This window comes from Eulemur rufifrons, chromosome 23, assembly GCF_041146395.1.
Source record: "Eulemur rufifrons isolate Redbay chromosome 23, OSU_ERuf_1, whole genome shotgun sequence".
NCBI classification, from domain to species: domain Eukaryota; kingdom Metazoa; phylum Chordata; class Mammalia; order Primates; family Lemuridae; genus Eulemur; species Eulemur rufifrons.
The window spans coordinates 25,894,295-25,966,014 of record NC_091005.1 but is presented as its reverse complement, the minus strand read 5'-3'; the positions used below and the strand labels follow the sequence as shown (position 1 = coordinate 25,966,014).

General features: G+C 45.0%; 1 protein-coding gene across 3 annotated transcripts; it reads right to left on the bottom strand.

Moving 5' to 3' along the window:
- Positions 1–33,875: 33,875 nt before the first annotated feature.
- LOC138373955 (liver carboxylesterase 1-like) lies at positions 33,876–69,880 on the bottom strand. Of its 3 annotated transcripts, none has more exons than XM_069456635.1 (15): positions 69,669–69,880; positions 65,890–66,097; positions 63,188–63,332; positions 60,639–60,772; positions 58,163–58,316; positions 56,259–56,366; positions 53,680–53,784; positions 51,480–51,518; positions 48,861–49,001; positions 48,425–48,427; positions 47,135–47,215; positions 46,721–46,868; positions 35,611–35,742; positions 34,536–34,608; positions 33,876–34,245 (listed from the first exon to the last, which is right to left on the bottom strand). In XM_069456635.1, the coding sequence occupies exons 1-15, from the start codon at positions 69,718–69,720 to the stop codon at positions 34,062–34,064; spliced, it is 1,707 nt and encodes a 568-aa protein (XP_069312736.1). In that variant the 5' UTR covers positions 69,721–69,880; the 3' UTR covers positions 33,876–34,061. The 3 variants fall into 3 exon arrangements, with proteins under 3 accessions (XP_069312736.1, XP_069312735.1, XP_069312734.1); XM_069456634.1 differs by having other exon boundaries at positions 65,890–66,094; XM_069456633.1 differs by lacking the exon at positions 48,425–48,427 and having other exon boundaries at positions 65,890–66,094.
- Between the last annotated feature and the right edge of the window lie 1,840 nt (positions 69,881–71,720).

The following is a 71,720-nucleotide window of genomic DNA, read 5'->3' as shown; positions in this document are numbered from 1 at the left end:
CTAGAAGCTGCATTGGCAGCTGGCACCCTCTCTTCCATCTTCACAGCCAGCAAAGCCTCATCTCTCCGACTCTCATCTTCTCTCTGTCTGCTGATTAGTACCCTTAATTCCCTTTTTCCATGTAACCTAAAGTAGTCACAGGTTCCGGGGATTAGGACTTGGGCCTGTGGGGACATTCTTGTGCGTCCCACGCTGGGGTCCCACCGAAGTAGACAGGGCTGGAGCAGGTCGTTGTGCACCTGGCTCCAGCGCTTTGCGGTGTGCGGGCTCTCCAGGATCCGTGTGGCCAGCGTGGCGTGGCATTGTTGGGGAATTATTGAACAAGTCAGAATTGCGAGTCCCGGACAAGGTTTTGCTTTAAATAAACTTTTATTTTGGAATAATTTACAAAGTACAGAAAAGTTGCAGAAGGTAGTACAGAGTTCTATCATATTCTCCATCCACATTCTAGTTCTGTGACATTGGTGAAGTTGCCAAAGCTGAGAAAGTAACATGGCGTATTACTCTTAACTAAATGCCAGGCTTCTTTTGAATTTCACCTGTTTATCCACTAATGTCCTGTTGCTGCTCCGGGATTCTGACCGAGACCCTGTGTTGCATTTAGTCATCAGGGCTCCTCTGCCGCCTCCTGTCGTTCAGCAGTGTTTTCGTCTTTCCAGGTCTTTATGATCTTGACAGTTCGAAGAGAGCACACTCTTTGCTCTTTATGTCTTTGTAACTGTTCACACATTTGGCACAGTTGTACAGCTCTGTACAGCTACTTTCTGGCTTAACCTGACTCCTTTTGCAAATGCGGCTTGCTGTGTGGTGGGAGGACAGCTTTGTGTCTTTTTTAAAGACTGGGGTTACATGTTTTATGGATGGGGCTCCTAAGACTAGAGAAACTCGGCTTTTTCCCATGCTGCACTGATGTTGTCGACAGATGTTTATTGGCTGCTTGCTGTGTGCAAGGCTGTGCTGCAGGAAATATTAATGGAAAGATGGAGAGGCAGGTGCTGCTCAGAGAAAGACGCGTTCAGTTGACTATACTCACGTTAAGGGCTGGTCCCTATGACAAGAGGTGGGTTAGAGGAGAGAGAGTACTGGCTTGTGATCCCGGAGATTTAATGGAGGAAATCTCCTGCGTGAGTAGTTTTGGGTCCAGATAGGAAGGAGTTTGAGAGTTTTGAGGTTGAAGCCTGTTGCTAGGGAAAGCAGAGAACAGAGTGGCAGTTAGGGCGGGCCAATGGGCAGAACTGTCTCTTGTGGCCAGTGGCCGGTGCCCGCTGCAGCCATCGCTGGGTCCTGGAGCCAGAGGCCACCCAGAGAGAGGGCCCTGGAGCGAGGGCCCCAGCCAGGGAGGCGGGGCTGCCGAGCTTTGGGCCAGACGCCCCCGCAGTAGCGCCCGCACTGGTTGCAGCATGGCTTGCAGAGCACTGGGGCGCCTCCCGCTGCCTCCCCCCCACCCCAAGCTCTGCCGGCCGGTCCCGGGCCGTCGCCGCCTTCCCGCTGGGGCCGCGTGGCTCGTGTGACAGAGGAAGACCTGTCTCAAAATAAAAAGTCAATGTGGCAATGCACAGAAAGCATTTAGCGCAGTGCCTGGCACAAGGGGAACCCTTAGTAAACACAAGCTTTCATTGTTAACAATTCTCGTGACGCCCCTTAGGGTTTTATACTGTCATAACCATTTTGCAGATAAGGAAACTGAAGCTGAGGGTGGTTCAGTGAGCATTGGGGATCATCAGGGACTCCAAGCCCATGCTGGTAACAGTGCTGTTATATAAATAGAGTCTTCTCTCACATTCCACACTTGTGTCTCTGTGTTCTCTGCTCACTTTCCAGTTCAGTCCCTTCAGAACCAGCCCTTTGGCGGGAGGCGAACCCGGTGTTGGTTTGATACCTTGGGTTTAACAGCATGAAGGCACAGTCATAAGAAAAAGGAGGAGGAGGAGGAGGAAAAGGAGAAAGAGGAGGAGGGGCAGGAGGAGGAGGGAGTCATTAGCAGTTTGGGCTATCACAAAGAAATGTCCTCAGCTTTTCTCTAACTCTTTAGATCAAGGGTCCTCAAAATTGGCTGCAAGCTGGAATCTCCTGGAACATTTTAATATCCAGACGCCCAGTGCTCAACCCAGACCAGTTACGTCTGAGTCTCTGGGGGGTGGAAGTGGGGCATGAGCATTTTTTTAAGGCTCCCCAAGCAATGCCACCGTGCAGACAAGTTTAAGAAGTGGTGTTTTGGATCTTATCAGCAACGCAGCTCCTTCTGCTTTTAGGACTTGTTGTCTTGGGGGTTTGGGCACGCTTTCCAGAGGAAAAGACCAGTGGAGGATGTTTGTGTGCCAGCGACCTGGTGCTCTGCTCTGCTAGTAGGCCCAGCTTGGAGACTGCGGGTCTCCGGGCCCCCTTAGGCGGCAATGACACGTGCGGCTGCTCCGACTTCTCGGGTTATCTCTGCAGACCGCGAGCGGTGCTCCGCGGCCGCCCAGCTGCCCACCCCCACCACGCAGCTTCCGGGGAAACGCCCAGGGCTCAGGAATCCTACCTTGGCTGCCGGCGGTGCCCTCCAGTCCCCGGAATCCTGGGGCTCGGGTTGGAGTTGTCGCCTTTGCCTGCGCCGGAGCGGCGCCCACTGGAGCGCAGGCGCCACCTAGTGGGCGCGTGGTGGCGGCGCAGGGCCAGGCCTGGCAGCGGGAGCGCGGCTGGGGCGGAAATGCAGACAGGACAGGGCTGCGCACGTGGGCGGCCTCCCCACACGCGGGGAGCCCCGGGGCTCGGATCCGGCCTGGGGCGGGGTCGCCCTGATCCCCTGCAGGGCACTGGGACCTGATCTTGCTGAACTTTCTCTTGGGGACACGGGGGTGGGGGGAGGGAAGGAGGAAGGGGACTGTCAGGCCCTTGGCTTGGGACCCATGGTGGGATTTTCCTGGCTTGACTCAGGAGTCTTTTCTTTCATCCAGCGGCTTCCGATGCACCCCAGATTGGCAGTTTCTCTTTTAGATACGCTGGGACCATCAAAAGATGGAAAGGACTGAGTTTGTCTCAAGCCCAGGGTTGCCCGCAACCCTTTCTTCTGGCCGACCCCCACCCCCCTTGCCCCTGTGCTGATCTCTCCCCGTTCACTCTGGCCGAGCTCCATCCATCCCCTCTGCACATCCGGTCTGGTCAGACCCCGCGCAGAGTCACAGAGACAGTCAGATCCGTCAGGAGTTGGCAAGCCAGGTAGTGTTTCTCGCCCTTGTGCCATTGCCTTTGTTTGGATGGGGCTGTTCTGGTCCTGCGGGTCACTTAGCATCCCCAACTCCTTCGCACGAAAGGCCAGCAGCCGCCCTTCCTCGTTGTGACCCCCCAAAGCACCTCTTGATATTTCCAGTTGTCTCCCAGGATGGAGGGAGAGCTGCTCCAGGCTGAGACCTTCTTAGCTGGTACTCAACATCAGATGACACTTAAGGAAGTGTAATGTCCAGGAGAGTCTCATTGTCAGGCTTTTCAGAGCCGTGGGGACCCCTAGCCACTTCCCTTTTCTGAGTTTCCCAGTATTTTTTTTATTACACGATGACGTGCCAAAACGGATGCACAAACGGTGGAGTATTTAGCGTGTTTACATTTCATTTATTTCTTCATTCAACAGATATTAACTGAGGACCTACTATGTGCCACTTTTCTACAAATAAGGGATACAGTGAAGAACAAAACACAAAAATCTCTGCCCTTGTTGGATTTGCATTTAATGTAACACAGTAATACTTTTAACACATACACAAATGTAATTGAGCTCTTTGTGGAATCAGTACAGAATTTATTTTTAAAAATATCTATTTATAGGGCACTGAAGGCAGAGAGGCCCAGTGGTGGATACAAGTGTTGCAAAATTACATGGGGAACTTTTTTTGAATCCTAGTAGTTTATCTCTGTGGCAATATTTGGGGATGAGGTCACCAGTGGAAATTTGAGGTTATTTGTGAAGATGAGGCTTGCCTCCCCCCTTCCCCCCAATAGAAGGTGATTGTTCTAGCTCACCCAGTGTGTGTGTGTGTGTGTGTGTGTGTGTGTATGTGTATGTTTATGTTTGTGTGTGCGCCTGCTTAATCTGTGGACTCTGTGTCCTGTGGCAGGTAATCTGGTCAAAGTGAACATCAAGGGCAGAGGAGGAGGAGGAAGTGGTGTCACCTGTGGGCAATGCCTGGAAGGGCAAGGGGTGGTGGGTGTCACTGACAGGAGCCAGCCCCTGCCTACTCATTGCAGGCCAGTGCCCTGGTGAGGGTGAATGGGTGTCTCTGAGTCACTTCCAGATCACTCTTGCCTCGTCCTTGGAACAACTCCCTCCCTACCGCTGTGCCCCAGAGCAGGCCCATGCAAAGTCATAGGTTACAGACTGGAGATCCTGACATCACCTGATGAGGTTAAAGTCTTCTTAATGACTTTGTCTTCTGAGTTCTAGCATTTTTCTCATTCTGCTGGTCGCAGTGTTTTAGAAACTGCAGTTATCAGCAAGTCTGTTTTCCCCGTAAATTGTGGTCTCCTGGGGGCACAGCACAGTGTTTGACAGGCAGAAGTAGCGTTAATAATAATAATATTATTGTTAATTTTTTATAATGTGTTAGGCACTAAGAATTTGAGGTTGACTATTTAGTTTAATCCTCACAGTAATCCTATGAAGTAGGCACTATTAGTTTTCCCTTTTTATCAATGAAGAAACTGAGACTCATAATGTTTAAGTAAATTGCCGTAGGTGGAAGAGTTAGCAAGAGATAGACCCAGGACTTGAATCTGGATTACCTAATTCAGAGCACACGCCCTGGAGCACCTCACTACTGTTCCCTGTTTACTACTGTTTGCAGACCACTGTGCTTTAGATTTGGGACAGGATAGACAACGTCCTCTCCTTTTTATTGCTTTTGCTTACTTGTTCTGGCCATCTTTTCATTGAAAGGGAAAATTTTGTTTCTTTCTTCCTCTTCCTTTTTTTTTTTTTTTGTTTTTTTGGAGAAAGGGAGACCTCTGTCACCCAGGCTGAAGGGCAGCAGCCTCATGATAGCTCACTGCAACCTCAAACTCCTGGGCTTAAGCACTCCTGCCTCAGCCTCCTGAGTAGCTGAGTCTACAGGAGCACACCACCACACCCAGCTAATTTTTCTGTTTTTGCAGAGAGGGGGCCTCGCTCTTGCTCAGGCTGGTCTAAACTCCTGGCCTCAAGCGATCCTCCCGCCTCATCCTCCCAAAGTGCTAGGATTACAGGCGTGAGCCATAGCGCCCAGCCTCATTTTGGTTTTTAAAATAAATTCACAAAGGTATGTTATGAGACATGACCTATTGTTTAGTAGGAAAGGGTGTATTTATCTTGTAGAATGATGCTCCATTCAAGACAGTGAGGTTCCTCTATTGTCCAGAGCGGATGGAGCTAGAAATGGGTGCAACAGGGTCATGGGCAGGATGGTGTCAGGACCGTGGCAGGAGGCGTGGAGAAGGAAGGAGGCAGGAATGCCAAGGAGACCAAGGGGGAAGGGGTTGGGTGCCCATCCCAGGAAGGACACTTGGTCTTGTGAGGCTGGCCCTGTCACTGAATGGCAGGGGTCACAGTGTGTCTATGTTTGGCAGGAGTAAGGCTGAGATCTCTCAGTGGCAAGGCTGAAAAGGGCCAAGTGGAAAGGGAAGAGAAGAGCATCGGAAACCTGCAGGCTAATTTTCAAATTAGGTAATTGAGGGAAAATATCAAAAAAATGTTTTTTGATTTTTTTTTTTTTTGGCCTTTTTTGTTTGTTCGGTTGGTTTTTCCAGGTTTGGTTTTGTTTTGTTTTGTTTAGACAAGGTGTTCTTCAGTTTTGGGGATAACAATTTTCAGTTTGGAAGAGAGAGGTAATGAGTTGTAAACTTGACTAGAGATCAGTTTTAGGAGGACTCTGAGGAAACCAGATTTGTCTGAAACAGGTGGTGATGAAGTGAGAAGCACTTCAGCAGAGGGAAGAACAAAATAAGTAACTGATTGTCCTACTCTGGTAGAAATGGCCACTTAGATAAGAGTCTAAACTCTGCTGTCAGATCTAGAATGTCTTGATGGGAAGGTGGGGGAGAAGGAGCTTATAAATAGCAAAATTGCATTTTGAGTTTCCTAGTCCCTGTTCAACCCCTACCCAGGAGAATCAAGGAGTTTTTAGTAAGTGACTCTCTCTCTCACTCTTTTCTCTTCTTGCCAAATCCCCAAATGATAAAAGGATTGGCCCTGTGGGTGACAGATGAGGCTGAGTTGATTGTCTACTGCACTAGTCCTCACCTAGAGTTGTGCATCACAGTGAGCTGGGGAAATTTTTTTAAAATCTGCAAGTCTAGGCTCTCTCCTGAAGATTTTGATTTAGGAAGTCTAATAAAACCTGGAAATGTATATATAAAAGTAATTCCTTGAAGCCAGGCGTGGTGGTATGTGCTTGTAGTCCCAGCTACTCAGGAGGCTTGTGGCAAGAGGATCGCTTGCACCCAGGAGTTTCTCCTGGGCAACATAGTGAGAACCCTGTCTCTAACAAAAAACGAAAAATATCCTTGAGATTATGATACACTTCTGGTTAAGAACCACTGCATAAATGTCATATATATATATATTCACATGTCTCAAAAACCTCAGAAATCTCTAGACAAGTTGGAGTTTGATAGGTACTACTTCCTTCAAACCTCTCCTTTCTGATCACATAATATTAGCCTGAGTTTGATCTTTATCTTATGGTTGGACAGTTAAAAGAAGTATTATTGGCAGCATTGATCAACTTACAGAATAACACCTTTTTCCTTCCAACCGTCGTTCACTGCCATTCAGAGGGTCTTTAGGAATTTCCTTATGGGTAGTTTTTCAGTAAGTAGGGGCAGGCCCTTTCAGGATTTCATGTCTGTTGTGATTCGGGTGATTAGATCAATAAATGTTTATTGCAAGTGGGATTTTCTCAATTAGGATAGGAGCAAATCCTGACCCATTTTTCAGTTGAAGCTGTATGATGGACTATCTCAGTATGTCTGTTAAGTTCGTATAGCTTTGGCATAATCAGGATGGCATTTTTAAACACTGAAAACCATGTAGTTAGTAGGAATACATAAGAATTCTTTTAATAATTTAGTTTCAGCAGTCCTATGAGGTCATTATCCATTTGGTCAACAATTTGGGAAAATTAAATACAAATAGATTGTAAATGAATAAATGTTGTAAAAATTCTTGATATGGGTATTATGAATCTTAATAGCAATTTGTATTACGTGGCAGGGCTTGATTTTTTTTTTAGTAAAACACATGACACTAAATAAAGGAAAAATTTTACATGCAAATACTTGTTTTATATACAACTATGTGGAAACACATCCGTAGCAAATATAAAAACACAAGGGCCGTTGCCTAAATGTGGGCCATAGGTATGTTTGGTTTGGCTCCATAAATGGAGTCAACATGTAAAATTTGGGAGACATGCAGAGAAATATGGATTTCAGGCTTCTCTTAAAGAATCAAATCTGGTGTGCCTTGAGCCCATCTTACCGTTTGGTATGCAGTTCCCGTGCTGCCCCTTTACACGAGGTGTATGTTCTCCAGTTTGCTCCCCTGCCCGCCTGCGTACTTTACATGCTTAGGTCACCTACTTTGCCTCCCTATTTTGATAAAGATTTCAAGGTTTTCAAGATAGTTTATTCTTGTTCCCAGTATATAGTCTATATTTTATATTAATCCCTCAGTAATGGGCTTGAATTTTAGAATTTAGAGGTTCTGTTTTTTTGAAAAATTCTTTTTCTTTTTACATACCATAAACAATGATTCTCCCATTAGAATGCCTGTCTACCTTTTTAGGCTAATCCAGGTTATAGTTGGATAGGATATGCATATTGCAGACAACACTGTATCTGTCTCTTCAGCACTGTCGCTTTAAAATGCAACTGATTTTATTTATGTTTATTTTTATTTTATTTTACTTCAGAATATTACAGGGCACAAACGTTTTGGTTACATAAATTACTTTTGTACCATTTGAGTCAAAGTTAGGAGTGTGCCCATCCCCTAGATAGTGTGCATTGGACCCGTTAGGTGTGAATTTACTCGTCCCGTCCTCCCCACTCCCTCCTGCTTGATTTCCGATGAGTGTTATTTCCACATGTGCACACAAGTGGTGTTCGATTATCTTCAATTTAATAGTGAGTACACGTGGTGTTTGTTTTTCTATTCTTGTGATACTTCACTTAGAAGAATGGTCTCCAGTTCCATCCAGGTTAATACAAGAGGTATTAGTTCACCACTTTTTTATGGCTGAGTAATACTCCATGGTATACATATACCACATTTTGCTAATCCACTCATGTATTGATGGGCACTTGGGTTGTTTCCACATATTTTCAATTATGAATTGTGCTGCTCTAAATATTTGGGTTCAGGTGTCTTTTTTATAGATTGCCTTTTTATTCCTTTGGGTAAATACCCAGTAGTGGGATTGCTGGATCAAATGGTAGTTCTACCTTTAGTTCTTTGAGATATCTCCATACTCCTATCCATAGAGGTCGTACTAGTTTGCAGTCCCACCAACAGTGTATGAGTGTTCCTGTCTCTCCATATCCATGCTAACAGCTGTTGTTTTGGGACTTTGTGATAAAAGCCCTTCTCACTGGTGACTAGAGATGTTGAGCATTTTTTCATAATGTTTGTTGGCCATCAGTCTATCTTTGGAAAAATATATGTTCCTGTCTTTTGCCCTCTTTTTGATGAGGTTGTTAGATATTTTTTTGCTGATTTGCTTAAGATTTTAGTTATCGGCCCTTTATCAAATGTATAGCATGCAAATATTTTCTCCCATTCTGTAGGTTTTGTATTTAGGAACCAACTGTAATGATTGTTTCTTTGGATGAGGAGAAGCTTTTCAATTTGATCGGGTCCCATGTATTTACTTTTGTTGTTGCTGTGATTCCTCTCCGGGTCTTCATAAATTCTATGCCTAGGCCAATGTCTGTAAGAGTTTTTCCAACATTTTCATTCCTTTAGTAAAATTCGTCATGGTAAAAATACTCCTAGATCAGTGTTAGAACTTTTATTGATAAGCCATTGTATTTATATTTCTGATTTCTATTTTGCCTAAAATAAAAAATAATTTTAGGTAGCAATTAAAGTGGAAACCAGAACGATGGATTTTTTAAAAAGTCGGTATGCACTAGGGTCCTGGGATTATCATTGTTATTGAGAAGTAAATTTGATGCGGAGCTTTCTAACAGCTAAGATAAAAATCGGTCACTTGTAATAGGAGAAACCCTGTGGACGATTTCATAATAAGCAACAAAGGTTAACTTGTAGCCTATGTCTTTTAACTCAGAGCCCATTTCCTTAGTGATGCATTTGGAGCAGGAGTGCCTGACATTGGCATCTGGGATGCTGACACCACTGATAGAGAATCAAGTGAGTTTGTGTCACTTGGAGGAAACCTCTACCTTTATTGGAAGCTCTCATAACTGTATCCCTGAAATTCTCATAACTCAAATGTTAATATCTGCCACAAAAAGTTTTGTCAAATAGGGATTAGGCAAAGTCGAAGAGATTTCTTGGCTAATGGACATAGAATGCACGGTTTTATAATATTTCTCAAACAGATCATGGAATATTTCTATTGGGAGACAGTCTTTAAGGTCCAGTAAATATTCTTTGGAATATATTAATAGTTTAAGAAACACTTCTCTAGACATAAATAATTTAGATCATCAATTTAATAAAAATACTTAAAGGATTTACTGTCGTGTCCTAGGGTTTGGGAATACAGAGAAAAGATAACAGTCCCTGCCCTCAAGAAGCTCTTGATTTAGATGGGAAAGAATAAACTAATTGCAATACACCATGCTAAATGGAGTGAGAGAGGCAAAGATTGTTGGAACTGGTAACTGTTTGAAGTGAGTTGTGGAGATGCCAGGAGTTAATGTGGTGAGACAGAGGATGGGAGTTGGCAAGGGAAGGAGCAGCGTATGGGAAAGCACAGAGGGGTGAGCGGGAAGGGACTACTTTTTATTTACTTTCTACACTATATGTGTAGGTTGATAGGATCTTCTATAAGGTTTTGAGTTCAGTTGAGACATAATATAATTTTGTGAATTATCAATTTTTTTGCTGTTTCACAGACTGACATGACGCCACTTTTACTTGCTGTGAATAAGAAAAGCCCGGCGATGGTGGAGTTTTTACTGAAGAAAAATGCAAATGTGAATGCAGTTGATAAGTGGAAAAGGTACAGTATTTTTTTTTTTTTTTTTTAACCTGAGTGGTGTTCTGGAGTGGTAATCACACATCAGAAATATTAAATTAATAAGATTAACTTGTAATCATTGGGATATAGTACAAAATATCAACACAGATCATGAGGTAGAAAAGCAATTAATTATATTTGGACTGGGCAAGATAAAGGACAGTATATAGTCGGATTCATCTTGTCTTATTGTATTGACTGATGCGTGTTATTTGTAATCTGCTGTTTTTGGTGCTATGATCTTATTAGCTAAGGGGGTTTTGTATTCATTTTATTTTTAATGACATGTGAACTTTAACTTTCAGTTTACTTTATGCCTCAATGTTGAACTTCTTAATTCTCTTCTAGTGTTTTTCTAACCTCCCCTTATATACTTTTCTTTTAAAAATGCTATGTTGAACCTCCATAGGAGTTATAGCTCGTTTAGTCTTTTCAATGACTCTTTTCTGTAAGTTGCTTCCTTCGAATATTGATGTTAAGTGATCCCTAAGTGACTCTTAATTGCTATTACCAGCGCCTGTGAGTTCATCAGTTTCTTTCCTTTTTCATTTCTAGTGTATTTTGATGTTTTTCTTTTTAATTAATATGGGCCAAGGGAAAAAAAAAAGATAGCTTAAATTGGATAAACTTTTTCTTTAATGAAGACAAGCCATGGGTGGGTGATAAAGAGAAAAGAGATAGGCTTGACGTTCATGAGACTAGGTTTAATTCCTAGTTTTGCCACTTGCTAGGTGTGTGACCCTGGGAATACTACTTAACACCGAACATATTTTTCTGATATGAAAAGGAAGATGATGATATATCCTTCAAGAGTAGTTGTGTACAAATCAGATTATATAGAGAGAACATTTAATTCAGTGCCTGGCACATGCTTGTGAGCATCCTGAACTGAAATTACTAGGACTACTGCTAATACCATTAGTATTATTAGTGTTTTAAGCCTACAGAGACCTCTTATTTGTCTGAGCCCTAGCTGACTGAATTACAATCTATGACATCAGACTAGGGAAGTCATGGTGAAATCTTCCCTGAAATCTTTGCCTACTGTCCATAATTGACATCAGCATAGTTTCTTGCTCATGAAAGGAGTTTAAATTAGCCACTTTACTATGTAATACCCCAGTGGGGCAAGAGGCTTCCTTTCTGTTCCTTCCTTTTAGCCTTGGTGGTAATTTACAAAGGTGAACACTTAAGCACCCAAGATGCTTATGTCTGTTAGTACATATAAATGGTGAAATCTGCACTGACAGGCAAAATACGTTGATAAAGTTTATAAAATGAGCTGTTTAAATAACTTCATCAAAGTTCCTCAGGGTGAAATCATCTGTCTGTTATTTTAGAACCGCCTTCATGCTTGCCTTACGTGGGAAATCATTAGATATAGCCAATCTTCTTCTGCTTCACGGCGGCATTGACGTCTCTCTTAAAGACGTGAGTGGATGGACTGCAGAAGATCTTGCTGCTGCCAGTGATTTTAAAATGTAAGTGTTTACTTTAAAGGGCAAGTTTAACACCGTACTGAGGTTTAAAATAATTATTATAACTATAGCATCTTACACATCAGGTGAGATTTCATAGTTTTGTTCAGGTAGTTTTGGAATGGCAGTGAGTTGATCCACTTCATCAGCTAGAAGTCAAGCCAAAGACTAGACTAGTTAGAAGTAGCAAGGGGCACAGGGTTCTTTATCTCAGGACTTTTAAGACATTTACCCTTAGGGATCCCAACGTTGTACATCTCATTCCAAGTATAACCCCTCTGCGTGGGATAAAAATAGTGTCAGATCTTTGGTTTTTCTAATTAGTTGGGTCTTGGAATGTCCAGTTTAACAGAAAATCTTTGTTCTTGAATTTTTCAAGAACCTAAGGGGTTCCTTAAGTCCAAGGGAGATAATCTTCTTTTACAAGTAAGAAGGAGAAGGAATAAAGACATTCTAATCATTCTCTTGTTTCTGTTGATTCTGTTGCTGTATTGTTGCCATTGAAACTGGTCCTACAATGTGATGTGATTTCTTTCTTTTTTCCTTTTTTTTTTGAGACAGAGTCTCGCTCTGTTGCCCAGGCTAGAGTGCCATGGCGTCAGCCTAGCTCACAGCAACCTCAAACTCCCGGTCTCAGGCAATCCTTCTGCCTTGGCCTCCCGAGTAGCTGGGAATACAGACATGTGCCACCATGTCCAGCTAATTTTTTGTATATATATTTTTAGCTATCCATATAATTTGTTTCTATTTTTAGTAGAGACGGGGTCTCGCTCTTGCTCAGGCTGGTCTCGAACTCCTGAGTTCAAACAATCCACCCACCTCGGCCTCCCAGAGTGCTAGGATTATAGGGATGAGCCACCGCACCGGGCCTGTTTGAGTGATTTCTTTTAAGCTAATGGCCTCAAGTTCCATCCATGTTGCTACAAAAGACTTCTAGCTAAACTAAACAAGAAAAAAGGGGAGACCATTCAATTAAACGCAATGAGAAAAGAAAAAAAGGAGACATTACAACTAATACCACAGAAATACAAAAGATCATCAGAGACTACTATGAACAACTCTGCTCTCACAACCTAGAGAACCTAGAGGAAATGGATGAATTCCTAGAAATGTACAATCTCTAAAGATTGAACCAGAAAGAACAGAAATCCTGAACAGACCTGTAATGAGTAAGGAGATTGAATCAGTAGTAAAAAATAAATTTCCGGGCCGGGCGCGGTGGCTCACACCGGTAATCCTAGCACTCTGGGAGGCCGAGGTGGGTGGATTGTTTGAACTCAGGAGTTCGAGACCAGCGTGAGCGAGAGCGAGACCCCCGTCTCTACTAAAAATAGAAAGAAATTATCTGGCCAACTAAAATATATATAGAAAAAATTAGCCGGGCATGGTGGCGCATGCCTGTAGTCCCAGCTACTCGGGAGGCTGAGGCAGGAGGATCGCTTAAGCCCAGGAGTTTGAGGTTGCTGTGAGCTAGGCTGATGCCACGGCACTCACTCTAGCCTGGGCAACAAAGCGAGACTCTGTCTCAAATAAATAAATGAATAAATAAATAAATTTCCCAACCAAAAAAAAAAAAGACCAGAAATAAAGAAAAAGCCCGGGACCAGATGGATCCATAGCCAAATTATACCAGGTGTACAAAGAAGAACTGGTACCAATCCTACTGAAACTTCTGAAAAATTGAGGAAGCGGGAATCCTTCCTAACTCATTCTATAAAGTCAATACTACCTTGATACCAGAGGCAGGCAATGGCCTTGATTTTCTGAGTAATTTAAGGATCCACATTTGAAGAATCTTTTACACTATAGATAACATTTTATTGCAACTAAATTTATTTCAAAATGTATTGTTTGTTTTGTGTATTTGTCTTGTTGATTTCTAGAAGGAAGGTGTCATCTGTTTCTCCCTTTAAATTTCAGTTTTGCATGATTATTATAATTAAATTGATCTTTCAGAAAAATGATTCTTGTTAGAGAATCATTTGATTCTTAAGTTGTTGTAAAACAAGACTACTAGGAAAATAAAAAATGATTTAGAAGTTTCACCACATTCTTAAATAGGTCTTAAGTTACATTTTTTAATTTTTTTAATTTTAAATTGATTCTGCTGTTTTTGAACTATCAAAATACATGAGAACTAATATAAAAATGATTCAAATTTTTTATAATTCAGATTTATTAGGTCATTAAATATGAAATGTCTGATTTCAAATGAAACTTTAGTTTTTTATATCTCAAACAGGAAACAGTAAATTAATTAAAGTATGCGCCTAGACTGTCGACGCAGTTTTGCCATCTTAATGGTAGTTTGTTTATGCCAGCAGCAAAAAAGGCTGGAGAGTGAGGGGCGATGAAATAGCAAAAGGTGTTTTCCACAGCTTGTTGAGAATTGAATATTTTTCCTTGCAGGAAGTGGTCCAAAGCCTGGAAGAAGTGGTAGTCAGTTGGTGGAAGGCCTGGTGAATATGGTAGATGACAGGGAGTTTCCAAGTTCAGACTCTGTAGTTTGAGCACCATTGTTTGTGCGACATGTGAGTAAGCGTCGTCTTGCAAGAGCGTTGGCCTGTCTCCAGTGACCAGTTTGGGCTGCTTAATCGCAAGCATCCTCATCATTTCATCCAATTGGTTGCAGTAGACATCCATTGTAATTGATTGACTAGGTTTCATGAAGCTCTAGTGGGTAATATCAGCGCTGGACCACCAAACAGACACCATTAAATTTTTGTGGTGAATATTTGGATTTGGACTGTGTTTTGGCAGTTCATGTTTATCCAGCCATTGTGCCAAATGCCTGCCATTGTCAAAAGAATCCGTTTTTCATCACTGATAACAATATGGCATAGAAATGGGTCACCTTTATGTTGTGACAGCAAAGAAAGGCAAGCTTCAAGACGATTTCACTTCTGACACGTTTACGTCACGTGGTATCATCTGTCCAGCTTCTTTACCTTGCTGATTTGTTTGAAATGGCCCAATATTGTTGGAAGAGTAATGTCAAGCCTTGCTGCTAATTCACGTGTAGGTTGAGATGGATTTGCTTCCACTACAGCTTTCAGCTCTTCATTATCCACCCTGATCTCAGGTCACCCATGTGCCTCATTTTCAAGGTTAAAATCACCAGAATGGAACTTCTCAAACTGTCGACACACTGTGCATTCATTAGCCACATCCTTCCCAAACACTTCATAGATATTTCTTTCGAGCTGTCTGTGCAGCACTGGTTCCACAAGGACTCATATTTGAAAATAACACAAATTATTGACTTAACCATGGTTTCATAAAAATTGCTCAAAAATAAAACTTTGAAAGATAACCACAGGCCAAATCACATGTTTGAAGGAATGAGGATGTACCTTCATGATAAAAATAAAACAAGAAGTGTCAAAGTGAAATGCCACATATCAACGGTCTAACTTAATACTTAAGGAAATCAGACATTTCATACTTCATAACCTTGATTCCAATTTAATTATCAGTTTAGTTGATATTGATGATAAATATTTTAACTTTCAGCTTCTATTTTCACACATTTAAAATTGATCTCTAAATCACTGGCTCAAAACTAAAAGAAATATCCAATTATAATTATTTTTAAAAGGTATCCTTTTGACTTGTTTTAGACACAAGCAGAATCACAAGAAGACTTAGAGCGGCTAAGACACAATCATATTGCTCCAAGAAGTCAGCTCAAATGCAGGACTAAAGATTTGAAATCTTCCCTTTTCAAAAAGAAACCTCATAAAGACTCTAATGAAAGCAAATTGGAAAACGATAAGCAGCACTATCTTAAAGAATTAAAGCTTAGAAAATTCTTGTCCAACAAACTAAACAAGTAAGTCAAAACATAGAATCCTGTGAAATAAATGGAACTCATTGATTTGCCTCAAAAGCATAATTTTTAGTGAGATAGGGTCTTGAAATCAGCAGTGTTGGCTAGAAAAGGTTCACAAAGTCTGTGAATTTAGAAGGGAGACCGTTTCTTCTCAAGGGTTGAGCCCTGCAGGCTGGCCATCCTGACAAGCTGGGAAGCAGCACAGACACTTCAAGAAAGAGAAGGGTAAGACAAGAATGTATGCTGAATGGTTGGCCAAGTATACATATCCAACACGTCACAGGAGGAGCTATGAAAATTGTTAGGGAGACACACACACATGTACATGAGGTTTACAGGTATGTACATACATCCCATGAGCACTTTGGAGTGGAGATTTAAGATACTAAATGCGTTATAAATGGGTCCTATATGTAAAAAGGTGAAATGTAGGGCCTGAGTCCATGAACTGCACATGCTCAGAAGACCAGGCAGAACCAGTCTACGGCTGATAGCCATTTATTAAGAAGAAACTGTCTGTGATCTGAAATAGCTGTCGTATGGAAACCATAAAAAGAGAAGGAAGGGGGAGGGAAGGAGGGAAGGAAGGAGGGAGGGAGTAAGCCAAGAAGTCTTCCTGCCTTTTGTGCTTCTCAAGTCAGCTTTTGAAAATCTCTAGTAAAGATTAGCCAGGGGAAGGGGGGTAGCAGCAAATGGAATGTGGCCAGACTCCGTCCTGTCATGGCCAGGAATTTAAATCTTTGGGGTCTTTTAGCCAAAGGGGGGTCTGTTAGTCTGTTCAGCGGGGGTAGGACTTTTATTTGAGAGTCCTCAGTGGGAAGTAAAAGCTAACTAGACTATATAATTTTGGAAAATGATGTTAGTGGATGAACTTACCTTTAAAAATGTTAGTCCAGGGCAGTTTATGTCTCTCTGCCTTTTTGGGGGTTTTATATGGCTTTTTCCCCCCCTTAATATTCTCATGTAGGTAACCTGATCTCTTAGTCTTTGAAGCTTTCCAATTTAGAGAGCGATATTGTTACAAAATTCCTGCTGGCATTCCCCTAAGTAAAAATATCAGTGAATTCAACTATTTTGTGGAGGTTACAACTTAGTGCAAAAGGGTCAAGTACTCCTGCTGCTCTGGGTACATTCTGGCACTCAGTAAACTCTCCTTGGTTGCGATCTTTGATATTATCACCACAGGGCGTCTGGAGACAACTCTCCTCTACAGTGTGTCTATGCATAGACATACTTGGGAAGTAGGAAATGATGAACTTAGGGATGAAAAGAAGTATAATTCCCAAAGTGGTTAAAACTCGTATCTTGGTCAGCCTGAGGGGGTGTGGAAGACAGCGAGGACAGGTCCCCCTCTGCTGCCTTGGTAACCATGTTAGGAGCGACCTGCCTTGGCAGCTCCTTTAGTTCTTTTTGATCACCGCCTCAGCACTCTCCTTCTCCCCTAGGTGTTGCTCTGAATTATTCCTCAGTGCCAAGTGCTTAATTTTTCCTAGAAAATGGGTGAAATGTACAAAGGTGGTGAAAACAAATGCTTGAAAATGTCTTTGAGGGATTTTTTTATTAAATCTCCAAACTGGTTTACTAAATATAAGTATTTCTACCTTTTTTTTAGTTTGAGTTTTTGAATCTGTTTTAGTGTTACAGGTTTATTTCATTCATAAAAAATATTTATCTTGGGTTCCTTTAAATAATAAATATACATATGTGGTTAAGTATTGGGATGTTTAAGGAGTACAACGTGATGTTTTGATATTTATACATACACATGTTTATTATTGTCAAATTAACAAATTCATAATCTCACACGGTTGTCCTTTAAATACAAGTATTTCTAAATGACATCCCCCGGAATCTTACAGGGAGAGCCATTCCAGAAGGTAGCGAGTGTTGCCTGCTCAGCCATCCACCGTTGGTACCCATTTCTCTCCCCTCCTTCCTGTGTCTGAAGTACTTGTCTGTCAGAAATCCCCCTAGAAATGCTTGTACTCCCTCAGAACAATGTTAAAACTGTGCTTCCATACAGTGAGCATGCTCTCACCCATTTTCAGTGTTAAAATACTGTTTTTTGGGAAATTTTATTTACTCCGCTGGCAATTTTTTAAAAGTACAAGTCATTTAGGAATCATGTAGGGAAAATGAAATACTAAGCATTTGTGTTTTGCAATCTTCACAGAGTTAATGAGACGCTAGCAGAGGTCAAGACCAACCGTCTGGGGGAGAAATAGAAGACCGGATCTATATCTGCTACTCCTCCTATGAGGCCAGTCCTGCAGTCACCTTGGGTTGCAAATCTTAATGAACTTCAGCTCTCAAAAGAAAATTTATTCCAGGGGAAAACATAGTGATCCCTGCCTCAAGCCCAGAGACTATAAGTAACGGCCTAGTGAACAGCTTGACCAAGGTAGGTTAGATTATCTTTTTTCTTTAATGTCATATTTCTGATATAATTCTTATTTTGAATGTGGGTGAAATACTTAGTTGTTTAATTGGCTTATGCACGTTAAATAAAGGTCATAATTATCTGTGTAAATAGAGAAAGGAAACAGAAATCTTACATTTTCCCAAGTCTGTGGAGCCCTCATTTTCAAGAGGTACCCATTTGTTAACTTTGGTCATTAAATGTAAGTACAGGACACGTTTTAAATTTCTTTAAAAGCTGCATTTAAGTTAGATTTTAGAGATTGAATATTGTTGCCTGATAACTAAAGGTATCCTGTGAGAGGCTTTGGCTTACTTTCTACTTGATTTTTATGTGGTCGTGGTTCATAACTCTTTTAAAGTTTTCTTGCGTCATCTCAAGTTTTCCATCCCTAATCCTAAGTGAATGCTTGGCATCCTGACACTTAGCCACATACGGATGTTTATTATTAAAAATGATCCAAGATGAATAATTTTTATGAATAAAATAAACCTGTAACACTAAAATAGATTAATTCTGTTTTTAAGTTAAAACTTTTGTCATTTTCTTACGTAAGAGTATATATATCCTTAATTGCTATTGTACTTATGGCATTTTCACCTCAATTTTTGTGAAATGTGTCTACTGCTAGGGAATTGTACGGCAGTTGTTTAACTGTTAAGTCCAGCAAATATATGGGTTTTTAAAATGAAGTTTACTTATGTGTCTCTGTTTTGCCATCGCTGGAATGATTGATGACTAAGATGGCAATGATATCAAGAGTGTTTAAATGCAACTATTGTCAAACAGAACAGTGACATTCTTCCTGGCCGAATTCCTGGTGACGCCACACGGTCCCCATATCCCCTGGAGATTTGTTAATAACAGGAACCTCCCCATCCAACCATGTGATTTCACTTGTAGTAAGAATTTCTGGGGATCTCAGAATGAATCCAACCATGACAAGCTGTATCACTTGTACAGTTGGTAAGAGAAGAAAAATAGTTCACCTGTGCTTGACCTAGTTTAAGATATATTTCTAACGCTTGACCATTTTGGGACTAGAGTGAAAATTTAAGAAGCCAAGCTCAATGGTGGTACCTCTAGTCTCAGCTACTTGGGAGGCTTAGGCAGGGGGATCACTTGAGCCCAGGAGTCCACAGCTGTGTGCATCATGATCGCACCTGTGACTAGGCAGCCGCTACTCTTCAGCCTGGGGAACATGAGACCCCGTCTCTAAGAAAAAATAATTACAGAAACCATAAAACATTTGTTTGAACAAAAAGAAAGAAATAGGAACTAGTTTTCTTTGTGTATCATTATTATTAAACTTCCTATTTCAATCAGTGCACATTGGCTTTATGTTTTGGTGGTGTTTCCATGACCATCTTAATGCAGAGAAAAGTAGCGTAGGCCCTTGTTAAACGAAGTCTCAACCTTGTCTCTTTACCTGGCTTCGTGTCCTAACAAATCGCAGAAGAGAAAATCTAAATTCAGCCAACAGCTTAAAAGTTCAAATTCAATGACTCTTTTAATACCTAAATTACAAGATCCTCGCTAGTTGATATTTTGTCATCACTTTGTTAGCTTCCTTTGTTTTACTTTTCTGAACAAATTGAGATAATCAGAGTCTAAGTGCTTCAGAGTCATAAAACTGGACTACTGGGTACAAAAAGATGTGTTAAATACTTCTATAAATTGTTAAGCATGATATGATAACTGAAATCTTAAAAATTTATTGCAATTTTGTAAAAGACGAAACTTACCTGGTTTAAAATTTTATATTTGTATTAGCTTTTATCAGGAAACTCAGATCATGTATCATTTTACAAGATGATGATGAAAGAGTGTGTATATGCAGATGCAGTGCAAGGGAAGGTGTCTGAGGAAATATTTTCCCCTTAATTTTTTGGGGGGAAAGATGTGTTTATTTTTAGGATTTCTAGACAAGTTGAGAAATTATTTATTTAAAACTTAATGTAGGCCGGGCGCGGTGGCTCACGCCTGTAATCCTAGCACTCTGGGAGGCCGAGGTGGGCGGATCGTTTGAGCTCAGGAGTTCGAGACCAGCCTGAGCAACAGCGAGACCCCATCTCTACTAAAAAAAAAATAGAAAGAAATTATATGGACAGCTAAAAATATATATAGAAAAAATTAGCCGGGCATGGTGGTGCATGCCTGTAGTCCCAACTACTCGGGAGGCTGAGACAGGAGGATCTCTTGAGCTCAGGAGTTTGAGGTTGCTGTGAGCTAGGCTGACGCCACGGCACTCACTCTAGCCTGGGCAACAAAGTGAGACTCTGTCTCAAAAAAAAAAAAAAAAAAAAAAAAAACTTAATGTATGTATGGTTTCCTTGTGGGGCACTGGTTTGCCAAATCACGTCAGACTTAACACAAAAGATTAAAAAGCACTGTTCTATTAAGCTACCAAGACATGTCCCATAATCACTGCAGAATGCCTTGAAAGAGCCCTTTATTACAGTTGTTGTTTACAAAATTCTTAGAATTACAGAAAGTAAGTGGCTTCTAGAATTGCTGGAAATTTAATTATTTCCACTATGAAAGCATCACATAATATGATGAGAGATGGTAACATATCCAAAATGATTTTTGAAAAGGGGAGGTGGGCTTTGGATGGGGCATTGCAAAGCAACAAGATGTTCAGAGATTTTTAGCTATGATTCTACAAAGTAAAATGTTAAAGATGGCATTCATACTGAATTTGTTTATCCACCCCCTTTTATTTGCAAGGTTTTAGCATTTTGTGCTATTCCTACTCTGAGATTCTATCTTGGTATTTGTTTTTTAATCTTTAAGGCAAATAATTATAATTATTTCTCTAGTATGCATTTCAGTTGTAGTGATTGTTGAAGCAAGTTCTCTGTGTTCATAAGATGTAGCATTTATTGCATCTCTCCCCCCATTACATGAAGTCTTGCCTTGCCACTTACCACCATTGTAGCGATAACAGATTACTAAGAATATGTTTTGCAAATGTTTACTTTTGGTTTTCACATTCTAGTTTAATTCTGGGGTGCTTGATCCTATATATAAGTAATTTTAGAGTTTTATTGGTTCTTATTCCATTATATTATTATATACCACCAAAATTAAAATTAGTCTGCACAGATGCATCCCTAGTTCACTGTTTTTGAACATAGTATTCTTTTCTGATAACTGAAATCTTAAAAAAAAATTCCAATTTTATAAAAGATGAAATTTATCTGGCTTAAAATTTTTTTATATTCAAGAGTTGCTAAGGACTTGTGTGACTACAACATTGCATGTCACACAGTAGTTACTCAGTACGTGTGTTTTTAAATGTTCTAAATAGGAAGACTAATTTTTACATAGATGGTGTTTGGATTTTGAGTGCATTACTTTTCAAACATTTCTAATGATTTAAGTAATTTTTTTCCTTCTCAAATATGCATTCAATTTAGAAACTCTTTTTCTCAATGTGGTTATACAGATACATCAAAGCTAAAACAATGTTTCTAAGACTTTCACTTTTTACACCATGCAATATCATATTTCAGCAGAATACTGAATTACATTTCTTCCCAACTAAAAATAGGCCTGTTTGCATCACTAAGGCAGTGCCTGTCTCCTCTGAATTTCAACTCTAATCAAACTGTAATAGTTGTTATGCCAATTACTCATAAAGCAAGGACAGAGTATATTATAGCAAAGACTTGTTTATTATTTCAGTTATAGGCACTATATCATTCTGCCTATCTCCACTTCATTTTATCTGCTTAGCCAAGTGCCAAGTAGTCATTTATCCCTTGAAAGTTTCAGGTAATCTTTCAACTTCTTCCAATTCTTTTTCTTTCTTTCATTTTTTTTCACAAGGTCTTCACATGTGTGTCCCTGTACTTAATCCTTCAGCTCCTCGATCAACAAACCTTTCCCCAGTTCTTTTCTCTATGACAAAATAGTTGCATTTAATATTTACAGACTGACTAGTGTAATTTCCTTCATACATTAAACTACTTACAATTTGATATTGAATTGCAGTGGTTTAAATCGACAGACTTATTTGATCCCATTGCATTTGTGTGCATACTTATTTTTATAACATCTGAGTGCTCCTTAAAATAGAGAATGATGTCAAATTTTAATTTAAATACATCAGTAGTTACTGAAAGTGTACTGACGTGGAAATGTGTGTGTGTGCTTGTGCATTTATCAAATTGGTCTGTAGAAGAAAATGCAGTAGTATTTTCCAACCTGTAATCTCAAGTATAATTTAACAGTAGCCTGGCAATAGCTTGTCATTGCATGAGGGTACTTTGTATTTGTATTTGTTGGGATTTGCTATTGTTATTTATTTCACTATGTTTCTTTTTCTAAAATCTTCCTTCTAACTCTCTTCCTCTTTCAAGTGAGGGTTGTGTTGAAGAATGTACAGTAAGATTATAAAGTCAAGGAAGAAGAAAACATGTCCATAAGTGTTGTATGGTCACCTTTCTTGCTGGGGCTCTGGTAGGGTAGGCAGCAAATGACACTGTTTTTCCCCTTCTGAGTTCAGAACACAGGCAGGTGGGCATCAACGTCCTAGCTTTGTCACTGACTCATGATAACTATTGGGAGGATGTGGCTCAGCTGTGCACCCACAGGCGGCTTCTGAATACTTCATCCCAGATCAGGCACTGACCCACATGGTTGAAAGTGCCTGGACAGAAGCTCGACACCTGTCGCAGGAGCTGGCTGCTTCCTGCTAAGATGACGGCAGACCTGAATTCATGTCACTGTAGGCAGACAGATGTTTTCAAAGAAGAGAGGCAGAGCTCCAACAGGCACACTCAATGCACTTTGCCCAGATTCACCCAGTCACTCAAGAGGAAGGTAGAGAATGTAAGTCCTCACTTGGAAAAATGAAGGTTCTCCCATCATTTCTGCCTGGATTTAAATTATAATTGAAATTAACTCCATGTCTCTGTATGCACCAGCTAATGGTGAGAAATTAGACTGGTATGTCAGATGGTAAAGAGAAACCTGGTTTGGTTTTCCATGTTGCTACAAATAACTCACAACACGGACAATTCATTTGTTGATAGATTTTGGTAAACCGAGGTTTATTTGGAGAAAGTGAATCATCCTTTTAAGAAAGAACTTTATTTCAGTTCGCTTGAAATCTTCAACTAAAAATTTTCTCCTTCAAGTTCCCTGTTCTGTAGTTTAAAAATTTGTTCTTTATAAATCGAGTACAGTGACTGCTACTAACTGAAGTTATGCTATCAATTTGTGTTCCTTAATTTGTATTTATAACTTTAGAACATACAATTTAGCTAGAAAGCTGCTTTTTTATGTCTCTTGCCTTCACATTATTGAGCTACGTGATACTTTTACGTATGCATTTTTGTCTGAGTTACATCTAAAAAAAAATCCATATATTTTTTCTGAAGATGAAGGAAGTAACTGGCATAGAACGTCAGGCTCAGTAAGACATAAAGCTCATTCCTGGTTTGTAGTGAATTGGCTTGTGAGCGCAGGCAAGCTACAAACTCTCTCTGAGTTGCCTCTTAGGTAAATTTAGGGACTTTTACTACATCAGTGACATTCATACGTTTTCAAACATTTTTTCAAAGAAGAGAAAATTTTTAAAACATTGCATGAAACAGTATCACATAGAACAGATAAAAGCGGAGGTGTGTCGCTGAAGCAGGGCTGGGGGCTCTGAAGCTGTGACTTCCTTATCCCTTCAGCCTGCGGTGTCTTCTGTGGAACCTCAGATTTCTGTGGGACATTGGTTGAGAACTACCAGTTATGAGAGACTCCTTCTAATTAGCTAAAATCCACTGGCACATTGTTCTCCCGTGTGTAATTTCCTCCACGTCTCCTAGTTACAAAAGCATAAGTAAAGCAACAGACATGCTCCCCTTGTTCGTACTGGACTTCAGCTGCCTCCACCATCTGACACCTAATCCCCGCCTGGAAACAAATACAAGGGACACGGAGAAAGGAGGAGCATTTTTATTAAAAATACTTTATGTATTTTACTCCAGAACAGGGTCATATAGCTTTTGATTTGGTGTTATGCATAAAATGAAGATCAGCAGTTTATGAAGATTTTTTTTATTTCCTCTGGCAATGTTCACTTTCTCCTGGGCTATTGCTGTACACACTCCAAAACCCATTGATGGCAGCCGCCGCCTCCCAGAACTGAATAGGACAGTCATTAATGTCACCAAGACTTTTTTTTTCTCCCTTCTCCATCCGTTATCTGAAGTCATTCAACTGGACACAAGAATTGTGAATTTCTATTAAGGGAAATATGAGGAATATGTGTGATTTAATGGAAAAGTAAGAATAAAATGAAAGAGACTTTTAAAACATCATTTAATATGTGCCAGTTTTCACTTGTCAATATCAGCAAAACCACCCCAGCCTCCCACCAGCCAGAACAAAACTGGAGGATCAACACTCCAGACCCTTTTCCTCGACTTCTGGGTGCCACTCCCCGAGCAGCTGCCTCCCCGTGCTCTGAGTCTGTGCCTTTTCCCTCTGAGCTTTTACATCTGACCTGGTAACTGTTTCCCAAAGGCAGTTGCCCTCGGCAGTCATTTATGTGACAAAGAATCCAAGGGTCGGTGAAAGGCTGGAAGAGGATTGATGTGGGGGGAGCCCCTCCAGGGTTGGAAGAGAGGCACCAGCTTCTACCGTGTACTCTTGAAGAGTTAGGGGAAAAGGGACCTCTACTAAATTTGTGATACAGAATGTATTCTCTAGATAGCTAAGACGTATTTAGTACAATTGCAAGCAATCTGTCAAGAACAGTATTTCATGTTTAAGTAAAATATACCTATGGAAGTAGTTGTGACTGGGGTATAAAGAAGTAATAGAATCTGTTACCCATAGGAAATAAATATTTAGGAGAAATGCTTTTGGGGGAAAAGATAACTTACCTCAGTAGTCCCTTAATTGAAGTTATGTTGCAATATACATTTTACATGGTGTTTATCAGTGGCAATGTCAGATGATTTCAATGAAGGCTCTTCCGTTTATCTGGTGCTGAGTTACTACTTTTACAAGACCTGGCTAGGAATGCTATCACAGAAGTTATTTTATGAAGCCTGTCTGTAATGTCACGTCACAGAAATGTTATGGAAAAGAGTCTCTCAAAATATTGGGAAATATTAGTCAAATATTTGGAAAGGAATTGGATATTATCACTCTGTATGGAAATTGTGCATCTATCGTTTGAGATTGTAGTATAGGATTTGGGAGAGCTGGACTGTGTCATCTTCATCTTCTAATTCCAGTGTTTATCGTAGTATGTTAACACATGGTTGTTGAATAGAGAAGAAGGAAAAAACCAGAAGCTCTGATACTTAACCACAATGATAATTCAATGTGCAACTGTGGCCCCCCCCCCCCCAATTCTCTCCTGAATGTTTTTTTTCACTCTCTACATGGTTGGGCTGGGAATTTTCCAAATCTTTCTGTTGTGATACTTTTTAAATTCTCAATTGTATCTTCAAGTCATTTTCCTCCTCTTGTATTTCACTGTATGTGGTTAAAAGTAACTGCAACAGTGTCAATACTTTACTGCTTAGATATTTCTTCCACTAGAAATTACTCTTAAATTCTGCATTCCAAGAAGACTGAGGACATGGACACAATTCGGCCAAATTCTTTGCTACTTTGTAACAAAGGATGGCTCTTACTGCAGTTTCCAATACCTTTTTTCTCATTTCCGAGACCTTGTCAGAATTCCCTTTAATATCCATGTTTCTACCAACATTCTGATCATGACCAATAAAACCTTCTCTGAGACAGTTCAGACTTTCCCTACAGCTCTCCTCTTCTTCGGAGCCCTCACCTGAATCACCCTGAATGCTTCATGTATGTCAGTCAAGTCTTTTTCTAGCCGACTTCTCCAGGTTCTTCCAGCCTCTACCCGTAACCCTGTTCCAAAACCTCTTCCACATTTTCAGGTATTTATTATAGCAACAGTCCACTCCTAGGACCAATTTTCTGCCTTAGTCTGTTTCCTAATTCTGCAACATGATACCACAGACTGGGTAGGTGATAAATAACAGAAGTGTATTTGGCTCATGGTACTGGAGGCTGGGAGTGCAAGGGCATGGTGCCAGCATCTGGTGGGGCCATGCCATCCTGTAAAGCATCACATGGTAAAGATGTGTGTGCACAAGACAGAGAGGAAGGGGGCCAGACTTTTCAAGAAACCCTTCAGGGGATAACCAACCTACTCCCAAGATATCAGCACTAATCCATTTATTGAGGGCAAAGCCCTCATGGCCTAGTCTAACCTCTTAGAGCTCCCATCTCTTAATACTGTTACTTTGGCAACTAAGTTTCCAACTCATGAACTTTTGGAGAGACATTCAAGGTGCAGCGATCATTGGCTGAGGATCTGCTGATAAGAAGGTGTAAGAGAAGAGATCCCTAATCAGAAAGTGGGGCTAGCCATGGTGGTACATGCCTGTGTTCGTAGCTACTCAGGAGCCTGAAGCAGGAGAATCACTTGAGCCCAAAATTTCAAGGTCAGCCTGGGCAACATAGAGAGACCCCATCTCTAAAAAGAAAGGAAACGAAGAGAGAGAGATAGCAAGAAAGAAAGAAAGAAAATGGGGACCAGTGTACCTTAGTTTTTAACGTAAGAATTTTATAGATTCTTAACGTGAATTTTTAATACATGAATACAGTGAAAGTTTCCATCCTCTTTTCTTCCAGGAATAGTTACGTGATCTGCAAGGAGGGGAGGGTATGTCATGGTCTTATACGTGAATATTTTAGTAGCATTATCCATAATAGCCAAGAAGTAGAAATAATTTAAATGTATACCACTTTGTGATTGGATAAACAGAATGAGTATATCCATACGGTGAAATAGAACAGCAATAAGAACTATTGATACATGCTATTTTAAATGGATACCTTAAAAATCTCTGCTAAGTGTAAGAAGCCAAACACTAAGAGTACATATTTTATGATCCTATTTACACAAAATTTTCAAAAAGGCAAATCTTTGAAGACATAAGTAGATTAGTCTGTGCCTAGGGGTGGGGGTTGAGATCCGGAGTGACCACCAACCAGCACAAGGAAACTCTGGAGTGAAGGAAACATTCTAACCCCAGAGCGTGGTGATGACTGTTCAGTGCTCTCAAAATTATTGAACAGTGGTCGTACAGCGGGTGAGACTGTTTTGGTACAAGTTACATCTCAATGAAGATGTTTTAAAAGACAAAATAAGTGGCTATTTGAAAAGGAAAATAATATAGGTTTGAGAAGAGGTAAATATACACTTTAAAAGTGGTCAAATATAAATTTTAAAATAAAAGAAGTCACAGTAATTATCCAGTTGATCAGAGGGTTATATGGCATTGAAGATCTATCTCTAAGGCTTATGGCATTTGAGAGTAAGATATTAAGTATCCTTTCATTAGGTTTTGAATACATGACATGAATTCCTTTGATTATAGCAAGACTGAATTTTTCCTTATAATTTTCTGTAATAAGAAAAGTATGCAAAGGCACACTTTTATTCTCATTATATTATTATGCTATAATGAAGCCTTTCTAAGGATTTTACTTCTTATAAGGATTTTCACTCAATTTTAGAAGGGTTTTCACTTTCACTTGCAAGGATTGAAATTATGCCCATTACTGTCGGAGAATCTTGAGTGAAGTGGAGTCAGTGGTTGGTGGAAAGGGGGGCTGTCCTGGCGGTCTGCAGCAAGTGAGGACTGCATGCTAAGCGAAGACTGTTACGAATCTTGCAGCTCATGTTAGCCCAGGGCTTTCCCACTTCATACTTGAAGTCCTAAGGTTAAACTGTGCTGTTTCTATGGAGTGATTTGTGGCTTCATTGTGATTTTCCCTCAGTTAATTGCAGATGCCACAGTGTACCCAACTTTATTTATCCTTTTAGACTAAGATCACCATAGGGTTCTAAAATCCTAGGTGTTTTCTTCTCAGCTTTTACATCTTGAGTAATAATGTTACCAAAAGCTCGGCCACTTGTCCACAAGGTCGAAGAAGGACAAGCAGATTGAGGAGGAAGGAGAGCAAACTCCTTAGAGTTTACTTTGCTGGCAAAAGAGGAAAAATGGTAGACCTTGTCTTCTCAAGATCCAAATTTTTCCTGCATATTTGCAGAAATACAGAGCTTTTAAAGGATGGGTCCTCAGCTGCAGGCAATTACTGTTCAACTACAGTTGATAATTCTGATCAACCCATCTCCCCTGAAGACAATCTCATGACCTCTGCCCAGGATCTCCCAGTACCAGGCTGGGCTGGGCCACATCCTGTTGCACAAATCAACAAAGACTTGCCCCTCCCAACCCCTGGCCTGAGGCAGGGATGCAGGCTGCAGTTCTCAAACAGGAGTGGAGGATGTTTTAAAGAGACAGAAAATATTTGTGCCATTTTTTTTCCAGGCCATTCCCCTCCGTTACAATAACTTGGAGGTTTTTCAAGCTTATCATTTATGTTTATTATTAACTATAAACATAATTATTTCCAAACCTGTGTCTCATTTCAATATTTAAAGTACGTTTGGGTCTGTTTGGGTTGTGTACTGTTTCTCCGTTTCTCACTGCTGGTGAATCCTTGTGTATTTGGTTGGCTTTGTCTGTGCTTAGTGCCCTTGGAAATTATGTGTGGTGATGCCCAAGTCCTGGAGTTCAGGTGCCTTCCTTTAGAGAGGATTCGCATTTATTTCAGCCTGGTGCCTTAAGCCAAATCCAAAGCTTGATGTTCTTTGGAATCCCAACCCCCTTCTCATAAATCCCCTCTCCTCCCCAGGCTGAAAATCAAAGTGAAGATTGATTTTTTTTTTCCCCTTCTTTTTCTTCTATTCAACTCAGTAACAAGGCAACCCTGCCTGTAATACCCTGAGGATGGGGGTGGGAAAGGGGTTTTGTTTTGGGTAACATCTGAGGATGTAGATCTTCTAGTTTAATGGGGGAGGGGGGAAGTTTTCCATAAGGCTTTACACCTTTATTGAGCCCTGGGCCTTGACTTAGGTTCTCCTCATTCCACAAGACTATAAAACCAAAGCTCATGTTTGTCAGGTTCAGCAAATGCCTTCAAAAACATAGTGGTTTTGATGGGCTTGTGTTCCATTCATGTCTGGGAGTGCTTGCTTTCCCCAAGGAATTTTGATTGGAAACTCCCCAGTATCTTAACAGCTGTTGATACATCTATGGTATTAAAAAGTATCTTATCATTCAGCATTTGAAACCATACTGAGGGAAGCACTGGTCCTAATATTGTAGTTTATCATTTCCAAAAAAAGATATCCTGGGTTTGTTTCTTTCATTCATTCAAGCTTTTGTGTGAGAATTGTTTCCATCCTTACTGGCATTACAGATGGGATCTCTGACATTAGAATCATAAGACTTTTGTTTAAGAATGGCTGATGATGTTTTTCAGATCCTAAATTCCGGTGGAATGGTTTATGCCAACTAGTTTGAAGACCTCCGCAGAGCAACCAAACCAGCCTGAGAATGCAGTTTCTTCATCTCCTGATCCCATGACTTCACCCTACACTCTTCAGCCAATTAATGATGCCCTCACCTCGACCCACTACTTGTTCAAACCCTTTAAAATTGCTAGTCGCCAACTCCCCAGTGAAGTGGGTTTGTGACGTCCTCCCGTCTCCTCATTTGTCTGTCTTACAATTAAACCTCTTTCTCTGCCGTAACCCTGAGTGTACTGACTTGCCGTGCTCCAGACAATGAACGCGATGGGGTTACAGATTGAGGTAAGCTAGACAGGAGGCCCCTCACGGGCATTTGCACATAGCTCAGTGTCCCTTAACCGTCTCTGCCAGCCAGGAGAGAGCCTGGTTCTGTTGAATCTGGGGCCGCTCAGGAGCTGTCCTTGCTGGTGGGGTATTGTGACCGTCCGCATAGGAGCTCGCTTGCGGTGGAGCAGCAGTTTCTGGGTTTACAATATGCCTTTGGTGAATTCTCTCAAGTGCAGCTGGCGCCGTCTTTCCCTTCTCCTGATGTGCTGTTCTCCTGGGAGGTCTTGTAGCCTCTTGGGACGTCTTGTTGATCCTCCCTCCCCTTTAGGAAGGGCCTTGTTTGAGAGGACTTTCCCTAACTGGAAGGACAATAAAGAGCACTGTCCGGGAAAAGTACTCTTGGGCCCTCTGGGTCGCGGTTCTGGAATTTGGCTTTGAAATTCTTATTGTGAGCTCTCGCGTTTTGTCTTGTCTCATTTGCCTGGGAACCCTGAGGAAGTTGCTGGTGGACGCTCAGTGGGCCTTTCTGGGGGGACGTGTTCTGCTTTGTGAGTTGCATTCAGTGAGCCCTCAAGCCGCAGCCAGCCGCAACTCAGCAGCCTAAATTAAAGTGATTCTCTGCTCTCTTTCCATCATACTGAGTGACCGTTTCCTAGATTACCGGCTGGAGGTCATCCCTCCCCACCTTGAGTGGATCGTGGACATCACCTTGGATGTCTTTTATTTATTTTTCTTAATTGCTTTGGCTAGAATTCTAGTGCTGTGTGAATGGAGGTGATGAAGGGGGACATCCATGTCGATGTCTGATCTCAGAGGAAAAGCTTTCGGTCTTTCACCGTTGAGTTTGATACTTGCTGTGGCTTTAGAAATACATGGTATTCATTATGTTGAGATGATTTCCTTCTATTCCTAGTGTTTTGAGTATTTTCACATGAAGGGTGTTGAATTTTGTCAAATACTTTTTTGCATTAATTGAAATGATCATATTGGGTTTTTCGTCTGATGTAGTATATTACATTGATTAATGTTTGTATGTTAAACCATCCTTGCTCTGCAGACCCCCTTAGCACTGCTTTTGTACCATCTCATAAGTTTTGGTGTGCTTTGTTTTAATTTTTGTTTATCTCTAAGTGTTTTCTAAATTTCCTTGTGAGTTCTTTCATCCTTTGGTTGTTTGAGTGTGTTTTTGAAACTTTCACAAATTTGTGAATTTTCCAGTTCTCCTTCGGTTGTTGATTTCTAACTTCATTGTGGTAGAAGACACTTTGTATACCAGCTATCTTTTAAAATCTATTGAGATTTAATTTGTGGCCTAAGATGCAGTCTTCCCTGAAAGATGTCCTCTGTGTGCTTGAGAAGAGTGTATGTTGTTCTTGTTGTTGGGTAGAGTGTTCTGTATTTGTCTGTTAAGTCTTGTTGGTTTATTGTGTTATGTCTTCCGTTTTCTTACTTATGTTCTGTCTGGTGGTTTTATCCATTATTGAAAATGGAGGTGTTAAAATCTCAATATTATTAAGAAACTGTCTATTTCTCCTCTCAATTCTGTCAGTTTTTGCTTTATATTTAATATATTTTTATGGTGTGCTAGTAGGTGTGTAAATGTCTGTAATTGTTATACTTCTTGCTATATTGAAACTTTTATTAATATACGATGTCTTTTGTCTCCTGTAAATATTTTTTTATTTCAAGTCTATTTTTTCTGGTATTAGTATAGTCACTCCTGCACTCTTGGTTGCCATTTGCATACAATATCACTTTTCTTCTTATTTTTAATCTGTTTATGTCTTTGGATTTGAAGTATCTTGTAGATAGCATGTGGCTGGATCATATTTTTTATCCATTCTACCAATCTGTATCTTTTGATGGGAAAGTTTAATTCATTTAAATTTAAAGTAGTTACTGATAAAGGATTTACGTGTCATTTTTGTGGTTTGTTTTCTGTATGCTCTATAGATTTTTTTGGTCCCTCATTTCCTTCATTACTGTCATCTTTTGTGCTTTATTTTTCATAGTGAATTTTTAAAATTCCTTTCATATTTTCCCTTATATATGTTCTGTAGCTATTTTCTTTGTGGTTACCATGGAGATTCCATTTAACATCCTAAAGTTATAATGCTTTCATTTGAATTTATAGTAGCTTAATTGTTAGCTTTACTGCTGAATTCATGAGAGGCCTTCTTGATTTCTATCAGAAATGAAAAAAAAAAACCTAACATTTGCTTCTTTCTTATAGTTTTTACCTCTGCTGAAATTTCCATAATGTCTTTGTATGTTTTCCATATGGTTATTTTAAATTCTCAGTCTGTTAGTTCTAAAATATAGGTTATCTCAGAATCTGGTTCTGTAGATTGCTTTGTCACTTGTAAATGGGTTTTTTCCTTGCCTTTTTGTGTGTGTGTTTGCAATTTTCTATTCGATGCTCAACATCATGTGTAAGAGACTACAAACTGAAGTAAATAGCATTTAGGACTGGAAATGGGCACGTTTTATCTTCTCCAACTGTGTTCCCAACCCCCAATCCATGGCTCAGTACCAGTGCATGGCCTGTGAGGAAATGGGCCACCCATCACTGCCTGAGCACCACCAACCCCACCATGACACCACCCCACCCCACCCCACCCTCACCCTGGTCTGTGGAAACAATGTCTTCCATGAAACTCATCCCTAGTGCCAAAAAGGTTGGTGACCACTGTTCTACAAGACTGATTCTGCACATGAGCATGCGTGTGTGTGTGTGTGTGTGTGTGTGTGTGGAATTAAGTTGTTGTAGTCAGGAGATGAGTAGGGCTTGGGTTGTGTTGTTGCTATGGTTATTTTAAGTGCACCGTTGGCTTCAAATTCTTTTTATGTTACCTTGTGCTTGCGCTTACTCTGGTGTGCTTGTGTAAGGGCGGTGTTTCTGAAGGGCTTTGTTAATGCGTTGGTCTGCTCCTCAGGCTTAGGCCTTCCCTGTGCACCTGTTGGTACTTGCTCATTCTGGTGACGACCAGGAGTGCTTTCTCTTGTCTTGGTCTAGCCTCAGTCATAGGCAGGCCCTGGGTTCCTCAGTCTTGGGAAGGATTACTGTGAGAAAGTTCCTTCCCCTCACCAGCAGTATATACCAATGAACTGGACCCAGGATGCTTTGCTGTCCCTCACCAGGGGTTTTTCAATTTTTCCTCAGCCTCAGTAGGTCTCCACAAGTGCCCTGAGGGAGACAAGTTTGCTGCTCTCTCCCCAGTAGTTGAAGGATTTTATTTTTTGGGGGAGCAGGGTCAGAGCCGGGCTCACGCCTGCACGCCTGGAGGCAGACTTTCTCCTGTCTTTCTCGGAGCACCTGCGAGAGGTCCGGGAAGAGTCAGTGTGGGTTTAAACTCCTCCTTCGGTCTGCGGTTCCCAGGGATTTTATACTCTCATACTAGGATGCACTTGGCTTTTAACACTTGATTAAAATTTTGAGAGGTTCTCCTGATTATAGCGACCTTGTCTTCAGCGTACAGGTGGATTGAAGCCCGTGTTCCCATCACACACATCCTCCAAGGCGCCTGTGTTCTCTTACATTGCACGTAATCATTTGCCTTGTCATTTCAGCTCTTTTCTGCAGGAACAGTAGTAATTTTTACAATAATCCAGCTTTTCCTTGCTGTCAGGGTAGGACTGACATGCCTTAGAACACTTTACATCCCAGCAGATTCGAAACGTCCCCCCTGAGGTTCTGAAAGAACCAGTTTTAGGGTAACACTTAAGGGGCTTCTTGCAAGGTCGTCACTGCCGGGACGTGAAATGGCCCAGGTTCCAGGGGTTAAGGGCAGCTGTTGGAAGGGACAGCCTCACAGAGGGCCTGGGAGGCCACTGTGTACGTTGAGGAAGGTCCTGCACACCTGTGGGAGGGTCAGTGAAGGCCAGGCACCACGGCCACAGGTCACCACGGCCCCTCTCCCTCTACCGATCCAGGTTCATGCTCAGCCTGTGCCACCTCCATCTCCACAGGGAACTCCAACTTGAGGGAGGACGGCTGCACTCTGGCCAGCCCCAGTCCGACCACTGGAAGCTGTCGGGGCTCAGAGGGTCGGGGCATGTGCACAGTCCCCTCAGCACCTCCCAGGGCCCAGCCTGCTGGGTGCTGCTTGTCTGGAGGCCAAGCCGTCCCCAGCAGAGGCGCCTTCCTACTGCTGGTGCCTCCCTCTCCATCCTCCTCCTCTGAGGAGGAAACACTAAAATCTAGCCAGAGACACAAACACTGATCTGGCCTCCAGAAGAACATTTATTCCCACAATTGAGGTCACGAGTGCCAAAATTGCATCTCTCTGGCCTCTGTCCACCCCCAGGGGACAATTCTCCAGCCCCACAACCTGATGCTCTCTGACCCACGATCACCTTCTGTAGAATAGCCCTGTCTTGGCTCCTCCAGGCTCCAGAGGCAGGTGGAGCCTCCCGTTCACAGCTCAATGTGTTCTGTCTGTGGTGGCTTCTTGGCAGCCTCCGTGCCCAGGAGCTTGGTCCAGAAGTCCACTTCCTTGTCCTTCAGCTTCTGGGCTGCCTGCGTGGGGACATCAATCTGCAGGTACCCTTCCTTCTGGTCGTACGCTGGCCAATGGGGCAGTCCCTCCCCATTGGGGTTCCTGGGGACAGAATCAAACAAACTGCTTAAAGCTGCTGTGTGGTCCCAGCAATCCTCTGAGACTTGCAGGGATCTCCTGACTCATGTCTTTCAAGAGGCTTTTACACCTCCAGAGACGGGGAGCTCACCACCTCCTGGGGCAGCCTGTCCGTTTTCAGAGAACTCTCATTGACACGGCACTGTGCTCACAGGGTGGGGAGTTTGGTCACTCAAACTTTAGAAGCTGCCCCTTCCTCCCCAAAGAGCCACCTGCCCCCACCGACCCTGCCCCACCTTTGCCACCAGCCTCACCCATTCCGAGCAAAGTTGGCCCAGAATTTCATCACCGTCTTGCTAAGTTTGATCTCTTCATCTGAAGCACCCTCTGTGGGAACAAGAAAAAACCTTTTGCTACTCAAAGTTGATTCATGGTTCAGCAGCGTTAGTGTCACCTGGGAGCTTGTTACAAACAATAGTCTTGGTGAATACACCACACACATACACACACACACACACGGAGTCACAACCTGCATTTCAAGAAGTTCCTGGTTAATCCCTGTGCACTGTAGGGTTGGGGATGATTATCTAGAGCTCAGCAAGGGGCATGCAGCCAATCCATGCCCGGCTGCCTTTGTCTTCTGTGACCCCCACCTGCCTCCTCCCCACTCAGCGTCCTAATGCCTCACACCAGGCTTTGCTCTGCAGAAATCCCAACTCTCGGGGTTGCTCTCCCTTGGGTCTTTCTCAATCTCCTACACACAGCACATTTTCATATTACGTAACATAGCAGAGCTGCGAATGTCCTAAGGAATCACCAGACTGGGAGACGCCCAGAGGCACTGGTGTGTCATGAACAGCCACGAGGTGGGTCACAGTCACCTGTTACTGCTGAGAGTTAAGGTATTGAAGACATTTGTTAGAATTTTTCTTTAAAATATGTTATTAAATATTTTAAGTTAAAGATACAAGTTTTTATCAAGCAGAGAGACAGAAGGACAGACGGCAGACGCACATTAGACCCAGTTCAAGGTTAACACCAATTCTAACCTGAACTTCACTCACATTCTGATATGCTCTTGTGAGAGGGAAATGGAGTAGTGACATTCTGGCCCTAGAGCAGGGCCCTGCAGGTGACCCACCTCTGCCTTATCGATGCCACAGGCCAGGATTCTGAGAGTGACCTTGGCTGAGGGCACATGAGTGCACATCCTCCTTCACGCGTGTCAGAGCAGGAGGAAGGGTGGGGGCTGCACAATGGCATTCGACCCTGTTACAGTGAATCGGGAAACTAAGACCAGGACAGAAAGAGAAATCGCTCAAGGCCTCCAAACCAAGAGTGGAACCCACATCTCCTAACTCCAGGCTCACAGCCACCAAGAGCCATTACCTTTTAAAAATGGGGCTCCCAAGACAGAGAAGATCTCATCCCCGTGGTCCCCTCTCACCGTCTTGGGTTTCATGTCTGATGAGAAGCTTGGGCGGTACCGAAACTCATACATGTAGGTGGGGGCTCCGGCATCTGAGAAGACACGATTCGCGCACAGTTCCTGTTACCAGACACAGCCCTGGGGGGTGTCAAGGTCCAGGCCCTGCAGGAAACCCCTGGTGATCAGCACAGTGAGAAACCGTTTCAGGAAAGCTCAGTGACTTGCTGTGGGCCGCAGAGCTGGTTGAGGTGGAACTGGGATTTGAGCCAGGTAGTTGTTGACTGAGTGAATGAAATTAATGAATGAATATTGAATGAATGAATGTTAAATCCCTGGATCCATTTATAACAACTGTCGTTATAAGGACACTGGCTCCTTTTGCCACCAGGTGCATTCACACACATGAACATCTTTGTACATCCAGTTTACACTACTATAGTTCACTGATAATAGACTAGTGCCCATTCAATTGGAGAATATCTGCAACTTGATAGGTGTCTTCCATGCAGCCTAATTTTGACCATTTCCAGTGTTTTTCTCACCCATTCTGAGAAGAGTGAAGCAATCCAAGTTGCGTGCCTGAAAGTGAGGTTACTGAAAAACAGAACGATGCAGAGACAGAAGACTGTGGCTCTTGTTTCTAAGGATCCACAGCACTCAGTGCCTCGTGCTTCACTGTCCCTTCACACACCCTGCTTCCTGCTTGGCCCAGCGAGTGTTAAGGTGTTACGGCTGTGGTAGAGATGAGACGAGACCGTGGAAGGGTGACCTTGCCTCTCTCCTGTCCTCTCCTCCCACCAAACCCACTCGTCCAGGCCCCAGGGAGACGTCAGTTTCCCTAGTGACTGGCTCACTGGAGCCACCAATCCCTGCTCCTCCAGGAATAACTCATGGGCCACCCAGGCCTGCAGCTCAGCACTTTGCTTTGGTCACAGTGCCCACTGAGGAGTGTCCCTAAGAGGGAAAGAGGCCCCAAGTCAGGCTGCTGGAGAAACCTGACAACTTTCTCCCCTTGGGTATAGTAAGAAATTTGTAAAATGCAAAAAAAGAAAATGAACAAAACATCACTCATAATCCCGCCACTCAGAGAAAGCCTCTGTTAATATTTTAGCATATCTCCCTTTTACGTAGATAAAACTTGGATGATACTATATAGGTTATTTTGCAACATACTAAATCATCTCTTAACATCTTTAAATATTCATCCACAAAAGGACCTAACGATATATGTTACCCCACTGTGAGGATGAAGACTAACTTATTTAACCATCTCCCTCGGCCCCCATCACTGCACCCTTGGCTTAACAGGAATTGTTGTTTGGGATAAGCAAGCCATCCTGCTGAGGTCTGTAATGCACTGGTTAAATGGCTGCTTCAAGATCAAGTGGAACTTGCTAAAAGTAGGGTTTGACCTCGCCTCTGCCACTCAAACGTTTTACAAAGGAACTCAGAGCCCAACCATGGAGGGAAGACCTTTTGTGAATGACAGAACTTATCTTAGGAAGCATGTTTCCCAAAAGATATTTTTTAAAACTTCTAACTTTTTGCCCAAAACAACTGAGATTTATAAAATTCCTACAATTATAACACAAGTTTTCAAAGGAAAGTAGGGCACAGATCTGGGCCAGCACAATCCGGAAAAACAGAAGCAGAGACAATAAAGAGAGCTGGTAATCAAAGATATGAAAATTAAAATGTAGTGTGATATTCTTTTTGGTGGGGATGGTTTATATAATTGGCTGCATTATTTTAATTTTTAATTTTAGTGTCTCAAGTGAGAAAAGGAGTTAAGAAATCCACGCTCATAGGATCAGGATGGCTGATTAGGCACAGGTACTAAGTACCTGCTCCATGGAGAGGAACAAAAACACTAACCATACTCTCACATTTCAAACAGATCACCTAGGAGACAATGCTAGGATTCATCAGGACAGTGACAGGAAACAGCACGAGTGGGAAAGGAGAGGGTTCAGGGCCACTTGCCCAGCCAGGGACTGGCTAATAGCTGAGAGAAGTTCCTGGATACGGGGACACAGTAAGAGAGAAGCCCCCCGGGGTCCATTTGCGGAGACACGTTTTTACAGTCTTGGCTACAAGAGAACCCCTGACCCACACCGGGCTTGGGCCTAGCATGGGAGCTGCTTGGCGACTGCGCAGACACGTTCCAGAAAGGGGCTCACACAGACTCCCACAGGTGTCTGAGCCTGGAGCAGCGTGAGCCAGGTGCTGTTCTGAGAGCCTGATCCTGGCGAACTGTGGGCACCGCCCCAACCGCCGCACTGCTCCGAGGAGGACGCAGGAGCCTAGGAACCCCCAGGCACCCCTTGGAAGGTCCCCGCCGCACTCCTGTGGGCTGCTGTTGAGACTGAGACATGGGCAAACAGCCTTTTCTCTATTTTCTCGCCCACACTGCCTGCCTGGGTGGGGCCCCTGCATTTCCAGTCGCAGGTTCAAGGTGCCATTTGAGAGTGTCATGCTGGGATGCACCCGAGCCTTGGGCCGGGTTTGGGCTTGAAGCAGCTGCAGCCCCCACCTGGCTGGGGACTGGCAGGGAAACCAGGCTTCCCAGCATGCATCTTGGGCAGAGCCCCCATCCTGCAGCTGGCTGCTGTGGGACAATCTTGTGCAAATGACACTACTCAGTTTCTTGCCAGCTCAGCCTGCCTGAGAAGGGCCCTGCCCCTTTGGTAATGGCTCAGGGCACCATCGTGGGAGTTTGAAACCAGGTAATGCCCCACCTTTGGTCCAAAATTGGGCCGAGGCCGCCACAACCCTGCCCTCTGAGGAGGGACAGGGGAGCCCAAGCTCTCCTATGTACACCCAGGACGTGCCCAGCACTCTGCGATGGGCTGCCGTGGGAGAGAATCGTGAGCAGGCAGCTCCCCCACCCCCAGCATCTTGCCCACGCTGTTTGTCTGGAAAAGGATTTACCTTCTGTGGTCACAAGCCCAAGGGGCCACTCTGGGAGTTTAAACCTGGGCAGCACCCTGTCCTTGGACTGAGTGTGCGTGGACACAGCTGCAGCCTTGCCTGGCTGAAGGACAAGGGAGCCCAAGCTCTACTACACACACGTAGGACGATTCCCACTGCCCTGCTGTGGGCTCCTGCGAGACTGAGACGTGAGCAGACACCACTCCCCACAGATTCTTGCCTGCGCCACTTGTTTGAAAGGGGCCCTGCCTGCCTTAAGTGCAAGCCCACAGCTGGTGCCATTTTGATATTTCAACACTGGGCTGCTCCTCACCTTCAGGCTGAATTCAAGGCTACATGACTGTAGCCACCACCTGGCCAGGAAGGGGCAGGGGAGACAGAACTCTCATAAGCACACTTAGGACAGTACCCGCTGCCCTTTTACAGGCAGCTGTGGAACTGGGGACTAGCTTGACCAATCTATTGCAGCTACCAGTGACACCAATATGGACCACTTGGGTCTTAGTGGGTGGCTCAACCACCACTACTGTCACTCCTCACATCACACGAGCTGCATAGGGGCCTGAGAAGCCACCAAACCCAATCCTCTGCTCCAAATTCTAGCTTCTGAGCAAGCTACCTGAAAAGCCCAAGAATTGGCCACCCAGGACACACTAACACTGCTGTCAATGTAAGCTGCTCTGGGGACTAAAATCAGGCATACTCAGACCACTGCTTCCGCCACTACAGCCCAAAGACTGGCCACCGCTGCTGTTCAAGTGCCAGAAAATCTTCACCACAGACTCAACTAAAAACCGTTCCATACACCAACAAAGCAAGCGTAGATACCACTGACCCTGTGTACTGCCTAAGAAATCATACAAAGATCACACTACTGCAGGCACCCAAACTCAAAGCCAAAGTGTCCTACTCAACAAACAACAAATATACCTCTTCAGGAAAAAATTCTCACCTTCTTAAAACAATTTCAAAAATCAGAACAAGCAACTGCTACAGCAGATATCAACAGAAGGACACAGGAAACATGAAAAAACAAGGAAATATGACACTATCAAAGGACCACAGCAACTGTCCAGCAACAGATCCCAATCAAAGAGAATACCTGAAATGTCAGATAAAGAATTTAAAATACTGATTCTAAGGAAGCTCAATGAGATGGAAGAGAAATCTGAAAATTAATATAAGGAAACAGAAAATCAATTCAGGATACGAATGAGAAATTTATCAACAAGAGAGATATCATAAAAACAACCCAAACAGAAATTCCAGAGCTGAAAAATTCACGGAAGAAAATACAAAAATATTAAAAACTTCAAGAATAGACTAGATCAAGCAGAAGAAAGAATCTCAGAACTTGAAGATAGGACTTTGGAAAAATCCAGTCAGATAAAAAATAAGGAAAAAAGAATGAGCAAATCTTTTGAGACATCCGGGACTACATAAAGTGACAACTTACAAGTTATTGGTATTTTCATGAAGGAAGGCAGATCAAAGTTTAGAAAACCTACTTAAGGAAATAATAGTCAAAAAATTTTCAGTACTGCCGAGACAGTTAGACGTTCAACTACAGGAGGCCCAATGATCCCCAGGCAAACACATGGCAAAGAGGACTTCACCATGGCATATCCTAGTCAGAATAACTAAAGCTGAAGTAAAAGAGAGAATTTTAAAAATCACAGGAAAATACTGTCTAGTCACCTATAAAGAAAACCTCATCAGATTAACAGCAGACCTCTTAGTAGGACAGAAGAAAATGGGATGGCATTTCCAAAGTGTTGAACCAAAAAATCAAAAAACTGCCAACCAACAATTTTACATCTTGCCAGAATAAGCTTCACAAATGAAGGCGAAATAAAGTCTTTCCCAGATAAGGAAACACCGAAAGAATTCATCACCACTAGACCATCCCTACAGGAAACACTCAAAGGAGTTTTAAACATGGAAACAAAAGATCAATATTCATCATCACAAAAACACACAGGTCTCACAAAACGATTACACAAAGGAGGAAGAGAAAGGAGTTAAATGGCAACATGACAGAAGATCAGAAAACCACATGGGCAAAAGAACAGAGAAAAAGAAAGAATTTATAAAACAACTAGAAATAAACTGACAATATGACAAGAACAAAGTCTTACATATCAGTATTAATATTGACTATAAACGCTCCACTTAAAAGATACAGATTGGCAGAATCGATTTTACAGAACCTAACTACATGTTGCTTACAGAAAACCCACCATACATATAAAGACATATATAGACTGAAAGTAAAGGAGTGCAAAAAGATATTGTATGCAAATGGAAACCAACAGTGAGCTATACTTGTATAATACAGACATTGAATCAAAAATAGTTTCAAAAGATGAAGAAGGTTATTATATTATGGTAAAAAGACCAATTCAGCAAGAGGATGTAATGATCCAAAATGTATATGTACCAACATTCGACCACGCTGATTCACAAAACAAATATTACTAGACATAAGAAAAGAGACAGACAGCAACACAATAAGAGTGGGGGACTTCAATACCACACTCATAGCACTAGACAGATCATCAAGACAGAAAATCAACAAAGACACATTAAAATTAAATTGGACTTTAGAACAAATGGACTTCATTCACATTTATAGAACATTTCACCCAACAACTAAAGAATAAACATTTTTTTTCATCAGCACATGAAACATTCTACAATATAGATCACACTTTAGGCCACAAAACAAGTCTTAACAAATTTGAAGAAAACCTGTATCGTATCAAGTAGTTTTTCAGAACACAGTGGAATAAAGCTAGAAATCAATCATAGAGGAACTTCAGAAACTATATAAACACATGGAAGTTAAATGGTATGCCCCTGAATGATCAGTGGGTCAATGAAGAAAAAGAGAAATTAAAATTTTTTTGAAATCAATAAAAATGAAACACACCACCACCAAAACCTGTGGGATACAGAAAAAGCAGTGCTAGGAGGGAAGTTTCTAGCATTAAATGCTTACATTATAAAAGTATAAAGATCATAAAATAACAACCTAATGTTGCACCTCAAGGAACTAGAAAACCAAGAACAAAGCAAACTCAAAGTTAGCAGAAAAGAAATAACAGAGAGCAGAGCGGAACTAAATCAAATAGAGACCCCCCCCCCCAAAATAATACAAAGGATCAATGAAACAAAAAGTTGGTTCTTTGAAATGATAAACAAAATTAATAAAACACTAGCTAGACTAACCAAGAAAAAATAGAGAAGAGCCAAATAAACATCACAAATGAAAAAGGAGACATTACAACTGATACTACAGAAATACAAATGATCATCAGAGACTATTATGAACAACTAAAGGCTCACAAACTAGAAAACCTAGAGGAAACAGATGAAATCCTGAAAACATACAACCTCATGGGATTTGAACCAAGAAGAAATAGAACTCCTGAATAGACCAATCATGAGTAGCAACTTGAATGAGCGGAAAAACAAACAAACAAACAAACAAAAAACTCCTCCCCAAAATAAGCTCAAGACCAGAGGGATTCACAGCTGAATTCTGCCAGATGTACAAAGAACTGTTGCCAATCCTACTGAAACTGTTCCAAAAGATGGATAAGGCGGCAATATTCCCTATCTTATCCTCTTAAGCCAGTATCATATTAATACCAAATCCAGGAAAGGATGTTTGGAAACTGTAGACCAAAAACTGTGATGAACACAGATGTAAGAATCCTCAACAAAATACTAGCCAACTGAATCCAAGAGCACATGAAAACGATAATTCACCATGATCAAATGGGTTTTGTACTTGGGATGCAAGGATAATTCAACATACACAAGTCAGTAAATGTAATTCACCACATAAACAGAATTAAAAACATAAACTACATGATCATGTCAATAGATGCAGAAAAAGCATTTGACAAATTCAGCATTCCTTCATGACAAAAACCCTCAAAACACTCAGCAAAAGGAAACATACCTTAAAATAATAAAAGCCATATATGACAAACCCAAAGCAAACGTCATACTGGATGTGAAAAAGCTGAAAGCATTTCCCTTGAGAACTAGAACAATTCAAGAATGCCCACTTTCACCAGTTTTAGTCAACATAATACTGCAAGTCCTAGGCAGAGTATCAGGCAAGAGAAAGAAATAAAGGGCATCCAAATTGGAAAAGAGGAAGTCAAATTATTTCTGCTGATATGATCTTATACTTAGAAAACCCTAAGGATTCCTCCAGAGGACTCCTAGATTGGATAAATGAATTCAGAAAAGTTTCAGGTTATAAAATCAATGTACAAAACTCAATAACATTTTAATACACCTGTAATGATCAAGCTGAGAATTAAATTAAGAACATAATTCCATTTATAATAGCTCCAAATAAAGTAAAATATTTAGGAATAAACTTAATCAAGGAGTTGAAAAATCTCTCCAAGGGGAACTACGAAACACTGATGGAAGAAACTGTAGATGACACAAACAAATAGGAAAACATCTCATGCTTATGGATTGGAAGAATCAATATTGTTATAATGGCATACTGCCCAAAGCAATCTACAGATACAATGTAATTTCTACCAAATATTAATATTAACCTCGTTTTCACAAAATTAGAAAAAAAACAATTCTAACATTAATATGAAACCAAAAAAGAGCGTGAATAGTGACAGCAATCCTAAGTGAAAAGAACATAGCTGGAGACATCACATGGACTGTCTTCAAATCCTACTATAAGGTTATAGTAACCAAAACAGTGTGGTACTGGTATAAAAATAGACACATAGATCACTAGAAAAGAATAGAAAACCCAGAAATAAAGCCACATACTTACAAGCTAACTGATCTTTGACAAAGTTGTCAAGAACATGCACTGGGGAAATGACGCCCTTTACAATAAATGGTGCTGGGCAAATTGGATAGCCTCATGCAGAAGAATGAAACTAGAGCCTTACTCCTCACCATATTCAAAATTAATTCAAGATGGATTAAAGACTTAAACGTAAGATCTGAAAGTACAAAAATCCTAGAAGAAAACCTAAGAAAAATTCTTCTGGACGTTGGCCAAGGCAAAGAATTTATGACTAAGATCCCAAAAGCAAATGCAACAACAACAACAAAATAAAAAAATAGGACTCGTTTAAACTAAAAAAGCTCAGCACAGCAAAAGAAATAGTCAATAGAGTAAATACAAAAGCTACAGAATGGGGGGAAATATTTGCAAAATATATATTCAATATTCAATAAAGAACTAATATCAGGAACATAAAAGGAACTAAAAAAATTCAGCAAGAATAATCCAAACACCCTCCTTAAAAAGTGGGCAAATGACATGAAGAGGCATTTTTCCCAAGAAGATATATATACAAATGGCCAACAAACATTTGAAAAAAAATCCTGAACATCACTCATCATCAGAGAAATGCAAAGTAAAACCACAATGAGATACCGTCTTACTCCAATTAGAAGAGCCATTATTAAAAATGCAAAAAACAATATATATTGGGGCAGATGTGGTGAAAAGGAAACATTTACACACTGTTGGTGGGAATGTATATTAGTACAACCTCTATGGAAATTTCTCAAAGTACTGAGAGTAGATCTACCATACAATCCTGCAATCCCACTACTGGGTTATCTACCCAGAGGAAAAATCATTATATCAAAAACATACTTGTACTCGTATGTTTAGCACAGCACAATTCACAATCACAAAGATATGGAATCAAATTCCCATCAACTGATGTGCAGATTAAGAAAATGTGCTATATATATACCGTGGAGTACAACTCAGCAATAATAAAGAATGAAATAATGTCTTTTGCAGCAACCTGGATGGAACTAGAGGCTGTTTATCCCGAGTGAAGTAACTCAGGAACAGGAAAATGAATGCCACATGTTCTCACTTATAAGTCGGAGCTAAACTATGGCTACACAAGGACACACACAGTGGTGTGATGGACACTGGATACTTGAAAGGGGGAAGGGTGGGAAGGGACGAAGGATGACAAATCTGTGGGGTACAATGTACACTACTTGGGTACACCAAAAGCCCAGACCCTACCACTATAAAATAGTATATATACATGTAGGTGAATTCAACTTATACTCCTCAAATTCATTAAAATAAAATAATAAAATAAAAAATATACCAGAGGCAAAAAAAAAAAAAAAAAAAAAAAGAAAGAAATCCATATTCTTATACACTGGAAAGAAAATCTGCAATATGTATCAAGAGCTTTATCAAGTTCCTATAGTCAAATCTAGTAATATCACTTCTAAAATATATCCTAAGAAAATTATTAAACATGTGGCTAGAGATTTATGCACATAAGGCTGAACATAATGTTATTTGTAGCCTCATAACATGAGCAGCTGACTGAAATATCCAATAGGAATATTAAAGTAAATGGTAATATCCATTCAATGGAAATGAATCTTTTTGAATTTTTATTGACATCAACAAAATCATCAAAATATAACCTTTGTATTAATAAAAACATAATTTAAAATTGATTTTTAGATAATATATGACAAGGAAAAATTACTAGAAGAAAATACATAAAAACTTTATAGCAGATAGTTCTAGGTGGAGGAATTGAGTGATACCTAGTTCCTTCTTTATGTGTTTATATTTTTGAAACTTTCTACAATTATAACATTAATTTTATATTCAGAAAAGTTATTTTTATCAAAAAGAGACAAATACCAAAAATGAAAGTTGATAAAATCTGAATAGTCTAGCAAAAAGACGGAACCCAAAGTAATGAAAACTTACATAAAAAGCACCGGGTCAGTACGGCCAGAACCAGCAGAAGACGCAGAAGGGAGCACCATAGATCAGAAACACAGCAGGAGGCCAAACCAAGTTTACAGATTTAACCCAGGCAGCTTCTGGCTACAGGGTTTCACCAAGGCCTTTGGGAGGAAGAAACAGTAATCGACACCTGCACCTTCCTGCACAGAGGTGTCCTTGCACACATGCTAGGTCAGCTGAAGCTAGCTTCATTATGCTTATCACGTCCCGAATTTTATTAATAAAACCCCTCGAGCATGGTAAAAGAGAGAGGTCTGGACCAGAGGACCCTTTCCTGGCACGCAGACTAAGTGAGTGGGAACCGGCAGAAGAAGAAAGGTGCTGTGAGGCTCCCCAAATGGCCCCCAAAGGAGGACACCTCCCCTCTAGGTGAGCTCCTGCATACACAAGTTCACACCCCACCCACACAGCCTCACGTCAGTGTCAGAAGTTTCCATGGTAGACTCCACCCCGGCCTTCTGCTTGTCCATTCTGGCACACACCAAGATGGACAAAGCCAGTCCCAGACACTGACATTCTCCAGACCACCCAAGTCTGCTACTGCTCCCTCCCTTTGGCCTTCTTGGTCAGTCTTGGACAACCCTCTTGATCCTGTACTGGTCTCCTGCTCTGCCCCCAGCTCCACCAGTAAAGAAACTAGTCTGCAGCCAGCTCTGACCTTGGAAACCCTCCAAGACCCGTCTTCCAATATTCGTCCTGTAGCCGCACATCCCAGCGTCACTGCAGGCAGGAAGCCCTTGTAGCAGAAGCTGTTGGTGCCTCACCCACATCACCCACATGCCCTACCTGTGGGGCTGCCAGCGTGATGTCCACCTCAAACATCCTTGGGCCTTTGTTGGGCCACCAGAGACTACTATAGCCATGTGTGCTGCACATCAAAGTGCCAGAGAACTAACTCCGTGGAACAGCCTTCAACCAACGACAACTGAGAGCCGGTGGATAAAGACCCCAGCTCCCTCTGCTCAGAAGGGACAAGCCTGAGCCGTGTCCTCTGCTTGTGTCCCCAGCTCTAGCTGTGCACAGTGGACACCTGCTTGGCAATGCATCACGGATTGTCTTCCACCTCTTTCCTCTGACACTTCCCCACCTCCCTGCTGCTTTTTTCTACCATTATCTGACAAGATAAACTGCATGCACCTGGATCATTTACTCAGAGTCTGCTGCAGGCAGAAACAAAAATAGGACAGCGCCACACCCCATGTCATATGGAACCTGCCTGTGAGGCCTGACCCTCGGCAGTGTCCACATCTGTCTACACTGGGACGTGGGCAGGTCAGATACCACAACTGGTGGGGCCAGTGTTCCCCTCCTGTGTAGCCTCTAGGACTCACCTCTGTGGTGTCGGGCCACAATCACAGATGGGACACCAAACATGCCATCTCCAATCAAGTCCAGGAACAGGTCTTTCTTTTTGACAGGGTCGTCTGTTCCTCCTAAATACTCCTCAATGGCTACTGAAGTCAGCTCCTCAGGGATGTCCTGAAATAGATCCAGACAGTGACCACGTCCCCTGGTGAGCAGTGCAGCTTCTCTGGCCAGTGAGCGAGGCTTGCATCGGTGGAGAAGCTCTCCAGCCCTGGGCAACTCCCCCCAGCGCCCGGGTGGTGAAATGAGGAAGGTAGAAAAATGGGGCCAGAACCGTCAAGCCCCAGTCTCCACTCTATAATTTAATTGATCTGTGATTTGGGACAAGTCCCTGCCCCTCTTTGGGTCTCACCCAATTCCCACGATTCCTAGACTCTTACAGTAAGGGGGTAGGACTTCCACAAGAGTGACGTGGCCGTCTTCTGATCCAGTTTGCCTTCAGAAAGTGGGTAGCCCATCAACTATTAAAAGAAATGATTAAATATTTGTGAATCACTGGGAATGAACAACAGCCAACCTCACCAACCAACCAATCCAACACGGTCTGAAGGTCCTCTAATTTTCTTGGGCCTTGAAAAGCATCGGTCTTTAATGAATTGGGCAAAATCAAGGAATCAAATGGACTTCCATCCAGAAACTCAAGGATTGCAAAGAGGATTAAAATAAGTTTGGCAGAAGCTGTGCCAGTTTTTTGCTCTGTTTGTGTATGTGTGTGCGCATGTGTTTGTGTGGTGTGTGTGTGTTTGTGGTGTGTGTGCAGCAGGCTAGAATCCCCACAGTGGTCAGGGAGGCAGAGAGGGAAGCTGTAGCCAGGCTAGTGCTGAACTCCAGGGCTCTGGGGCAGGTGACACAGACCTCTCAAATACTCCACCTGTCACAGATGACACAGAAAGTCCCAAATCCTGCCATCCCGGCTTTGGTCTTTGATATCCTTCTGAAGGGAGAACTGCAGAACTCTCAGCACATAACGACTCTGTCCAAACCTCTGCACCCAGAGACTTCCTCAAGCCCCAGCAGGTCTCCCAGCAGCTTAAGGTCAAGGCCCCTACAACGGCCCCAGCCCCCTTACAATGCTGCCTGAGAAAGCTCCACCTGCCAGGGAACTTACTCTTTGCTGCAGCCAAAACCTGGTGACAGGCAGAGGCCCCTGAGCCCCTCCCAGAGCAGTGACTTTAGAAAGCTTCCAGTTATAAGGCCTTTCTCTGCCCTTCGGGATGCAAATCTACCACCCAAGCTGTTTCCTCAAGGACCTGAGGGGCCTGGCTATGAAGTGCAAACCTTCAGGGAGATACCCCTGGGCCTCCCTCCCAGTCCTGTGAGAAGATTACAGCCTCACTTCAGGGAGGGCCTCGCTGCCATTCACACCCCTGGCTCCTGTTTCTCCTCCAGGGGAGGGTGGACTCACAGATCCAGGTGGTCTGGCCTCACAGACTAACCAGCCCCAACTCCGCACCCCACCGTGCTTTCCCTCAGCACAGCCCAGGCTTCAGAACATCTCCAGCCTTTGTTTCAGGGATTTGGGGCCCGTCCACACTGGACAATTCCCTGTTGCAATGGTGTTTCTGGATAAAACCTGTCCTCCTGCTCTAACTGGACTTGGCTTTGTTATCTTGGACAGGAAGGAAGGTCTTGCTGCGCATTTAGAGTCAATCAACTCAAGGAGAACCGACCTGCTCTGAATCTCTCCAGAGAGATGACTGAGAGCGTGCGTGGCGATTTATGGGGGAACTGCGCACCGGGCCCAAGGTGAGAAGCTGCCAGGCCCAGGCCTGACTCGCCTCAACGCCTGAGCTCCTTCCCCGTTCCAGGCTCCTCCGTTTCCCATCTGCACAACCGTTACCTCCTCAGGCCCTCCGGGCACGGACACCGCAGGATTCTCTCATTGGAAGACGATCAAAGAGTGTTGGGGAGAAGGGTTCCCAGGGCCATGCCACCCCGGTCACAGCTGGGCCATCCCAGATGTTTCCATGGAAATGACAACTTGTGAGGGAGGGGACAGCTGCCCTGGACTCAGATGGGGACTTGGAGAAGGAGGACGTCTGGGGCGGGAGCAGGGAGGGCTGACTGGGGAGAGCGCTGAGTCTGTCTGAGGCTGCACGTGCTCACCGTTGGAAGGATCCAGCCAAACTCTTGCTTGTTGATGCCGACAACATAGGGGACAGCGTTGAAATTCTTCTCGGCCAGAATCTCTTCAGGGTTTTTGGGCAGCAGCACTCCGTCCACCACCGTGGGCAGGAAGGGGTGACTCTGGGGAAGAGACAGGACAGCGTCTGAGCCTCCCCTCCCCAGACAGCACCCCCGTCCCCCACCTGCCTGCCTGAGGGCGAGAGCAACACATGGGCCTGTGTGGCCCCAGGCAGTGGCCACAGAAGCTCAGGGTCCTGACCAAGGGGGCAAAGTCTGTGTGACCCCAGAGAGGAGGACTTCAACCAGGGGCTGGCAGTGGCAAGGTCACCAGGGGGAGACCCGAAATGTCACTCAGCGTAAATACATGTATTCTATATATAGTTTTGTGTGTTTCCACGGAAGGGTGTCTGTCTCTGTAAGTCTCTCTGCGGGAGACCCTCGTCATTCACGGCAGCCATGCTGGGTTCTACAGCGCTGCCCTGAGCGCCGGCCACGCCAGTGCCGAGTCGCCACTGGGAGGGGAAATACAGCGTCAGGTCCTGGGAGCCTCCAGACACAATATATTCAGGGACCTTATTTTATGCATGAGTTTCTGTTTGGAGACATTTCATGTAATAGATACTTCTTTAAAGAACTACTTTTATATAGTATTTATTTGTAATAAACACCATCCAGGAAGGCCTTCACGTTTTCCTCACCCTGGATCCCATGGCTGTAAATATTTTTGGTTTCCGCCCCACAGCAGTGCCGTCCACTGTGCTTTCTACAAAATCCTTCATCGTCTCCTGAGTCTGTAGTTGTAGCTGCTTTTCCGTCCTTGCCGTAGCTCATCACACACTGCAGATTCTACCACTGTCCACACTGGCCTCAGGTGTGGACGGGCACCTTTCCTCCCCTTCCTCCCGGGTGTGCTGTACTGTTCATTGACTCTGATCTCACGGCCAACAGCACTACGATTCATCGCTCAGCAAAGCTCGCCTGACACGGGTACTTTCCCCGTCACACACAGCGCAGCGTCCCTGGGCTTAGGAACATGAGACATCGCTGCAGCAGGACTCTGGGGGGCGTTTGAAACGGTCAGATCTCTAACTAACACAAAGAACAAAATGCAAAAATATAGCCCTAAATGGACTGTGAAAAGGACACTTGGAGGCCGGGCGCGGTGGCTCACGCCTGTAATCCTAGCACTGTGGGAGGGCGAGGTGGGTGGATCGCTCGAAGTCAGGAGTTTGAGACCAGCCTGAGCAAGAGCAAGACCCCGTCTCTACTAAAAATAGAAAGGAATTATCTGGCCAACTAAAAATATATATAGAAAAAATTAGCTGGGCATGGTGGCGCATGCCTGTAGTCCCAGCTACTCGAGAAGCTGAGGCAGGAGGATTGCTTGAGCCCAGGAGTTTGAGGTTGCTATGAGCTAGGCTGACGCCATGGCACTCTAGCCCGGGCAACAGAGCGAGACTCTGTCTCAAAAAAAAAAAAAAAAAAACCCTCTCTGAAGCCTCCCCTCTCACTCCAAATCAAAGTCCAAGTGCTTCAAGTGACCACCCCCACCCCCACCTCCCACCTCCCATTACCTCTTTAGCCTCCAGCCCGTCTGTCCCCTGGCTCCTTCCTCTCCAGCTCTGCAGACCAGCCTCCTGCCTCAGCGAGGACCAGCGCAGCAGCCGTCCCTGCCTGGACGGCCCCTCCAGTTTTCCTGACAGCTGCCTCCCCCCTCCGGAGCCCGGCTCAGATGCCACCTTCTCACTCAGCCTGTCCCTGACCCTGCTACGTAAATTCAAACCACCGGTGAGCTCCACCGCTTAACACCGCCCATCACCAACACACTGCATATTTCATTTGGTCTTTACTGTACACGGCCCCACTGGAATGGAAGGCTCTAAGGGGCAGGGATCTTGTGTGTGTCACTGCTACGTCCCCAGCTCCCGAGTCAGGTCCTGGCACGCGGGCAGTGCTTACAGAGCCTGAGCTGATTGGCTGCATGACTCATTCAATCCTCACAAGACCTGCTAGGGGAAAACTACTGTGATCTCCAGGGGGGGAGCAGAGAGGGCAGGACTGTGAGATGCTGCACAGGTGATGCCACCAGACCCTGGAGACCTGTTGGGGGGACAGCAGGAGAAGATGTGGAGGACACTATTGGAATGACCCACGTGCTGGGAGGAGGGGGTTCTCAGGACTGAGATTCCAGGCTCCCCCTGTATAGATGAACCTGTGGCCTCCCAGGGGATCTGTACCCTCAGGGAAGGCTCCTGTGACCTCTGCCTCCTGACAGTGGGAGGCTCCGGTCCAGCCTCCTCCCTCAGGGCCATGTTGGGCAGAGGAAAGGTGAATAAGAAGGGGGGTGGGTGAGACCGGGAGTCTCACATTTGATGCCTGGGAGCACTGGACTGTGAGTCCGGGGAACAGGTTCCAGTCCTGCCTCTGGTCCCCTGGCTGTGTTACCCCAGGCAAGTCACTGCCCCTTTCTGGGCCTCAGCACTATACACATGAGGAGTTATGGGGGTTCCACAAGGGAGAATTGTCTCATTCAGAGTCAACTGGAGCTTAAAGATCTTAAGAGTCAAAACCTTTAATCAGGAAATCAAAGGTCCTTACCTCTCTGGGGTCTCCAAGTAAATCAATAGCAAAAAATTTCTGTGGAGACAAAGGCAGAGGATGTGGGTGAGAAGCTTCCCGGGAGAAAGCTGATCTTTGTGGCTGTGCACCAGAGGTGTCGGGTTCTCCCTCCTGGTGCCACCCTGGCAGGGCCAAGAGGAAGTGGGCAGGACACCAGCTCTATGGGTGTGAGCACAGGGTGTGGGCGAACTTGAGGGAGGGGCAGGCACCAGCAAGGGAAGGACAGGCCCTGGGGACCCTGGCCAGGGTGGCAGGAGCTCTGGAGAGAAAGTCTGCTGTTGGTGACTGACCTGCCCGCCACCCATTTCTCCTTCTTGTTCCCCTGGCAATGACACCCCAATTTTGTTTGGGGGGACCTCCCACTTATCCTCTCTCACTCCATAAATTCAGGCATTTATATTCAACCTTGAGTGTTCTATCTCCCTGAACACAGATATTATTTCAGGGATGGGCACTTACCCATGTCAGTCCAACAGAGTGTACCCCAAAACTTTTGCTAGAACTATTGGCAAAGAGGGTTTCTAAGCAGGTAGGATATAAGTCCAGAGTGCTGTTGTCTTAAACCTCCCCAGGGGATAGATCTGCCTGAGAGTGAAGCCAACACAGAGGAGTGCAAAACGGAAGGATAGAGACAGGAAGATTCCCAATAACATCCGGATCCAGCCATGCCTGAAGCCATCTGCTCTTGGACTTTTCAGTAACCCAAGGATTCTGTTGCAACACATTTCTTTTTCTGCTCGAGGCAATTTGAGATGGGCTTTCTCATCTTGCATTAGAAAGTCCTGACTCATACAAGCTCCATGATGCTTCTCTTTGGTGTGTGTTCACCAAGATTGCAGTGATTGTCATGTTACACTGTAGCTAACAGGTCTGACTGGGATGCAGGAAGTGACCGGAAGGGGTTCCTCCATTATGGGTTTGTAGCCCCACCAGCCAAGTGTGTGTGTCTGTGTGAGTCAGTGTGAGTGTGAGTGTGTGTGTGTGTGTGTGTGTGTGTGTGTGAGCTTGGGGCAGTGGATCATCACGGAAGCACTTCCATAAGATCTCATAAAGTCTCAAAAGAGTGTCCTGGGATCGTAGGTCTGAATTTTCACAAAGTCACCAGCTAGTTCCTTATAAGCTGGGTCCTCTTATGCTACGTGAAGAATTGCTGAAATACTTGCCTATTTCCAGACATTAGAACCAGTTGTGCTTTAATTTTTTAAACATTTTTGTTCTCCATATTACAGCCTGATGAACCAGGACCCAACCCCCACAGACACACTGGACGCAACCCACAGACACGCAGGCAGAGCCCAGTGCTAGAGACGTGCCCTGGGCGTCCAGGAGTATCCCCAGGTCTGCAGGGTCCAGACGGGGAGTCCAGGCCTCAGGCCACTGCTGAGCTGACAACTCACACTCTTCTCCCAGCACGGGAATAGCTCCCATTGGCTCTAGATGCTGTATTCTCTGGGCGTTTGTTCTGTCGAGCTTCCCTGTGATGACAGATGGCTTCCACAGCCATCCATCAAGCCTCAGATGTCACCTTCTCTGTGACCCATCCCTGCTGGCTATAAGGAATGTTTTCCCTCTCTGTACTCTCACCATACTCAACCCACTAAGTATAGGGATAGTTACTTGTGAGCAGGTACCATGTCCAATCTGTGTTTGCATCACCTCCCCCACGTTCCCCCCATACAGTTAGCATGGATGGATGGATGGATGGATGGACAGACGGATGGAGTTGGTCAATACATGGAGTACGGGAGAACTGGATGGCTACATGGACAGATGGATGACAATTACCAGGCAGGTGATGGATGGATGGGTGGATGAATGGCTACCTAGATTCATAACTGAGTCCGAAAAATTTAGGATTTTGGTTCTCCCTGAGAATATGTAATGTTTAATTTCTTTAAAGTACATCTGAAACAAGAATGGAAAAATATTAAGTTTCCATAAAGTTGGAGAATTATTACATAATTTTTACTCATGTATTTTTGGACTTCTTTTGATATTTGAGGTATGTTTTAATAAAAAAGCAAAAAGGAAATTCACTGTTCAGATCCACAGAATCCCGAGAGGTGCAAAACTGTCCCAGGGAGTTTTTTCAGGGCAAGAGGACAGCGGAAAAGATGAAGCCCGGGGCCACAACTGCATGCGGGGGTGGGGGCGGGGGGACTAGCACGGACCCACTTACCATTTTCAGTGTAGCCTCCAGGAGCTCCTCCTCTGTCTTCTGGCGCAGGCAGTGAACCATGGCAGCCGAGGTGGTGGTTTTACACCCAGCAGCGACAGCAACTTGCTGCAAAGATCACAGGCAGCAAGAGCTCAAGAGCATTGTCCCTTCCCTCCGTCAAGGTAGAAAGATGTGTTCTGTCCCCAGACCACTTTGCAAGGCAGCAGGGGGGGGAGAAAGTACTCTAGACCAGACGTGTGGGTTCTGGGGCCCACAGAGTGCTGCCGCTGTGCCTAATCTGAAATGTGATATAAGCGGTAAGTACACAATCTGTGTGTTGCCTTATCTCTGCTAAAATGGGCATAATGATCTCAAAGCTGAGTGTCTCAAGAGAGGAGTTAAGGGTATGGAACCCTGAAACCCACCATCTGGTTTCTAAGTCTGACTTTTGCACACACTGGCCATTTGGCCTTGGTTTCTCCACCCTTAGATGGGCATAATGATCTCGCCTACCTTGTAAGATGAGCTAATACGTGGGAAGTGTGTAGGAGGGTCCCGTGTCTCCCACACACTGAAACGTGCAGAATTGCAGGAGGCCTGGATAAGGTGATTCGCACCAAGACACTTCAGAAAGTACCGAATGTGACTTAAACGGGGCCCTACAGGAAAATAGCGCGCGTCTGTCCTGAGGCACGGATGGTGCTTCTCAGTCAGTGGGGCGTCTGCGGCACAGCTAAGAGTTTCCACCTGCACAGTCACGTGCTGGAGTCCTGAGCAATAACCACACGTGACTCTCCAGGGCAGGGGTCAGACGTTTTCATTAAAGGGACAAACAGTCATATCTGAGGCTTTGTGGGCCATGTGGTCTCTGTTGCACCTTCTCAACTCTGCTACGGAAGGAAATTAAATGCGTTTCTCTGTGTTCCAATGAAACTTTCATTATGGACACTGAAATGTGAATTTCATACAGTTGTCACAGGTCTTGAAATATTCTTCTTCATTTATTTTCAATTATTTATATATGAAAAAAAGTCATTTTTAGGCCAAGGACCATACAAACATAGGCTCAGATGTGTCCTCCCCTGTCCTTAGCAAGCCACCAAGGAGCAACTGTTAATGCATGGAGAACCCCTGACCCCATCCCAGAACCTCTTCTCACCTTAAAAAATAAATGTAAGAAGAAAACCCCCCTGAGGGAGAGGCTCCCCTGAGCCTGTCTGGGACACTTGGGGGTGGTCTGCCCTGCACACCGTCACCCGGACTGTTCTGAGAGGAAGAGTTTGATGCACCACGGGGGGCATCTCAGCAAAGCCAGTGCTGCCGGCCTCTTTCTCTAAGTGATCTGCGATGGGGGTGGAAAGCTGTGAGTGTAGACATGAGTGTTTTCCAAACAGAAGAAAAGCTGGCCACTTTCTGGAACCACAGGCGAGTTCCCAAGCCCGAGGCCAGATGGGGCAGTCACAGGAACTGACAGCAGAGCTCGGCCAGAGAGGAAGGCCCAGATGCACCTAAGGCGGTCTCTGTGGTGGCAGGGCCATGGGGAGGGCGCAGGGTCCCAGAGCCTGGACAGTGTCTGCTGCAGAATCCCTGCTCAGAACTTACTTGGCAAATAGACCAACAGGAAGAGGAAAAGTGGGGAAAAGGGAGGCAGAGGGGAGAGAAGAGTAAGAATCAGAGAGACCTGGATTCCCTTCACTTTGCAATTTCTGGCTGTTTGTTCACAAAGCCCAGCCTCACCCCTGCCACTTCTGCTTCCTTGAAAAATAAAGTCCCCTTCTTGACTCAAGCCTGCCCCAGTGGCCACCTGTTGCTTATAAACAATGAATTCTGGAAAAAAATCTCTAAAATCATAAAAAATTCTTGGGTCTCCATTTCCTCCCCACCTGCTAATCAGCCCCTGAAGGCTAAGTTGCCCCAAACCAGCCCCCACAGCCCCACCCAAACCCTCCCTGCACCTCTCTGGCTCCAGTGGACCCTGCTCAGCAGCGCCACAATCTCTGGTCACCCCTTCCTCTCTTCCCACTGCTCTGCAGATAAACACAAAATCCTCCCCAGGGTCCTGTGCAGCAAGGCCCCTGCCAAAGTCCCCACCCTCAGTGTACCCTCAGCTGAGGGACCCTCAGTCCCCACTGCTCCCCCTGCTCTCTGCTCTGGCCACATCAGCCTTCTCTCACTCTCAAGATGCTTCTCCTGCCACAGGACATTTGCACATGCTGCGTCCTCTCCCTGGAATATTCTTTACTCTGTAAGCAAATTATTATTCATCTTTCTGATCCTCATTTATTGGTCACTTTTTAAGGAAGCCTTTCCTGATAACCTCTAAGGCGTATGGTCACGGGGAGTGCACATGGTCACAGTCCAGAGTCGCAAGCCTGACTTCCAGCTCTGCCCAGATCCCTTGCAGACCTTGGCACTTGGCTTCCATGCTCTGCTCTAGTTTGCCTGGCTGTACAATTGGGAGGTTGAGCAAGGGGTCTCCTTGCCCTTTCCGCTAAGCCACGGTCACTTAACTGACTCTATGAGAAAATCCGCTGGTTCCCAGGGCAGGAACGAACCCCGAGTATGTCGGGAGCACAGAGCCAAGCGTGTGGGAGACCTACCTTCGCCAGGGGCTTCATGTTGTCCTTTTTGAGCAGAGCAGAAGTGAGGGCCACACCACTCTCAGAAATGGCCCGGTGGAAGAGGTTCTTAGCCAGGGGAGATAAAACCTGGGAGGGGAGAAGACGGGAGGAGAGTTCATGCTCAGGGGAGGGTCCACCCACAGCTCTGCCCTGGCCCGGTCCCCAGGAGACCTTGGGGCTCAGAGGGCACCGGGGCTCCTCACCTGGCCTGGCCTGTTTCCCAGCCTCACCCTGGGCCCTGCCTGCCCCAGAGAACCTCATCAGGATGGAGCCAGAGCACAGAGCCGCGGACGGAACAGGAAGAGTGTGGCACGCACAGATCACAGCAGTCAAAAGCACAGAAAGACAGCTTGGCAGTTCCCAGCTGCCCGTTCTGCTTCAGCATTTCCACTACTCAGAATTTATCCCAACAAAAATGACCAGGGAGGCACACACAGACTTCTGAGAGTGTCCGTGCTGGTTATAGAATTGGAAATAAACCAAGGATCCAACACAACGAGATTGAGTAAATGACTTTTATGTTTTTGAAAGCTCTATCACCCTGGCTGGAGTACAGTGGCACCATTACAGCTCACCACAGCCTCCAACGCCTGGGCTCATTGTCCTCCCACCTCAGCCTCCCAAGGAGCTGGGACTACAGGTGCATGTCACCAAGCCTGGCTAATTATTTTGGTTTTTGTAGAGATGGGGTCTTGTTAGGCTCATCTTGAACTCTGGGCCTCAAGTGATCCTCCCACCTCTGCCTCCCAGGGTGATGGGATGACAGTCACTGTACCTGGCCGGACGCTTCATTCTTACCATGGAATACTATGCAATTATAAAAGGTCATATTATGGAGGAGGGTTTAATGTTTAGGGAAACATTTTTGTTGTACTATAATATTAAGGAAAACTTTTTTATAGAAAAAGAGACATATGATAGATAGATGGATAGAGGCTTGACAAGAGACCACAAAACTACATGTCAATATAGCAACAGTGACAACCCTGGGGAGTAGGATTGTGAATGGCTTTTTTCTTCTTTGGGAAGATCTGCATTTTTCCTTTCTCTCTACATCAAAAAACATAAAAGCATTTCCCCTAAGTATTCAACTAGGACACTAATATATGATTGACAAACACAGCAATGGGCTGACCCTCTGCTCAGCTCCGAGGCACCTGGAGCGCTCCTCACAGCTCCCAGCACCTTCCAACCTGCTTCCCCATCCCAGCTGCCCTCAGTGCCGCCCCAGCCCCATTCCCCACACTGGCAGGACATCTCGCGCCCCCAGACTGTGTCTGTGTCCCACTTCCCCCTGTCCCCTCCCTCCCTATCCTGTGTTCCATCTGTCTTTCCTCTCCCACCTCCCCCAGCCCACCTGGTCCCTGAAACACAGACATAGCTGCCTCCCTCTTGGGCATGGGGGGCCATCAGACCACCTCAGCAGAGGCTCCTGCCTGCTCTCAGTGCTCACGTCCCCTCAACACATAGATCTGCCTTTGAAACAAACAATGACCTCTGTCCAACTCTTGTCCTTGCCTCCACTTTTGTAATTCATACTCACCCCTACCTCCCAAAAGAGGTGAGCTGAGTCCTAGTGTTAAAATGAACAGGAAGGGAAGAGACAGCTCAACCAAGTAAGAAGAGAAGGACTGCCACCAGTGCAGCCTGGGGCACAAGATTCTTATGGCCCCAGGACATTAAGCTGAGCCTTGAGCTTCCTGGGAGCCAAGGAGAGTTTGGACGTTAGCTCTCCACAATGTGATGCTGGGCAATGAGTGGGGTCTGTTGCAAATCCAGGCCTTGTAAGCAAAGGTGCCTGTGGCTGGGCAGGCTGGTCTCTAAGTGGTCTCTTCAGCAGCCACATCAGCCTGGGGGTGGGGCCTGGTGCCAGGAACACTTACAAGAACAGAGACACTTTCACCTCCCGCTGACTCGCCAAAGATGGTCACAGAGCCTGGGTTCCCTCCAAAGTTGGCAATGTTGTCCTGGACCCAGCGCAGCGCAGCCACCTGGTCCAAGTGACCCCAGTTCCCCCGGCTGTGTTCGTCCCCTGTGCTGTGAGTAAGAGAACAGGTTGGGGTGGGCAGCACAGACGCCATGGCAGGGCTGTCAGGACTAGAGACAGGGCTTGGGGCTCCCGGTGAGCCTTCCAGAATAGGCTGGGCTCCCACACCCCTGAGACAGGGGCCTTCCCCTGCCTTCCATTCCCTTGCATTGTGCTGTTGTAGGGCTCTACATTCACTCATCTGGACATGATTTACTGAGCATCTACTATGTGCCCAGTGCTGTCGTAGGAGCTATAGCACATCTAAGAACAAAACAGGGAAAATTTCTGACACTGACCTCATAGTACAAACCACAAACAAACAAACAAACAAATACAGAATAAAATGTCAGGTAGTGAAAGTGCTTTGAGGGAAAATAAAATGGGGTGAGGGAAAAGGCAGGGGTGGGCAGTGGGTGCTACTTCAGATCACATGACCAGGGAAGGCCTCTGGGACGCTGTGGCATTTGAGTAGAAGCCTGAATGAAACAAGCATGTGAGCCTTGCAAATATCCAAAGACAACAATTCCAGGCAGAAGAAACAGCAAGTGCAAAGGCCCTGGGGCCCAGTGAGCACTGTGTGCATGTAGCAGGTGCAGCTGGAGAGGGCCCTGTGGGCCTGGGGAAGCACGTTGCATGTCATCCCAGGTAACGGGGGAAGCCACTGCAGGTTTGTGCAGAGGAATGACATGACTCAATCTATGCCTTTATGATCTCTCTGGCTACTGTGTGAATCAGTTGCAGCACAAAAGTCACAGAGTGACCAAGTGAGTGGCTGTGATAATAATCCAGGCCAGAGGCAGACAGGCTGATTAGGGTGAAGCAAGGGAGGGTGAGCAATGGGGGGACTCTGAGTACATCTCATGGGTGGAGCCAGGAGGATCAGCTGCCACCTGTGTGCGGGGTGTGGGGAAGAGAGAAGAGTCCAGGCTGCTCTCGTGGCCTTTATCCTGGGCGGGCAACTAGGAGGACGGAGCCTCCGGCAGCTGAGCAGGGGATGCTGGGAGAAGCAGGGGCGCCTCTGCCTGGGGAGGGCGTGGGAGTCCTGGCTCAGTGAGTCCCTCTGAAGAGTGAGGGGCCTAAGATAGCCTGTGGGGACAGAGGAGGTAGCTAGTGAGGGGCGTCTGGGATTAAAGGAGAAGTGGCCGAACCACAGGGCTCTGACAGTGCCCTGGGCATCAGTGGGAACTAGTGCAGAGGGACAGGGAGACACGCAGAGTCCCAAGGACAGGGACAAAGGAGGGACCCACAAAGGGGCTGAGAAGGAGCTGCCCACTGGGCGGGGGTGGCTGGACGCCAAGGGAAGGCAGCATGTCATGGAGGCATGAGGGACCGTCTGTGGCTGCTGCTGAAAGCTCAAAGGAGGGTTAGGCCCAGAGCACATGGAGGTCATGGGTGACCTCGACGGGAACAGCCTGGCAGCGTGGTCAGGGGAAAACCCGGCTGGCGTGAGTAGAGGACAGACAGGGAGGAGGCGACTGCAGACAGGACACGTAGCAGTTTTCCTGTAATGGGCAGCAGAGATGGGGCCGTAGGTGAAAGGGATGCGGAGTCTCAAGGAAGGTGAAACCTTGGTGACTGGCCGGGATGCCCACTGGCAGGCCCAGCACAGCCCGTCCTCCTGCTCCCTGGGTCCTCCCAGCAGTGAGCGGATCCCCTCCCCCACCCGCCCGTCACACCTCGGGGTCAGATGTTCTGGGTCAGGTGCACTCAGAAAAGGCTCACGGTCACTGTGCCCAGAAGGAAGCCTGCCTCCTGTCCCCACAGAGAAGCCTCTAGTCTTGACTGCTGCATGCGCCAGATTTCTAGCAAGATATGGGGTGAGTGTACCCCAACACTCCTCCAGGGAGGGTGGCCCACTGGGCTCAGATGCTCCAACAACCTCCCATCTCCAGCCACCCATTCCTTCTCCTACAAGCATTTGCTGTGCATCCTCTTTGACTCTGCCCCTCCCTTCCTTTTGCAGGAGAAGGAAAATGCGGGAACCGTTCACTGCTGAGAAAGGCTTGATGGCAGAATGTGTAGTATGCTGGGGCAGCACAGGTGAAAAGGAGATGAGTACTTCAGAGGAGGCAACATGTGGGCTGGGCCTTGCAGGGTGAATAGGAGTTTGTCATTCCAGGCAGAGGTCACAGCATATGCAAAAGCTCAGAAGCAAGTAGAGTTGTGGGGGTGAGGAACAAGAGTTAGGTGGGGCCCAATTAGGAAGGAATTTGAATGCCTTATTAAGGAACTTAGCAAAGGTCCTCTGAGGGCTGACAAGACCAAAGCAGGGTCCTAGTATCTCCTAGCTTTGGGGACAGCACTGAAGTGAGAACAGTCCAATATCTTACCTGAAGAATCCCCAGATGCCCAGACGGTACTGAATGGTCACCACCACCACGTTTTCATGGGCAGAGAGGGCCAGGCCATCATAGGTTGAGGCCCCGCCCACCACCAGACCACCTCCGTGGATCCACACCATCACCTGGACAGGGAGAAGCACCCCCACTGGTTATAGGAAGCAGAGGTGGGAAGGACTAAGAGGTTGTCTGGTTTGATCGCCTACTTCTTGGCCATGACTCAAGCAGGCCATTACCCAAAATCCACCAGTGCCCAGCAAGGTTCCAAAGGAAACGCCTCTCCTCCATGACCCTCCCAGCTAGAGCTGAGGCCACTGCCCCACTCCTCACACCCTGGCTGCCCCTGCCTTTCTCCTCAGCCCAAGTGCCACCTCCCAACCCCTCAGGCTATTGACTCTGAGCACATCACCATGGGAATAATAGCAAAGGCTAAGGATGCCCTGGTCTCCCTGACACTCCTGTCACCCTCATGCCTGGACCTTTCATGCTCCTCTAAGTACACATGGAGCAGCCCTTGCAGTGCAGCTTCGTCTCAGTTAACTCTTTTGTGGTGAGCTGAACTTCTCTGAGCATGAGCGGTTGTCTCAAGAAGCACACATGTCCCGATGGTCTCTCTTCCTAATACGCCTCCTTTCTGCCTCCCAAATCCTAGCCACCCTGCAAAGCCCAGCCTGGAATCCACCCTGTCCAGGAAGTCTTCAATCATTTGACTAACATTATCTAGGAACCTGCTATGTGCCAGGGACTGTGATAGGAACTGAGGATGAGAGTGTACACAACGATTCACAATTCATCGTTCTCACATTTAAAGAGCTCACATAACAGGGAAGCAGTGGGAGGGGCTAAAAAAATTATGCAGTATCAACAATGACACTGTTAATAAAATAAAAGAACTTATAAACTATGCACTAAGCACTAGGCACTTTAAAATAAACTGTCCATGAGGTAGGTACTAATACTGTCCCATTTGACAGACAGGAAAACTGAGGCACTTAACCTGCCCAAGGGCACACAGCCCAGTGGCAGAAGCAGGACTTGCCCAGGCAGTTGGTTCCAGAGTCCAGGTGCTGAGCTGCCCAGCACGCAGCAGCCAGTGGCCACAGCGCAGCAAGTCTGCTGTTAGGGTGGGCTACGATCCTCCCTCCCCCTCTACCCGAGGTTTCACAATTGCTTGTTCTTCATACTCAGCCAGGGGCCGAGATAAGCTGGGCAGTCGGCACTGAACACGCACACCTGATGACTCCCCTTTCAAAGATACAGAGAAGTTAAGAAATTGCCCAAGTGTCTCAGCTATTCAAAGGCAGAACCAGGGTTGAAGCCCAGACCCTGCAGTTCTGGATCCTGTGTCCGTACTAGAGGTTCTTCTGTCTGCAGGCTCCCACAGCCCCTCTGATCCCCGCCTCCCTCCTGGGGAGTGGCTGAGGTGACCGTCATCTCTGAGTGACGGCTGAGCCCACGGGCTGGTCTGCGGTAACATGCTGAAGTCAGCGTGTGTCTGTGCAGCCCGGAGGGCAGGATCCGTGGAATCGGTTTCAGGTTCCCCCTTTCCCCAACCCCCAAGTCTAACCCTGCATAGGGGGCACTGAGTACAAAGTAGAAGAATGAATGAATGAGGGAGTGAGTGAACATTTGTCCCCACTTCCTTGTGCCTTAGGAAGCACACTGAGGCCAACATATTATAGTCCCAAGTTTACAGACCTGCTCCCCCGCTTTTGGTACCAAGCCAGGGTGCTCCTGGGACACTGGCTGGGTGCTGACACCCTCCCCTGTCCACCCCAGGCATCGCCTCCTTTTCCAGCAAAACTCCCCTCCCCCACCCTTCAGCCTGCAGCTGGCAGCCTGCCCCATCTCTGGCCCTTATTTGGGAAATGCTGACTCGCTAAGTCACCAGCTTGTGCCAAAGACTATTAGGGAGGGAAATTAGCTACAATGTAATCCCAGAGAATTGGCCGAAGATAAAAGAAACTGGCTCTGGGATTGTTCCAGGTTCTGCTCCCATGCATTTGTCATGGGACAGTGAAGGTTTTCAAAGATGGATCTCAGTGTGTTGGGCCACCCACACACATGCTTGATGTCCTGCTCCATGTCAAAGAACACTGGTTTGAAGATCAAAAGACCTGAGCCAACTCTACCCTACTGTGTGACCTCCCCTTCCCACATCTGGGCCTCAGTTTCTCTAGCTGTAAAGGAAGTGCTGAGTTGTTGGCTTTTCTTTAAGACCCCTTCCAGCTCTAACACTATTGGAAATTATGTCTCAACTGCTCTGGGTATCAGAGTCTTAAACTACCAACTAAGAATAATCACTCTTGTCCTTCAGTGAGCATGAGAGAACTTGGGACAATTAAGATGTGCGTTATAGGTGTACAGCAAACTCCTCCGGTGGTTCCATGTCACTAGGGCAAACTGACATTGGAAACTTGTGTTTCCTGTGCAAACCCTGCGTTCCCTGAGAGTCCTGGCCTGTGCTTCACCCTCTGCCCATCTGCACCAGACGACTCCGTGGTTATGGAACGTCTGGGCCAGGGGTTCCCACGGCTTACCGGCAGCCTGCTTTTCTTGGTCAAGTCAGCAGGAGTGTAAATATTCAGGTACAGACAGTCTTCGGAAAACTTGAGAGGAATGTTCTCCTTTCTGTTGGTAATGAGTTCAGAGACCACCTGCCCTGCCACTGGGTCTTGGGAGCACCTGCGGAGGGGAGAAAGAGGAACCCCTGAGGTTCAACCAGACCTAAGCAAGGTGTCTCCTGGGGCTGGGCCGGGCCTTGATCTGGGAGGTTCAGCGTGTAATTGGACTGCCATTGCGAGACTCGAGATGCTGGAAGTGGGAGGAGGCATCTGGGGGTCCAGCTGGGGCCCTGGAACTCTCTAAGGCCTTTAAGGCCAAGCAGAGTGAGATGGCCTTGGCACCTCTCCCCTTCCCAGAGCCTTTGGGATGCCCTGGCTGAAGGAGAGGAGGCTGCAGAGACGCTGACCCACCCTGGGAGGTGACATTTCTTGCTATCTGTGGGCTGCGGATGGTGGGCTCCAGGGTGACCCTGTTCCTCCACCAGGTAAACATGTTCCAGTCCATGGAAGACTTCCATACACCATGAGAAGTCACTCAAGTGGCAGACATTTAGCGCCTGCAACAGGTCAGGCGTGAAACCTTTGAGGGACATCTATATTCTACTCCTGCCTCAGCCACTCATTTGCTGAGTAACGTTGGGTGAATTCCTTTCCTGCTCTGGGACCCAATCTGTCAGGTCTAAGTGAGAGGAGTGATTTCTAGAAGGGTCTTGCAGCTCTGACATGCCAAGGTTCCGCCATCAACTCATCCTCACCAAGTTCTGTTGGTTGCCCTGATGAAAGATCTCAAAGATCCAACGTTGATGAAAACTGGTAATATTTATTGAGTCTTCCATATGTGCCAGGCACTGTTTTAGTACTCTTTATGTACTAACTCGTTTAAGCCTCAGATCAGCCCCATGACATTGGTTCTATTATGATCTGCATTTTACAGATGAGAAAACTGAGGCACAGAGAGGTTAGCGAACCTGCCCAAGGTCACCTAACCAACAGACCCATGCTGTGTAGCACTCATATTTCCACGTAAATTATAAGCAACATTCCCAGATCTCAATGTACCCAGAAGGCAGCCATGGCAGCCTCTACTGTATATATGAGGAGTGAGGCACTCAGATGCCAGGAATGATGTAGCTGTCAAATGGCAAATTCGAAGTCAGTGAACATAGACTTCCTGATTTCCATCTAGGGAAATTTTTCCCCAGATCACCAAGAGCAAGGGGCAGGATACTCATAAAAAAGAAATTCAAATGTCAAAAAAGAGAAAAAGAGTTCAACTTCATTAGTATTCAGATAAATGCAAAATGAAGTATAAAATGATAGCTATCATCATTATTTTGCATATCAAATAGCCAAAAAAAAAACTAACCTTAAACTGTGGCATGAGTCTGGTGAATGGAGATTTTCATATATCAAAGAAAGGAGCATAGTTAGAACATTTCTGGAGTAAAATTGCTACTTTTGACTCAGAAATATTATTTCTCAAAATTTCTTCTAAAATATTAATGAACGTGCATAAAAATTTACATATAGAATGTTCATCAGAGTACTAATTGTATTATCAAAAATATCAAAACTAAATAACCCCAGATAAGAGATTGAGTAAATTAATTATGGTTTAATATCCAATGTAATGCAGCAATTAAATGTCACATTATGCAATTTAAGCCCATACAATGATATTCATGATATACTCATAAATGAGCAAAGCAGGCATCCAAGCTATTGGTATAGATGATGCCATTTTCAAGGGAGAAAGTATGCAACAGGTAAAGGACTGGGAAAACATCACCTAAAGTATTAACAGCAATTCTGAGTGGTACAAATGCACATGGTATTAATTTTCTTACCTTTCTTTCTCTGGATTTCCTAAATTTTCTATAAGAAATATGTTGAATTTGCAATCAGAAAATAAAACAGGGAATTTTTTTTTTTTAAGAGAAAGAAAAAGGAAAGGAAAGGAAAGAAGGCAGCCAGAGTCAGGATCCAGGAAATTGTCAGAAACGCTTTGCTGAGGACAAAAATAATGCCTGGGTTGATGCACGCAGGTGTCTGAGATGCCCTGGGCAGGGCAGCTGTGAGGCCGGCTGGAAGCTTGGGCTGTTTTGTCCAGCTTGGCCAGGCAGGCAGGACACACCAACCATTGCTCTGCTCGTGAATAAGTGCATAGACACACTTGGGAGTTGAGAGCTCAGCAAGTCAACACCTCATCCACACACCTCTCCTCACACCCGCTACCCACCAGCTGTGTCAAAGAGCAAGTCAGAAGAATTAATAGGATTATTACTTCTGATCATCTGCTCAAATGCTTTTTCTTCCAGAGCACTTATCACCTTCTAACAGAGCACATTATTCATTCAGTAATTTGCATATTATTCATAGTCTGTCTCCCTTTGCTAGATCGCAAGTTCCATGAAGCTAGGGATCTTTGTTTTGCTCATTAATGGATCCCAAAAACCTGGAACATGCCTGGCACCCAGTAGGTACTCAATAAATTTATGTGTTGAATAAAAGACTCTAGAATATTCTGAGAGTTCTGGAATGTTCTTAAGCTTCTACAGTGTTCTTAGGGATTCCAGAACAAAGTACAAGCCGATCAGGGGGTTGCCGGGACTCCATCCTGCATCACTCTGAGGCAATTATCCCCATGAAAGGAGCCCAAGCCAACCCCACCGGCTTACATGGGCGGGTAGGAGCTGGTGTTCTTCACAGAGCGCCAGGGCTCTGCAGGCTGTGGCGGAGCAAACCGCAGGGATCCGAGAGGCGGCTTGGCAAAGGGGACTCCCAGGAACACGGCCACAGGCTGTGCGAATCCTTCCAAGCGGACGTACTTCCCCAGGACTTTGCCATGCACGGTGGCCACCACAGGCGGCGAGGACGGGTGACCTGCTGGACATCGAGAGGAAATGAGGACACATCGGAGGAGAAAAGCTTGATCTGGATTTCAGGTGGGTTTTGCCACTTTCTAGGCGTGTGACCTTGAGGAAGTCACCTAAGCCCTCTGGGCCTCAGTTTCTCCCTATGTGCAAAAGGGGTGAGGGGTCACTGTCCTTCCCAGCTCACAGAGGGCTTTTAAGGAGCAAATTGGAACAGTTGGTGGAAAAGCACAGAGTGAAAAATAAATGGAAGGAGAGCTGCTGGGAAAATAGTCACTTGGTCTCCCTCTGAGAAGCCCCTGGAACATTCATCTATTTGGATCCTGCACTGAGCCGCGTGCAGGGGGACAGGGTGAACAGGAGGTGGCCCCTGTTCCCAGGAGCACCGAGCCTTGCAGGGAGAATGAGCCACATACACACTCGAGCCTAAATCCGGGAAGACAGTGGTGGTGTCCTGGGAGGGTACCTGTGAGGTGCTTCAGGAGGTACAAGAGGGGTGAGGCCATCCGACCGGTGGCACGTGGAGGGGCTGGGACCTGCAGCAGCAGGAGGACTGAATGAGGAGAGATGAAAGCAGGGAGTGGTGGGAACCGGAGAGGAGAGACTGTGCTGAGGCTCCGAGACAGCAAAATGCACAGCCTGCTGGGCACGGCCAGTGGCCCGTGGGCACCAGGTGGAGGCTACGGGGAGTGGAAAATAACCCTGGGATGAGAGAGTGCGGGTCAGGGAGGGCCTAGAATGCCAGGCTGAGGGCTGGGGCTTTATTTCATAGACAAATAAGCAGCAAGAGGTGTTCTGGAGGAAGGGACATAAGCTTGAGGAGGACTCTGCCGTGGCCCAGAGCAGGACGTCCAGAGGAGAGAGACTGGGGGGCAGAGTCCCGGCTGCTCCACTCTGCAGAGCAGACAGTTCTTCCCCCCCTGAGCTGACGTCCATGTCCCTGCAGCTTCCGCGTCAGTCCTGGTTCCACCTGCCATGGGACCAAGCTGACCTAATGTGATATTCCAGGGCAGGTGGCCTTTCAGACGCTTGCTCATGCCACCCCCTCCCAGTCCTGTCTGGCCTCAGTTACCTCCACTTCTCTGAGCATCCTTCCCAGGAAATTATTTCTAGCCTCTTGTCCTCCCCATTGAGCTGCTTTGGTTACAGACAAACATTCAACTTGTCTTTCCATGTGTGGCCAGAACAGAAAAGAATAATCCAGATTTGCTCTCATCAGAGAATATTCAATGACATTAGAAACTCCTTATGCAACACCTGGTTACAAAACAGTATCCATGTCTTATGTTATTAACAGCTGATCCTATTCTGTGGATATTTTAGATTGTTTTCTTTTGTCATTGTTGCTAATTATCACAAATAACGCTGAGATGAACTTCCCTGGAAGGCTGTTCGTTGACGTGCCAATGGGGGTGACATGGCAGGTGACTTCTTTTCTGTGCGATTTCCAAGTTTTCTGCACTGAACATAGATGTCTTTTTATAATTAGAAAACAATTTTTATGAAGAAATATAGCAACGTTTGTAAGGGATTCTGAAGGAATTGGTCCCTCACCAGGTGTGGGGGACATGGAAGGGAAGGAGATGAAAGAGCTGGCTTGTGAGGCTGGGTCCCCATTCAAACGGGGTCAGTGTAGGTGTCAGGGGGACATCCTGGCAGAGATGCCACAGGACGTGGGGTCTTCTAGACCGGAAGGAGGCTGGGTGAGGGGCAGGGTAGGACCATCCACCAGAGGGTGAGGTGCGCACCATGGATGTGGTGACTTCATCGAAGAGGCCAGTGTGAGAGAGAAGAGAAAGAACAAAAGAGAAAACTCAGGGACAGCTACAGCTGACACTGAGAACATGCATCAGAGTGAGGCCAGGAGAACGACAGGGCATCACGGAAGCCCAGGAGAGAGGAGGAAAGTAAAAGCAGAGAGGAGAGCACTGCGCCTGGGTTTGCGAGCTAAGTGACAACCTTCAGCCTGGATGAAGTGGACAGAAGCCAGAATGCCGAAAGCAGAAAGATGGGCGGGAGGCGTAAGCAAGAACGGGAACAGCAGCAGTTACCACTATGTTCTATGTGGCATGTACACAGTGGGCACTTGCTACATATGAGACACACACTCCAGTTCATTTAAATTAATCCTAGAAAAGCCTTGCGAGGTAGGCATCAACATGCCCATTTTACAGATGAGGAAACTAAGGAGGTGGAAGCAGCCTGTAAGAAATTCCTAAAGATGGACATGAATGGCGTTGCCTGGGGTAACCAGCGGTAAACGAATATTCCAGTCCAAATTTGTTTTCTTTCTTAATCTGCCCTTACACGCAGTTCCAGGCCTCTCTCTCATAATGTCTCCCCGCCACAAAGAAGACAGAACCCAGACAGGGCCTGGGCTGTCAGGGCTGATGGGGGGACCCCTGGCTCTGGATGCAGGAGCCAGAGATAGACTAGGGCGTGGTTATCCAGGTGACCCTGGGCAAGTGCATTCTGCTTTTGGAGTCTCAGCTTCTCCATCTATAAAATGGCACAGACGTAGCTCGAGGTCCCTCGCTGCCCCCTGTATTTCCCACGTCTGTTACTGTCTGTACTTTCATGCTTCGCCACCTGAGGCCTTGCTGGTTCTGGAGGAACTGCCCCTCCGGGGGTCCAACCATCCCAGAGCCCACACACCAACCACCTCCTTGATAGGTTTCCACACCCTGGGCCACCATCCACCTGCCCTAGTCACCCCAGAGCCAGGTACCAGATAACTAGGGACAGCCCCTGTGCCCCAAAGCCCCTGGAAATTACTCAGTAGCCAGTGCTAAGCCTGCTCTCTCTTCCAGGGAAAACGACAATAAAAGGCCTTGCCCATCCCCTGCCCCTCTTGACTGTTCTGGTGCTTCCCTTGTACCCCACTCCCACCCCAGTGTGACCCTGCTCCTGAGAACTGTGACACACTATCTTTTCAATGGCAACTGGCTTCCGATACATTGCCCTGACCATACCTCAAATTTTCTTTAATTCACCACATTCATAGACAACTACTTCAAGTATCTCCCTTCCTGCACTTCCTCTATACAGGCACTGTCCTAAGTGCTTTAGAAACAACCCATGTCATCCCCACAGTAGCCCGAAGTGGTAGGAGCGTCAGCACCCCTATTTCAGAGATGGAGTAACCGAAGTGCAGAAAAGCTAAGTACCTTACCCAGACACACACAGCTAGGACGTGCTGAGCCAGGATTCAAACCCAGGCGCTCTGGCTCCAGAGTCCTTGCTTTTAATATTCTGCTATGCTACTCTCCACGATGCAGCCATATCTGGAATAATCATCAAGGGGAATTAAGCTGAGCTCCAAATTCCTCATTAGCCCATCAGCCTCCTGCCTGTGGCGCATGCAGTGCAGCTGCGATCTCGGGGTGTTTCTCCTCCTCTGCCTCTCAGCACTGGCCGGGGCCAGCTGGTCTCCACTGCTCCAAGTCTAAGTTCAAGTCCAGAGGCGTGCACCTCCGCAGACCCAGACCTGTAGTGCCTTTCCCTTGTAGGCACCTCTGCCCACCTCGCCCCAGGACAAGGATTTCCAAATGCGCCCCCCATGTTTGCATTACAGAGGAACTCACCCCAGGCCTTGGAAGTGGCAACAGTTGCCAGGAACAGAGCATAGAGCCACATCGTGGAACTGCAGCAGCTCCCAGGATCTGTGAGCTGTCCAGGTCTAGGTGCTGCGCTGAGGGGATGTGCCTTTCCGTCCCCCAGCCTAGTCTGGCCCTGGAGTTCCCTCCACGCCAGCCCAAGGATCTAAGCAGGGATAAGAGAAAAGCTCTCTCCACTACCAAAGATCTGCCTGGACTTCTGTTGGAACCTCCAAGCCACGCCCCCCAGAGTTCAGCCTCTTTTATGTAAACACTCCAGCCTCTTTTATGTAAACTCTCCAATTACAGTTAGCCACAAACTTGCCAAGCAACTTGTTACATAAGGGTTTCTCCTTTGTGGGTCTCTAACCTTAGTGGGCTGGGAGCTTCCCAAAGTCAGGCACAAGTAGGCAAGGGGGAGCTTTGGTGTGGGGTCCCCAGAACAGGCTCAGAAATATTCATAGCAACTCAAAGCCCCACAGCTGCTCAGCTGGGCAGCTTAAGACACATCTTTTGGCTTCCTTGGGCTTGTATTTCATAGAGTTCTAGGCTCATTTCTGATACCTAAAGTTGCTTTACAAATTTTCTGCCAACTCATCCAGCCTCCTGTCACACGCTTCCAGGGTTAGGGAACTTGCTACCTTTCAAAGAAGGGATTTTTGGACAGAAGGTAAAAATGAACTTTATTTATCCACAGTCCCTGGATCCATCCATGTATCCATTCATTCTTTGAACATTTACCACAATGCCTCATACTTGGCTGGGTGTTATGGATACACAGGTAAACTCAAGACAGGCTTCATCTGGTCAAGGAGCTCACCATTAGTAGATAAGACAGACGTGTGGGGGGCTTGCAATGCATGTGAAAGCACCAAATTAGGGGGATACAAAGTGCTCTGTAAAGTCCCATTTACAAACTGCTCAGGACAAAAGGGAGATGCTCAGAGCCTCTTCCAAAGGATCATCAAATGTCCATCAATAGCGAATTTGTTAAATACACTCTGGTACCTGGCCAAGGAAATACCGTGTACTCACTCAAACCAGTGATGCACATGTCTATACACTGACAAGGAAAGACAGTCATGATCTACTGCGAAAGGGGCAAAAATAGGTGATAAAACTGTTGTGCCTGCTTTGGGAAACGGTTTGGCAGTTCCTGGAAAAGTTAAGCACAGAGTTACCGTATGACCCAGCAATTCCACTCCTCGGTATATTCTCAAGAAAACTGAAAATGTGTTCATACAAAAACTTATACTCAGATAGTACTATTATTCCTAATAGCCAAAAGAGGAAATAACCCAAATGCCCATCAACTGATGAATGCATAAATAAAATGAGGTCTATTCGCAGAGTGCAATGTTATTCATCCATAAAAAGAACATGCTACAGTACGCATAAAACTTACAAACATTATGCTAAGTGAAAGAAGCCAGGCACAAAAGATACATATTGTGTGATTGTTTTTTACAAGAAATTTCCAGAACAGACAAGTCCATGCAGACAGAGAGTAGATTAGTGGCTGCCAGGGGCTGGGGAAGAGGGAAATGAGGGGGATGCCGAGTGGCTGCTAACTGGCACCAGGTTTCTTTTTGGGGTCGTAAAAATGTTCTGGGATTAGATCGTGGTGATAGTTGCACAACCTTGTGAATATACTAAAAGCCACTGAACTGTACACTTTAAAAAGCAGAATTTTCGGCAGGGTCTGGGGAGGGGGAGGCAGCGCTATATCTGGCCATGAAGGTGGCAAGAAGCAGCCCCTCCAGCAGCCTAAGAAGCAGGCCAGGAAGACAACGAGGAAGACAGGTGTTCAAGCAGTAACAAAAAGAGGAGCAGAAGAAACTGGAGGACCTAAAGTGAAGTCTGCGGGGAAGGACCCCCCTGGCCACAAGCAGAATTAAAAAATCTGGTTTACCTAGCACTCTGGGAGGCCGAGGCAGGCGGATTGTTTGAGCTCAAGAGTTGGAGACCAGCCTGAGCAAGAGCGAGACCATGTCTCTACTAAAAGTAGAAAGAAATTATATGGCCAGCTAAAAATATATA

What these genes read in the sequence shown, in the direction of transcription:
- LOC138373955 (XM_069456635.1), bottom strand. Translation starts at nt 69,720, where the DNA reads ATGTGGCTCTATGCTCTGTTCCTGGCAACTGTTGCCACTTCCAAGGCC. An exon ending in ACATGAAGCCCCTGGCGAAG is followed by an intron (nt 53,785 to 56,258) that starts GTAGGTCTCCCA and finishes TGATCTTTGCAG; the next exon opens with CAAGTTGCTGTCGCTGCTGG. An exon ending in GGGAGCCCCATTTTTAAAAG is followed by an intron (nt 34,609 to 35,610) that starts GTAATGGCTCTT and finishes TTGTTCCCACAG; the next exon opens with AGGGTGCTTCAGATGAAGAG.